This window comes from Anomaloglossus baeobatrachus, chromosome 5, assembly GCF_048569485.1.
Source record: "Anomaloglossus baeobatrachus isolate aAnoBae1 chromosome 5, aAnoBae1.hap1, whole genome shotgun sequence".
Taxonomy (NCBI): domain Eukaryota; kingdom Metazoa; phylum Chordata; class Amphibia; order Anura; family Aromobatidae; genus Anomaloglossus; species Anomaloglossus baeobatrachus.
In genome coordinates this window covers 585848638-585920726 of record NC_134357.1, presented here as the reverse complement: position 1 = coordinate 585920726, position 72089 = coordinate 585848638, and the positions used below count along the sequence as shown (strand labels likewise).

The 72089-nt window shown below is 47.2% G+C and overlaps 2 protein-coding genes across 2 annotated transcripts; both read right to left on the bottom strand.

The window, feature by feature from the left end:
* Nucleotides 1-16507: 16507 nt before the first annotated feature.
* LOC142313148 (oocyte zinc finger protein XlCOF7.1-like) lies at nt 16508-53938 on the bottom strand. Its single transcript, XM_075352137.1, has 6 exons — nt 53912-53938; nt 53339-53398; nt 22688-22811; nt 22507-22604; nt 22219-22309; nt 16508-17925 (listed from the first exon to the last, which is right to left on the bottom strand). The coding sequence occupies exons 1-6, from the start codon at nt 53936-53938 to the stop codon at nt 17045-17047; spliced, it is 1281 nt and encodes a 426-aa protein (XP_075208252.1). The 3' UTR covers nt 16508-17044.
* Nucleotides 53750-65849, bottom strand: LOC142313147 (uncharacterized). Its single transcript, XM_075352135.1, has 4 exons — nt 65759-65849; nt 57347-57444; nt 57059-57149; nt 53750-55443 (listed from the first exon to the last, which is right to left on the bottom strand). Exons 1-4 carry the CDS (start codon nt 65847-65849, stop codon nt 54476-54478), a joined length of 1248 nt encoding a protein of 415 aa, XP_075208250.1. The 3' UTR covers nt 53750-54475.
* Nucleotides 65850-72089: the final 6240 nt, after the last annotated feature.

Below are 72089 nucleotides of genomic sequence, written 5' to 3'. Positions count from 1 at the left end.
TGGGGAACGCTCAGGAAACATATCCACCATTTTCTTGAAGAGCAGGCAGTCCATGTGAGCAGTGTTGCTGCAGTGATCTGAGAATACTGCTTTCAAACTGCCCCGGTCCAACAGAGTGACCTGCAGTATCCTCATTCCAGAATATGGGGGCACACTCAGTGAGCGTATCCTCCATTTTATGGGGGTGCAGGAACTCCATGTGATGTGCGTTGCTGCAGTGACCTGAGAATACTGCACTCACACTCCCACGGTCCACAGCACAGCAGTGTGAGCAGCTGTAAACTCTGTGTCACTGCCTGCAGAGATGGCTGAGAGCTGCTCTGCGCATGCGGCTGACATTTCTTCTGATGACAAGGAGAAGAAGGAGTGGCGGGGGATCGGCGCAGCAAGAGAAGTACCGAGGGGACTGGGGATGACCTGGCTGGACCTGGGGATAATTTTTCTGCCTCATCTGACATGTCCAGGGACCAAGGATGACCTGGCTGGACCTGAGGATGACCTGGCTGGACCTGGGGATGACTCTTCTGCCTCATCTGACATGTCCAGGGATGACCTGGCTGGACCTGAGGATGACTTTTTTGCCTCATTTGCATGTCAGAGGCCCGGGTACACGTCAGATGAGGCAGAAATCAGTGGAGGAGGAAGAGTGCAGCCAGCGTGCAACACGTGCAGTGGCCATGTTAGGTGATCACGAGGAGGGGAAGGTGGACCGTGGGTGGGGGGCACTTTGCCACACTGGGGCAGCGAGGGAGGACATTTATCTCTCATGTGACGTTTGATCAGGTGGGAGATAAATCATTATTTACCGACCCTTCCTTTTTCTGCAATGTGATCACGATGTATACCGGTGATCACATGACCGGGGAGCGGAAAAACAGCCAAGAATCGTGATCTCCAGGGTCTCCGCTACCCCTGCTAGCTGAAACTCCGGGAATTATCCGACGCTGGGGGGCGGTATACACTGTTACCTTACCAGAGAAAAAGGAGCCAGCACGATCTGAAATTGGCATGCATCATATAAAAAGTGCAAATTCACAGATTTATTCCAACTGTACTGTAATATAAATGAGATTTTTAGCAAATAATTGATCAATTCTTTGAGCCACCCCTGCCAACGTCACGGCAAATCTCAATAGGGGGGTCCTAACCTATATTACGTATTTCATGTATTTCATTGATAAAGGCGGATCAGATCCAAGTGGTTGTAGTTATGCTACAAATGTCTGGTGGCTGGTCACCACCATGCTATGCACGCCTGATCTTGGTTTGCAATATATTCCTCCTGTTGGTAGCTGTACACATTCAGTTGCCTCACCCTTTCCACAGGCATTGCTAATTAAGCACCATACTTGGATCTGGTCCGCCTTTATCAATGGTTGCTGTCTGGCACTGGGAGGGTCAGTTCTGATATAGTCCTGGTATGTGTAGAGCAGGGGTGGGGAACCTTTTTTCAGCCGGGGGCCATTTGGAAATTTCTGCCAACCTTCGGGGGCCGCACAAAATTATCAATGTGAAAATTACCCGGCTATATTTGGTCAATTAACTCACCCTTACTGTGGCGGCCGGAGCGGCTTCTCTTTGGTGCGGCTGTGATGTTGGATGATACTAATCATGTTTCTTCTCACAACTGCTTTTCTGTCTGTCTGAAGCGCAGGAGGCACACACAACACATAGGAGACGCTGGAGGCACACACAACACATAGGAGACGCTGGAGGCACACACAACACATAGGAGACGCTGGAGGCACACACAACACATAGGAGACGCTGGAGGCACACACAACACATAGGAGACACTGGGACTGCTCTATATACATTACAGGAGTCACTGAAGGCACATACATCACTGGAGGGGCTGGGGGCATATACATCACATTGAAAACGCTGGGACTGACGTATACACAACAAAGGAAACGCTGGGACTGCTGTATATACACATCACAGGAGACACTGGAGGCACATACATCTCATGAGGAGCTATATATGCTCCCAGCCCCTCCTGGGATGTAAATGCCCACAGCCCCTCCTGTGTTGTGTATGTCCCCAGTGTCTCCTGTGATGTATATGCCCCCAGCATCTCCAATGATGTATATGCCCCCAGCATCTCCAATGTGATGTATAAGTCACAGGAGACGCTGAAGGAAAACACAAGAGGTGCTGGGGGGCATACACAACGCAAGAGGTGCTGGGGGGCATACACAACGCAAGAGGTGCTGGGGGGCATACAGAACGCAAGAGGGGCTGGGGGGCATACAGAACGCAAGAGGGGCTGGGGGGCATACAGAACGCAAGAGGGGCTGGGGGGCATACAAAACGCAAGAGGGGCTGGGGGGCATACAAAACGCAAGAGGGGCTGGGGGGCATACAGAACGCAAGAGGGGCTGGGGGGCATACAGAACGCAAGAGGGGCTGGGGGGCATACAGAACGCAAGAGGGGCTGGGGGGCATACAGAACGCAAGAGGGGCTGGGGGGCATACAGAACGCAAGAGGGGCTGGGGGGCATACAGAACGCAAGAGGGGCTGGGGGGCATACAGAACGCAAGAGGGGCTGGGGGGCATACAGAACGCAAGAGGGGCTGGGGGGCATACAGAACGCAAGAGGGGCTGGGGGGCATACAGAACGCAAGAGGGGCTGGGGGGCATACAGAACGCAAGAGGGGCTGGGGGGCACACAGAACGCAAGAGGGGCTGGGGGGCACACAGAACGCAAGAGGGGCTGGGGGGCACGCACAGCATTGGGAGGGCACACAGCACTGCCCCCCAGTAATGTCAGGGCTCTGCACACAGCACCTGCAGAGCCCTGACATTACTGGGGAGCCACAAACCTGAGGTGATAGACAGCATGGGGTGAGGGACACAGCACTGATCGTTGCACACAACTCTGGGGGGAGGGTACACAAAGTACTGGACGGGGAGCCGGATGCAGGCGCGCGCACACAGCGCCGGAGACAGTGCAGGCCGGAGGGCAGAGGGGAGGGCAGATCGCTCTGAAGTTGAAAGGTGCAGTCACACCACACGACAGGACATAGGGGTGGGCACATCGCTCCGGAGGGCAGAGGGGGCACATCGCTCCGGAGGGCAGAGGGGCGGACAGACCGCACGAGGGAAAAGAGGGGCGGGCAGACTGCTCCGGAGGGCAGAGGGGCGGGCAGACCGCACGAGTGGAAAGAGGGGCGGGCAGATCACTCCGGAGGGCAGAGGGGCGGGCACACACAGCACGAGGGAACAGAGGGGCGGGCACACACAGCACGAGGGAACAGAGGGGCGGGCACACACCGCTGATTATGCTACCTGACAGCGGGAGAGCCCATTGGTTCTCCCAAACAGTGCATGTGGTCATTTAAAGGGCTGGCGGCCCCAGCACTGCAGCCCCCGGGAATGTGCCCGGGGGCCGCATAAAAGGTCATGGCGGGCCGCATGCGGCCCGCGGGCCGGAGGTTCCCCACCCCTGGTGTAGAGCTTGCTCCACATGCTGGGACCTGGGCTGGCCTCTATCCACAATTGCCTCTTTTGTAACATGGAAGCGGCTATATACAGGTTACAGGTATGTGTGCTCCAGTATGGTTCTGCTTTTAACTTTATCTAGGAGGCCGCATGGCACATGAAATACAGAATATAGAGTAGGACCCCCCTATTGAGATTTGCCGTGACGTTGGCAGGGGTGGCTCAAAGAATTGATCAATTATTTGCTAAAAATCTCATTTATATTACAGTACAGTTGGAATAAATCTGTGAATTTGCACTTTTTATATGATGCATGCCATTTTCAGATCGTGCTGGCTCCCCTCTCTCACTGTTACCTTACCGCCATTTTAATACGGAGATATGGAAGAAGTGCCCTTCACTACTGACGTTTTACTCCGTACGGCAGTCGTAAATGGGTTAAACTACATGTACAAAACAATATGAAAATGATCCCACAATAATAGAGACCCTGCACCTACCTCCACCTGCAGAGCCGCACACTAGATATATAATAACCTGCACCTACCTCCACCTGCAGAGCCGCACACAAATATATAATACCCTGCACCTACCTCCACCTGCAGAGCCGCACACTAGATATATAATACCCTGCACCTACCTCCACCTGCAGAGCCGCACACTAGATATATAATATCCTGCACCTACCTCCTCCTGCAGAGCCGCACACTAGATATATAATACCCTGCACCTACCTCCACCTGCAGAGCCGCACACTAGATATATAATAACCTGCACCTACCTCCACCTGCAGAGCCGCACACAAATATATAATACCCTGCACCTACCTCCACCTGCAGAGCCGCACACTAGATATATAATACCCTGCACCTACCTCCACCTGCAGAGCCGCACACTAGATATATAATAACCTGCACCTACCTCCACCTGCAGAGCCGCACACAAATATATAATACCCTGCACCTACCTCCACCTGCAGAGCCGCACACTAGATATATAATACCCTGCACCTACCTCCACCTGCAGAGCCGCACACTAGATATATAATACCCTGCACCTACCTCCACCTGCAGAGCCGCACACTAGATATATAATACCCTGCACCTACCTCCACCTGCAGAGCCGCACACTAGATATATAATACCCTGCACCTACCTCCACCTGCAGAGCCGCACACTAGATATATAATACCCTGCACCTACCTCCACCTGCAGAGCCGCACACTAGATATATAATACCCTGCACCTACCTCCACCTGCAGAGCCGCACACTAGATATATAATACCCTGCACCTACCTCCACCTGCAGAGCCGCACACTAGATATATAATACCCTGCACCTACCTCCACCTGCAGAGCCGCACACTAGATATATAATACCCTGCACCTACCTCCACCTGCAGAGCCGCACACTAGATATATAATACCCTGCACCTACCTCCACCTGCAGAGCCGCACACTAGATATATAATACCCTGCACCTACCTCCACCTGCAGAGCCGCACACAGATATATAATACCCTGCACCTACCTCCACCTGCAGAGCCGCACACTAGATATATAATAACCTGCACCTACCTCCACCTGCAGAGCCGCACACTAGATATATAATACCCTGCACCTACCTCCACCTGCAGAGCCGCACACTAGATATATAATACCCTGCACCTACCTCCACCTGCAGAGCCGCACACTAGATATATAATACCCTGCACCTACCTCCACCTGCAGAGCCGCACACTAGATATATAATACCCTGCACCTACCTCCACCTGCAGAGCCGCACACAGATATATAATACCCTGCACCTACCTCCACCTGCAGAGCCGCACACTAGATATATAATACCCTGCACCTACCTCCACCTGCAGAGCCGCACACTAGATATATAATACCCTGCACCTACCTCCACCTGCAGAGCCGCACACTAGATATATAATACCCTGCACCTACCTCCACCTGCAGAGCCGCACACTAGATATATAATACCCTGCACCTACCTCCACCTGCAGAGCCGCACACTAGATATATAATACCCTGCACCTACCTCCACCTGCAGAGCCGCACACTAGATATATAATACCCTGCACCTACCTCCACCTGCAGAGCCGCACACTAGATATATAATACCCTGCACCTACCTCCACCTGCAGAGCCGCACACTAGATATATAATACCCTGCACCTACCTCCACCTGCAGAGCCGCACACTAGATATATAATACCCTGCACCTACCTCCACCTGCAGAGCCGCACACTAGATATATAATACCCTGCACCTACCTCCACCTGCAGAGCCGCACACTAGATATATAATACCCTGCACCTACCTCCACCTGCAGAGCCGCACACTAGATATATAATAACCTGCACCTACCTCCACCTGCAGAGCCGCACACAAATATATAATACCCTGCACCTACCTCCACCTGCAGAGCCGCACACTAGATATATAATACCCTGCACCTACCTCCACCTGCAGAGCCGCACACTAGATATATAATACCCTGCACCTACCTCCACCTGCAGAGCCGCACACTAGATATATAATACCCTGCACCTACCTCCACCTGCAGAGCCGCACACAGATATATAATACCCTGCACCTACCTCCACCTGCAGAGCCGCACACTAGATATATAATACCCTGCACCTACCTCCACCTGCAGAGCCGCACACTAGATATATAATACCCTGCACCTACCTCCACCTGCAGAGCCGCACACTAGATATATAATACCCTGCACCTACCTCCACCTGCAGAGCCGCACACTAGATATATAATACCCTGCACCTACCTCCACCTGCAGAGCCGCACACTAGATATATAATACCCTGCACCTACCTCCACCTGCAGAGCCGCACACAGATATATAATACCCTGCACCTACCTCCACCTGCAGAGCCGCACACTAGATATATAATACCCTGCACCTACCTCCACCTGCAGAGCCGCACACTAGATATATAATACCCTGCACCTACCTCCACCTGCAGAGCCGCACACTGGATATATGGCCGCTCTGTGCTTACAGGACCTGTGATGATGTCACATGGAGGGGAGGAGTCAGGGGTCACATGATGTCATGGTGCTGGATGAGGGGAAGGTTCATAAAGTGGGACACTGAAATCCACAATCAGACATTAGTGGACTCTGCACCTGTAAGATAGTGGTCAAGATCTTACCCCTGAAGACACCAAATACGTTCTTAAATATATATATACAGTACAAACCAAAAGTTTGGACACACCTTCTCATTCAAAGAGTTTTCTTTATTTTCATGACTCTGAAAATTGTAGATTCACATTGAAGGCATCAATACTATGAATTACCACATGTGGAATGAAATACTTAACAAAAAAGTGTGAAAATGTGGCGCCCTGGACAAGCCAGGACGTCACAAGCACTACACCAGGCGTGGGGAACCTTTTTTCTGTCGGGGGCCATTTGGAAATTTCTACCAACCTTCGGGGGCCGCACAAAATTATCAATGTTTAAATGACCCTGCTATATTGGATGAAGCAATTAATTAACTGGGGGCATGGGGCTGGGGGCACAGACACCACACGCGGGGCTGGGGGCACAGACACCACACGCGGGGCTGGGGGCACAGACACCACACGCGGGGCTGGGGGCACAGACACCACACGCGGGGCTGGGGGCACAGACACCACACGCGGGGCTGGGGGCACAGACACCACACGCGGGGCTGGGGGCACAGACACCACACGCGGGGCTGGGGGCACAGACACCACACGCGGGGCTGGGAGCACAGACACCACACGCGGGGCTGGGGGCGAGGCACAGACATCACTGGGGGGGAGGCACAGACATCACTGGGGGGGAGGCACAGACATCACTGGGGGGGAGGCACAGACATCACTGGGGGGGCTGTACACACGACTGGGGGGGGCTGCACACAGGACTGGGGGGGCTGCACACAGGACTGGGGGGGGCTGCACACAGGACTGGGGGGGGCTGCACACAGGACTGGGGGGGGCTGCACACAGGACTGGGGGGGGCTGCACACAGGACTGGGGGGGCTGCACACAGGACTGGGGGGGGGGGTGCACACAGGACTGGGGGGGGTGTGCACACAGGACTGGGGGGGGGTGCACACAGGACTGGGGGGGGTGCACACAGGACTGGGGGGGTGCACATGTCGCGGGCGGGGAGGAGGGTGTCAGCACACCGCGCTCACCCCTTCTGCTCGGGTCCGGCAGTTGCTCCTGGTGGCTCGAGCTGCGGGCCGGGTCCCGGGGTGGCTCGAGCGACACTCCTCGCCCGTGAGTGAAAGGGGGGTGTTTGTTGGGGTTATAGTTCGTGACGCCACCCACGGTTGTGGTGATTGCACCACCGCTGCTCAGTGTGGGGGTCCCGGGGATGGTGATGGGAGCAGCCAGGTGTTGTGTTGCCCCTCCGTGGGTAGGGGTTGGTGATCCCGGGGCCCGGTGGAGAGATGTCAAGTGTAGGGCCTGGAGGGCGCAGGGACGCGGGGGCAGCGCTGTGCCTTGCGGCACTGTGGTACTCACTCAGCCTGAGACACGGACACAGTTTGTACGGTAAACCAACGGCTGGTAGGACGGTCCCACAGACGGCTGCACCTGCACTCCCGGTAGGTGACTGTGACGTCTCTCTTCCTTGCACCTGTGTTGTCTGATGGTATCGGTGGATTCCCTCCGGTTACCCGCTCCCCGACTGCAATCTGGGCCGGAGGAGCTCTACACTTTGCCCGCAGGCGCTGGCCCTGGGGAAACTGGTGCCTTGGCGGTGGCGGTGTCTCCCCGGTAATGGTCGGGCTGTTGCCGTCAATCGGGACTTTGTTGTTGGGGGATCTACGTCCCCTTCACTGACGGATTCGGCAAATTGGGCGACTCCTAGCCTTGCCGGGGTCCGAGAGGCCCCTGCCCTGGTGCTGACTGTCCTTCGGAACACTGCTCCAGACCACCGGGCACACAGCCAACGGGGTCCTTCCAGGAACTTCCAAACGGTCCCCCTCCGGACAGTCACCGCCGTCGCTGACCTTGCTGTTCTAGCCCTACACACAGCTGGGCTCTCAGGCTTTGCACACTCTCTGCGCTGTCTCCACTTCTTGCTTTCCTCCTTTTCCACTTTCCTTTCCTTCACTTTCACTTCTGGTTGTTTTCTCTAGCCCCTGCCTGGGCTTCTCCTCACTCCTTCCACTTCCTCCTCCCTGACTAGACTGCTCTTTACTCAAGCCCTGCCTGGGCTACTCTTTACTCTTGCCCTCCCTGGGCTAATCTGCCTGGTAACTTCCTGCCTCCAGAGCTGTGAGCTCCTAGATGGGCGGAGCCAACCGCCTGGCCCACCCCCTGGTGTGCATCAACAGACTCTTGGAGGGAGGCAACAAGGATTTTTGGGTTAGCAGGTGTGCCTACCTGGAGTGTGGGGTGTGGTGGTGTTGTTACCCGTGTCCCCTGGCTTGTCCAGGGCGACACACACACAGGACTGGGGGGTGCACACAGGACTGGGTGATGGGCTGCACATAGGATTGTGTGGGGGTGCACACAGGACATTGGGGGGCTGCACACAGGACTGGGGGAGGGGTGCACACAGGATTGGGGGGGTGCAAACAGGACTACTGGGTGATGGGCTGCACACAGGACATTGGGGGGCTGCACACAGGACTGGGGGAGGTGTGCACACAGGATATTGGGGGCCACACTGCGTTTCATGCAACTCTGGGGGAGAAGGTTTACAGAACTGGTGTGGGGAGGCACAAGCATTGGGCAGGGCGCATAGCAGCAGAGGGTCGGCGCTGGACTCACAGCAGCATTGCACTCACATCACCGGAGTGCAGGAGCCGGACACACTGCATCAGAAGGAGAAGGCAGGCACTGATCTCCGAAGGGCAGGGGGCGGACACACAAGGCTGGAAGCTGAGGCTGCTGTAGACCCGCCCACAATTGGCACTGGCCGACGGGAGAACACATTGCAGCACAAACAGCAATGTGTGGATTTAAAGGGCCGGCGGCAGCAAGACCGCGGTGACAGCACGAGCACTGCCTCCCCCGGGAATCTGCCCGGGGGCCACATAAAAGGTCATGGCGGGCCGCATGCGGCCCGCGGGCCGGAGGTTCCCCACCCCTGCACTACACCAACACACCACACACTCCCGGTCAGGCACACCCAAGTCAGACAATAACCCTTGTTGCCTCCCTCCAGGGGCTGATGTTCACACCAGGGCGGTTGGTCCCGCCCACCGAGGAGTTCACAGTCCTGGAGGCGGGAAAAATAGGAGAAGAGTTTTGGAGTTTGGAAGTGAAGGAGGGAGGAGAGTGAAGTGGTAAAGAAGCAGACAGAAAGTGGTCCGGGTGTGTGGCCCGGACAGTACAGCAAGGTTGGCAGACAGTGGTGACCGTCTGCAGGAGAGGCCTATTGGAGCTAGCCGTAAGGACCGTGGACGGGCGGTGGCCCGGCGGTATACCGGACCGGTACGCAAAGAGAAGCCAGCACCATCCGGCAGGGGCTTACGGACCCCGGCAAGGCTAGGAGTCGCCGTGCAATTTGCCAAATCCGTTAGCGAAGGGAACCTCCTGGGTTTCCCAGCAGCCAAGTCCCGACAGAAGGCAACAGTCCAACCGAGAGAGGGAAACAGTCACCGCCAAGGCTACAGTTTTCAGGGCCAGATCCTGCGGGCAAAAGGGGCTCCTTCAGCAACCTTCAAGCTGGGGAGCGGGTTACCGGTGGGAACCCATTGGAACCGTCTACACTACACAGGTGCAGGGAAAGGCAGTCACCATCAACCTGCCGGGAGAAACAACACCGCAGCCGTCTGTGGGACCCGTCCATCCAGCCGTTTGTTTTACCGGAGACTCTGTGTACATCATTAAGACACGCCGCTGCTGCCACACACCCAGCCTCTGCTGTTCTCATCGGGCCGTCACTGCAGGCGTTCACCCATCCTCCACAGTGACGCTGTCACTCCTCTGCATACGAGCACACTCTGCAACTGTGAAAGAACCTTACCTCCCTTTATGCATTTCGGTTGTCCTATGTGACCCGTGCCATCCAGCTGTAACCATTGATGCAACTACCTTGAGAAAGGCTCTACGCCGAAACGTCGGTGTTGCTCTGGCTTAAGGTTCACTTTTGCAGTGTGTCAATAAATCCACTTGCATTACAAAAAATTCTCTTGCTTTCATTTTGAGTGCTGGAGTCACATACTATTTCTGTGTACATCATTGGCTGAGAGAGTACCACCGTGCCGTGCGGCACAGCGCTGCCCCCGCGACCCTGCACCTCGCTAGGCCCCGTAACCCGCCTGCCACCCATCCCTACCCCATCACTGGGCCCCGGGACAACCAACCCCCCTACCCACGGAGGGGGAACTAACATCCAGGCTGCTCCCTGTCATCGCTCCCGGAATCCCCGTCCAGAGCAGCGGTGGTGTCACCAATCTCACCACAACCCTGGGTGGCGTCACGGACAATATCAAATCCCCACAATCAATCCCCCCTTTTCACTCACGGGCGAGGAGCGCCGCTCGAGTCCCCGGGATCCGGCCCACCGCTCGAGCCACCACCGAGCAACCGCAGCAGCAGTTGGACCCGAGCAGTGGGAGAGCGCGGCGTCCCCTCCTCCGCCCGCGACAAAACAACTGAAGATATGTCTTATATTCTAGGCTCTTCACAGTAGCCACCTTTTGCTTTGATTACACCTAGCTCCAGCCTCCACTGCTCTCAACTTGAACTCTACACAGAACTACTGTTTTTCCCGCCCCGGGCTGTATAGACCCCTAGGTGGGCGTTCCCTAACCGCCTGGTCCCGCCCACTCATGTGCCTGTCTTGCCCTGAGGGGCGTGACTAGGGTTTCAGGTCGGCTGTGTGTGACCTAGGTGAGGGATGGTGTTATGCGGGGGCCTATTGTGTGGCTACCTGATTTTCCAGGGCGACACATTCCCCCTTGGTTTAATACAGACCGTCCGCGGGCTGTCCGACCACCAACATTTATTTTAACAGGGCTGAAAAGAGAAAAAGAAAGAAACATCTTACAAGCATAATAATGTACATTTGGTTTTCTTCCCTTACGGGAGGCACTTTTCTTAAACGTTGCAGATATAAAACCAGGATGGGACGGACCACGTCCTTCTCACTTCACTCCCACCCAAAACAACCTGCCCCCTGGTGCCACCGCTAAGCACTGGTGCGCACCCCTTGCCCAAGTCCAGGACAGGTCCGAGTGTTGCCCTTAAGGGCCGGGTAAAAAGTTCCTTACCCGGCAGTCTTTTTCAAGGGTCCCACGTCCAGGGGACCCCTGACACGGAGGGTAGTCACCGGTTTTGCTGGTGACAGGACCTTGGCCGACTCCACCATAGGCCCTTCCTCCAATCAGCCTCTCCAGGGACTACGGCAGCGTGAGAAAGATGGTCAGGGACTATTTACAAATCCCAAAAGTTTTTGGGTTGGCCTGCCAGTTCACGGCCATGGTCCTTTTGTTTTAAAACATTTCAACATACTTTAACGGGAACTTGAAGGGTTAACAGTCCCAACGGGGACTCACACTTGGGGTAGCCGGGGATTCGCTACATACTTTTCATCTTCGGGGCTGGAGAGGGGCGGAGGTACTACCTTTCTCCTTCGCTAACCCATCTTTTTACATCCAGGGCGAACCACCCCCTCTCTCCGCAATGCCAGGTGTATGAAACTAACTCTCCAGGCTCCAGGTCCCGGTTTGGGTGGCCAACAGGTAAGTGAGGGGCCACATCCCTCCGGGACACAAAAATCTCGACCTCCAGGCCTGGCTCATAGATAAAGCCCCATCCCTTCTAGGGGTTGAAGTGCCAGACCTGGCCTTGGTATGTCGGGCCCCGCACCCGGAAGGTGGCATTCCGGAGATGGTCCTTCTCATTCTATGTCCGGGATAGTACCTCCGCCTTCCTCTTTTCCCGGGCCACTATCTCTTTGCTCAGCTGGCGTTGCTGCCGTTCCCAATACGGAGCACTTGCTGCACGCTCTGTTTCCACCTGTGCGGGGGCTGGGCCCAGCCGGACTCCCTCCGTGCCGGCTACGACCGGCACCACTGGCAATGGAGGGCTCCACTGTGTCATGGCATGCTCTTCTGCCCCACAGGTGTATGCCTGCTGCGCCTCAGCCGAGGCCGGGAACTTGGGAGCGGTCAGCGTCTCTAGCGGCGCTGACTTCCGATCAGGGGCTGCCTCCGCATCATTGACGCTTAATAGTGAACATATCCACATAGTAATGATATGCATGCGCAAATATATAATACACCATAATTGAAATTAGGACACGGAACCAAATGGACACCATTACGTAAAGAGATTCACACATTCAGGGAAAATCGCAGCCGCGGCAAAGACGTAATGTGTATATATTGTGTAATGATTGACTCCTGGCTCAGCTGGAGCTGAGCCTTTTTTTTAGTTTCACTTCTGATGCAAGTCACGTTAGGGGTTAATCCTTTCTGCCTCGTTCTGCTTTATTAGGGCACTGTTTCTCTTGGACTTCGCCAGTAATACTTCTGGCTCTGCTGTGTTCTGCTCTTGAGTGACATGTTGTCTGCCCTGCCCCCTCCTGACCTCCGTGTTCACCTGACCTGTTAACCTCCTCTGTTGTCTGTTTCCATCAGTGTCTCTCCCGCTGTCTCCCTGTTTGTTCCTTATCTGTTTACCTTTATTCTGTCTTGTCTTCCCACTCCCCCTCGCTTCTAGGCTCTGATTTCCAGGCTACTGACTATTTGCTTCCCTCTGACTATGTTTAGACTTTGCCCTTGTGTACTTACAAGACCTCATGTTGTGACACGGCTTTCTGACGATTCTACTGCCATCTGGTGAGCTTGACTAGTATTACCTCTGCTAGGGAATTCCCTGCCCATACGTTTCCTCCACTTTTACGCCCCCTAGTGGTTTACCAGCTAACTACCTTCTCAGATAGTTTCAGGAATCCTCTCAGTCCCACATTACTGCACTGTACTGCTATTGTACATCTTAGAGTACAGCGTGACATATTGCTAGAACAAATGGGTATAATACATATTATTTTAAACCAGAAGAGAAATGTTATGCTAATATCAAGTAGGATATTGTGAACACAGGATTATTTTCATATGTTATCATCAAAGATCATACAAATGGGCCAAAAATAGCAGGACATTACAACCAATCATTATTATCCATTAGGGGACACAGTGTTCATATGGGCCAAGGAGAAAAAGAACTGGACTGTTCTCAGTGTACAGGTGTTGTTTTCAGATGAATGTAAATTTTGCATTTCATTTGGAAATCGCGGTCCCAGAGTCTGGAGGAAGAGTGGAAAGGCCACAATCCAAGCTGCTGAGGTCTCCACAATCAATGATGGTTTGGGGAGCCATGTCATCTGCTGGTGTAGGTCCACTGTGTTCTATCAAGACCAAAGTCAGCGCAGCCCTCTACCAGGACATTTTACAGCACTTCATGCTTCCCTCTGCCGACAAAGCTTTTTGGAGATGGAAATTTCATTTTCCAGCCAGACATAGCACCTGTCCACACTGCCAAATGTACCAATACCTGGTTTACTAACCACAGTATCACTGCGCTTGATTGGTCAGAAAACTCGCCTGACCTAAACCCCATAGAGAATCTATGAGAGACACCAGAGCCAACAATGCAAACGAGCTTAAGGGGTACTTTACACGCTGCGACATCGCTGCTGATATATCGTCGGGGTCACGTCGTTAGTTACGCACATCCGGCGCCGGTAGCGACATTGCAGCGTGTAACACTAATGAGCGACGATCAACGATCGCAATATCGTTCCAAAACGGTGATCGTTGACACGTCATTCATTTCATTAATATCGCTGCTGCCACTGGTACGATGTTGTTCGTCGTTCCTGCGGCAGCACACATCGCTATGTGTGACACCGCGGGAGCGACAAACATCTCCTTACCTGCGTCCACCCGAAAAGGAGGAAGGAAGGAGGTGGGCGGCATGTTCCGGCCGCTCATCTCCTCCCCTCCTTTTCTATTGGGCGGCGGTTCAGTGACACTGCTGTGACGCTGAATGAACCGCCCCCTTAGAAAGGAAGCGGTTCGCCGGTCACAGCGACGCCGCTGCACAGGTATGTGCGTGTGACGCTGCCGTAGTGATAATGTTTGCTACGGCAGCGATCACCACATATCGGCCGTACGACGGGGGCATGTGCTATCGCGCTCGACATCGCCAGCAAATGCTAGCGATGTTGCAGTGTGTAAAGTACCCGTAAGGCTGTTATCAAAGCAACCTGGGCTTCCATAACACCTCAGCAGCACCACAGACTGATCACCTCCATGCCACATTGCTGCATTGATGCAGGAATTCATGCAAAAGGAGCCACAACCAAGTATTGAGGCATTTACTGTACAGACTTTTCAGGAAGCACCAACATATCTGCGTTTAAAACCATTTTTTCAGTTGTCTTATATAATATTCCAATTTTCTGAGATGATTTTTGCGTTTTCATTGTCTGTAAGCCATAATCATCAACATTAACAGAAATAAACACTTGAGAAAGATCCCTCTGTATGTAATGACTCCATATAATATATAATAAACATGTGAAATAGATCCCTGTGTGTAATGACTCTATATAATATATAGGAACAGATCCCTGTGTGTAATGACTCTATATAATATATAGGAACAGATCCCTCTGTGTGTAATGACTCTATATAATATATAGGAATAGATCCCTCTGTGTGTAATGACTCTATATAATATATAGGAACAGATCCCTGTGTGTAATGACTCTATATAATATATAGGAACAGATCCCTCTGTGTGTAATGACTCTATATAATATATAGGAACAGATCCCTCTGTGTGTAATGACTCTATATAATATATAGGAACAGATCCCTCTGTGTGTAATGACTCTATATAATATATAGGAACAGATCCCTCTGTGTGTAATGACTCTATATAATATATAGGAACAGATCCCTCTGTGTGTAATGACTCTATATAATATATAGTAACAGATCCCTCTGTGTGTAATGACTCTATATAATATATAGTAACAGATCCCTCTGTGTGTAATGACTCTATATAATATATAGGAACAGATCCCTCTGTGTGTAATGACTCTATATAATATATAGGAACAGATCCCTCTGTGTGTAATGACTCTATATAATATATAGTAACAGATCCCTCTGTGTGTAATGACTCTATATAATATATAGGAACAGATCCCTCTGTGTGTAATGACTATATAATATATAGGAACAGATCCCTCTGTGTGTAATGACTCTATATAATATATAGGAACAGATCCCTCTGTGTGTAATGACTCTATATAATATATAGGAACAGATCCCTCTGTGTGTAATGACTCTATATAATATATAGGAACAGATCCCTCTGTGTGTAATGACTCTATATAATATATAGGAACAGATCCCTCTGTGTGTAATGACTCTATATAATATATAGGAACAGATCCCTCTGTGTGTAATGACTCTATATAATATATAGGAACAGATCCCTCTGTGTGTAATGACTCTATATAATATATAGGAACAGATCCCTCTGTGTGTAATGACTCTATATAATATATAGGAACAGATCCCTCTGTGTGTAATGACTCTATATAAATATATAGGAATAGATCCCTCTGTGTATAATGACTCTATATAATATATGCGTTTCACTTTTTGTATTGAATTACTGAAATAAATTAACTTTTTGATATTCTAATTCTTTATTTTTTTTATGATATTCTAATTTATTGAGATGCACTTGTATTTAATGCCATAATGAGGGAACAGGTTGGGAGACCTCTGCTCCAGCAAAAAGGAAATGGAGGAAGACGAAATGAAGAACATTAGTTTAGATTCTCAGACTTTATTGGAAAAATGTTTCTGGTGTCAGGTTATTGGGACAATTTAGTAAGAATTTACAATCAAAGTCCCCTTAGACCCTATAATCTGTGTATTGGGGAACAGAGAAGGGGGTCAGTTCCCAATGATGATGAAAAAACTACTAAACTTAGCGGAAAGTGAATATAGAAGCTCGATCACAGCAGATGTTCCAACAAGGAAGGAATGGATGGTAGATGGAAATAGTAATTTGTAATATGAACATGTTTATTATTGTAGTATAGAGAAGTTACAGACATTGCTCAGACATGGAGATTGTGCGCTGAAAGTAACTGTAATGAATGGCAGATCGCTGAGATTGGGAGGAAGGAAGAAGAGGGTAGAGGGATGTTAGGTAGTTTTGGGGGGAGGGTTGTAATACTCTTATCCTGATAGTGAATGTATAAATATGTGAAATGTTCGATATACATGGAATATTGCTTTTTATTTGATTTTTAGAAAACAGACGTCTATTAGTAACTGTATATATTATAATTCTAATGTAACTTCTTACGTGCTTTCACTTTCTTGTTTACTTACTTGCCTTTACTTTGACTGTTTCTTTATGTTTTCTTGTTCAATTTCTCAAATATATGGTTTCTCCCCATGTGACTTTTTCTTAGTGGTCAACAAATTGTAGTTTTCAAGTAAAACATCTCTCACTTTCTAGGTATGATAATGGCTTCTACCATTGTGAGTTTGGTGATATTTAAAAAAAAGTCATTTGTGTGTAAAATATTTTCATCATTCTGAACATGTCAAGGATTTCTCCCCTGTGTGAATTCTTTGGTGTTTACAAAGATTCGAACTTTGGGCAAAACGTTTCCCACATTCTGAACATGAAAAAGGCTTCTCCCCTGTGTGAGTCCTCAGATGTATAAGAAGATTTGATTTTTTGTTAAAACATCTCCCACATTCTGTACATGAAAAAGGCTTCTCACCTGTGTGAGTTCTTTGGTGGATAACAAGAGATGGTTTTTGGGTTAAACATTTCCCACATTCTGTACATGAGAAAGGCTTCTCCCCTGTGTGAGTTCTCTGGTGTCTAACAAGACTTGTTTTATGTGTAAAACATTTCCCACATTCTGAACATGAATATGGCTTCTCCCCTGTGTGAGTTCTCTTATGTATAACAAGATGTGATTCATGTGCAAAACATTTCCCACATTCTGAACATAAAAAAAGCTTCTCCCCTGTGTGAATTCTCTGGTGTGTAACAAGATGTGATTTTCTGTTAAAACATTTCCCACATTCTGAACATGAAGATGCCTTCTCCCCTGTGTAAGTTGTCTGGTAAGTAACAGATTCTGAAGAAAATATTTTCTCCTTTGTGTGAATTTTTTTATGGATTTTTTGATATTCTGAAGTTGAAAATGGCTTCTTTGCTGTAAGAGCACGTTGATTTTTAATACCTCTGTTGTGAGTTTTATTTTTGTCACTAGTATGTGATGAATCATAAGGTAGGACTTGTTTAACAGAATCAGATAATAGATCTTTGCTGTGAAAAGATGATGGTAAATCTTGAATAGTGGCATTCACTTCAGTTATATCGTGTGTGATGTCAACGGCATCTGATTTTAAAATTGAAGATTTCAGTTGTGCTTCTAATCTCTTGGTACAGTCATCTGCCAAGAATAAAAAATATTTTTAATAATATATACAAATTTAAGGCTATAACTTATAAAATGGCTTGTAACTCCATCACCAGCATCCCCTCACTGTCCTGCCCCTTTTCCCAGGTAGGGACGACGACACACTTACCCTCCCAGCCGCCTATCAGTGGCTTCCATGTCCTCAGTCCCAATCGCCATCTCCCAGGACCTACGCACACCACGCAGTTCTCCTGGGACTGCACACGCATACATTCATAAAGGACCCGTGTGCCCTAACCTAGATATTTAAGTCATCCTCCCCCTATGGGAGGTGCCTGGGCATTGTGGTCTATCCTTTAAGGCACGTGTCTAGTTTTCAGGCCCCATTCCGTTTGCAGTGTGTGCTAACACATTTCTGTATCCTAGTATCTGCTGTGCCTGCCGGACCTGCTGCATCTATCTGTATACCATGATGTTCAACCCTCTTTGTTCATTTTGCCTCCCGTATATTGGAATAATAAGCCATCAGATAGTGTTTTGTAGGCAAAAATTATACCAAACTGCTACTTTGTCAGTGGAGAAAGGAGTTTCCACAATGGTTTTAGCTGAAAGACTCTTGCTTATAAAGAGATATGGCTTCATGATCCAATCCAGCTAAATTCGAAAGCCAAATGTCCTCGATGTTTCTCAGCCTTGCCGTGTACCAGACACCGATACTATCCACATGTTTGGCATTGCCACAGGGAAGAACCAACAGAAATATTTATAGGGGTATGTCTTCTGGAGCACAAGCTGGTCACTATGTATTGGGCATTAAAATGGCATAGTTGCAATTTTCCCTCTGGAACATCCAATCCATGCTAATTTCCAGCGACTGCCTGGAAATTAGTAGTCATTTTGACTAGAAAAAAAAATATGGTAAATGCTATTTATTGACTATATGTTGCAGTATAACTATTATTTTTTTTTTTTTAAAGGGAACCTGACCGGTGCAATATGCACCAAGAACCACGGACAGGTCTTGGTGCATATTGCTAATCCCTGCCTAACTGTCCCTGTATCTAGAAGCATAGATGAGAAATACTTTTTCTAAAAATCTCTTTAAGATCCCATATGATATGCTAATGAGCTCAGGGACAAGTCTTAAGGGCGTTAGTTTCTGGGCTCAGACCACCCTCTTAGCATGTTAGCACGCCCTTGTGGACATGCTAACATGCTATTCAATGCCCACTGCCCAGCATCATTAGCGGTGACGCACGTACCTGAATCCGTTGTCCCCGCCTGGTTTAGGCTCAGTGTGCATGCTCTAAAGATCTGTTTATCTATGCAAGTGTATACAGGGACAGTTAGGCAGGGATTAGCAATATGCACCCAGAACTGCTCGTGGTCCTGGGTGCATATTGCACCTGACAGGTTCCCTCTAAGAGCATCCGAATGCAATATTTAAACACTTATTTCTTTAAATGTTTGGGTGAAGTTCATGTTTTTGTTTTTTTAATTAAACGGAAAACAAATCAACCTCACATTACAGCTAAGATAAAGTAGAATATGCCACAGAAAAAAATCTCAGACACTGGGATCAGATTCAGCATTACAAAGGTGTTATCATGTAACGTGACAGATGTCAGATTGGAGAAATGGGGCCTGGATAGGAGCAGAAAACTGGCTGCAGTGGAAAGCCATGAAATAAGAGCGGCTTTGTACTAACTACTATAGAGAAAACTGTGACTATAGACAATAACATCTCTACTAAAATGACCGCCCTCCACCCCGACAGCCTTCACCGTCAGTGATTTAGTAACTAGAGGTGCCACATCTGGAGTAATTACAGTATGTGGCTCGGGGGCTCTCGGCAATCCAAACTATTGTAGGGGCCAATATTTTCTGTCAGATGAGTTTCCTGAAGAAATATTGGACATTTACTTTCTGCCTCTCGGACTCCACAATGGACGGCTCCAATACAAGTTCTTATATAATGGACATTTGTACAATTCTAGTCTGAAAAAATATCCTTCAGGAGCTTGAAGGTAAAAATAATTACTGTATTGTTCAGACTATAAGACGCACTCCCCCCCCCCCCCAAATGTTGGGGGAAAGTGGGGGGTGCGTCTTATAGTCTGAATGTAGGGCTGCGGGTGCTACGGTGCAGCGGGTCATCGGCGGCATGCGCAGGCTGTAGTAGCCTGACGTGACCACGTGGACCCGCTCATTTCATATGCACGCCCATCCTCCCGCCCATCGTTTCTCAGCGCTGAAGCCGGCGCTGACAGGTGGGTGCGATGAGTGGGTGGGGGATGCGCGCATATTAAACAGCCTGCCCGCATGATCACCCCTGGCAACTACAGTGCGGCTGTATTCACTGCCCCCGCGCATCATCATCAGCGTGGGGTTCAGTGAATCAGTACGCTCACCAGCCACGATCCCTGCAGCACTGCAATGTCCTCCTGTCTGTGCCGGCGGCGGCTGTGTGGAGACTAATGGTGCGCACAGCGATGACGTCATCGCTCAGCGCAAGTGTCCACACGCAGCCGCCGCCGGCGCAGACGGGAGGACATTGCGATGCTGCAGGGATCGTGGCCGGTTCCACACTCCTGCGGCGCTGCTGTTGACACAGACGGAGGAGGAGTGATGCTGCAGGGAGTGAGGTAAGGTGAGTATGAACGTTTATTTCTTTTATGTGCCACAGGATGCAGGCCGTATACCAGGATGAGGGCATATAGCAGGATGGGGGTATATTATGAGCAGGATGGGAGTATATTATGAGCAGGATGGGGGTATATTATGAGCAGGATAATGGGGGTATATGAGCAGGATAATGGGGGTATATGAGCAGGATAATGGGTATATTATGAGCAGGATGATGAGGGTATATGAGCAGGATGATGAGGGTATATGAGCAGGATGATGGGGGTATATGATCAGGATGATGAGGGTATATGAGCAGGATGATGGGGGTATATGAGCAGGATGATGGGGGTATATGAGCAGGATGATGAGGGTATATGAGCAGGATGATGGAGGTATATGAGCAGGATGATGGGTATATTATGAGTAGGATGATGAGGGTATATGAGCAGGATAATGAGGGTATATGAGCAGGATGATGAGGGTATATGAGCAGGATGATGGGGGTATATGAGCAGGATGATGGGGGTATATGAGCAGGATGATGGGGGTATATGAGCAGGATGATGGGGGTATATGAGCAGGATGATGGGGGTATATGAGCAGGATGATGGGGGTATATGAGCAGGATGATGAGGGTATATGAGCAGGATGATGAGGGTATATGAGCAGGATGATGGGGGTATATGAGCAGGATGATGGGGGTATATGAGCAGGATGATGGGGGTATATGAGCAGGATGATGGGGGTATATGAGCAGGATGATGGGGGTATATGAGCAGGATGATGGGAGTATATGAGCAGAATGGGGGTATTTAGCAGAATGGGGGTATTTAGCAGAATGGGGGTATTTAGCAGGATTCGGGCATATGCCAGTATATAGCAGGATGCGGCCATATGCCAAGATGACGGTATATAGCAGGATAGGGGCTATGTCAGGATGAGGGACATATACTGTATATACAAGGCAGGAGGATTATTACCAGGATGGGGTACCTTAGTAGAGAATTTGGGGACATTACCCCCAGAACAGTGTCAGCAGCAGATCCTCGCCCCATAACAGTGTGTCATGACCACATTTTTTGCTTAAAAATTTATTTTCCTATTTTCCTCCTCTAAAACCAGGGTGCGTCTTATAGTCCGAAAAATACGATACTTTCCTTTATTCTAATTACATTTTGGAAATCTTGTTGGTGGGCTGCCCGGCCTCCATGTACCCACTGTGGGATAATCCTAACCTCCCTCATATGTTACAGTTACCTTATGAAGAACTTTGGATAAAAACGCCCCTATCAGCACATGCATCAGAAGGGAGAGAAGGAAGATCCATCAATAAGATGCCGAGATTCTAGGACCTCACCAGCATCATTACCCTCCGCTTTCTATTAGGGGTCCACCAAACAGATTTAATTTTTCTTCCCATGATTTTCTAAGTTGTCTGCACATTTTACGTACGCTGTGATTCGGCTTTGCAGATTAGAGATCTGGGTAGCTAAGGGTCAACACCTTCTAATTTCAGGGGATAGGGTGGATCATCCCTGTGAGATCTGGCTGATACAGATCTCACTCCAACAGAAGGGCGTCCAATGCCCAAAATAATGGGCACAGTTATGGGTGGAGAAGCATGACCCTGATAAAGCAGCCACAGCCGGTGACTGAGAAGAATCTGTGACTTCTCTGCATTTAGTAGTCACTACTCACCTGGGCGGTTATCTGTAGGAATCTCCTCTTTACACCGCTCATCACCCCTCACATATGTCTCTGTAGTATTAATATGGGGCAGTTCTTCCCCCTGAAACACATATTGTAAAAGTCACAGCCAGATGGAGAAGTCCCATCTATGATCAGCTCTAATCCTGCCATCTCCACCGCTCTCATTACACAAGTATAACACATATAATACTGGAGGATAAAACAAGACTGAGCACAAGACCTTCACAGCCGTCTACACATCATAGGGAGATTTCATGGCCCCTTCTCTCCATCTACCTGATGATCCTGAGGAACATCGGGATCTTCTTGGTTACAGTCCTGTGGGAGAAGAGGACGGGGACATCTCTCTGGTGTTGTCCTCTTACTGGATAGACCTGGAGGAGACACATACAGGGACTGAATTCATTCCTTACATACAGATAATTATAGGCCGTGTGTATTTAGTCCTGTCTATTACCTGGTGATGTGAGGGGCTGGGGATCCTCCATCATGACGTCCTTGTACAGATCTTTGTGTCCTTCTAAATACTCCCACTCCTCCATGGAGAAATAGACGGTGACGTCCTGACACCTTATAGGAACCTGACACATACAATGATACCGTCACCCCCGATCCCTTCATAGCCTTACTGTATAATGTCCCAGCATTCCCAGCAGTGTCACCTCTCCAGTCAGCAGCTCAATCATCTTGTAGGTGAGTTCTAGGATCTTCTGGTCATTGATGTCCTCATGTATCGGAGGGTGAGGTGGAGACCCCGTGATTGGGCTCAGGGGTCTTCCCCATCCCTCATACACAGGGGCCTGACAGCGCTCACTAGAGGTCTTCTTCACTACTGTGTAATCCTGGTTATGGAGAGACACAGTAATAAATCTCACTCCAGACATTTCCAGAGTCCTCACCTCTCCAGTTCTGTCCACCTGTTATTCCCATAGATAAGAATGATGTAATGTGACGTCATCAGAATCTCTCACCTCTCCAGTAAGCCGGAAGAGGATCTCTAGGGTGAGGTGTAATATCCTCTGCGCCATCTTGTCCCTGTCCATATTCATCCTTCACGGGGCAATCAGGAGAATTCTCTTCTATAGAGCGATTGTTCTCCCCCAGCATCTAAGGTGTATGGAGCCTGAGCCCAGTAATGGGGAATCTCCACACACCTCCACCTGCAGAGCCGCACACTAGATATATAATACCCTGCACCTACCTCCACCTGCAGAGCCGCACACTAGATATATAATACCCTGCACCTACCTCCACCTGCAGAGCCGCACACTAGATATATAATACCCTGCACCTACCTCCACCTGCAGAGCCGCACACTAGATATATAATACCCTGCACCTACCTCCACCTGCAGAGCCGCACACTAGATATATAATACCCTGCACCTACCTCCACCTGCAGAGCCGCACACAGATATATAATACCCTGCACCTACCTCCACCTGCAGAGCCGCACACTAGATATATAATAACCTGCACCTACCTCCACCTGCAGAGCCGCACACTAGATATATAATACCCTGCACCTACCTCCACCTGCAGAGCCGCACACAGATATATAATACCCTGCACCTACCTCCACCTGCAGAGCCGCACACAGATATATAATACCCTGCACCTACCTCCACCTGCAGAGCCGCACACAGATATATAATACCCTGCACCTACCTCCACCTGCAGAGCCGCACACTAGATATATAATAACCTGCACCTACCTCCACCTGCAGAGCCGCACACAGATATATAATACCCTGCACCTACCTCCACCTGCAGAGCCGCACACAGATATATAATACCCTGCACCTACCTCCACCTGCAGAGCCGCACACAGATATATAATAACCTGCACCTACCTCCACCTGCAGAGCCGCACACTAGATATATAATAACCTGCACCTACCTCCACCTGCAGAGCCGCACACTAGATATATAATACCCTGCACCTACCTCCACCTGCAGAGCCGCACACTAGATATATAATACCCTGCACCTACCTCCACCTGCAGAGCCGCACACTAGATATATAATACCCTGCACCTACCTCCACCTGCAGAGCCGCACACAGATATATAATACCCTGCACCTACCTCCACCTGCAGAGCCGCACACTAGATATATAATACCCTGCACCTACCTCCACCTGCAGAGCCGCACACAGATATATAATAACCTGCACCTACCTCCACCTGCAGAGCCGCACACAGATATATAATAACCTGCACCTACCTCCACCTGCAGAGCCGCACACAGATATATAATAACCTGCACCTACCTCCACCTGCAGAGCCGCACACAGATATATAATACCCTGCACCTACCTCCACCTGCAGAGCCGCACACAGATATATAACCTGCACCTACCTCCACCTGCAGAGCCGCACACTAGATATATAATACCCTGCACCTACCTCCACCTGCAGAGCCGCACACAGATATATAATACCCTGCACCTACCTCCACCTGCAGAGCCGCACACAGATATATAATACCCTGCACCTACCTCCACCTGCAGAGCCGCACACAGATATATAATAACCTGCACCTACCTCCACCTGCAGAGCCGCACACAGATATATAATACCCTGCACCTACCTCCACCTGCAGAGCCGCACACTAGATATATAATACCCTGCACCTACCTCCACCTGCAGAGCCGCACACCAGATATATAATAACCTGCACCTACCTCCACCTGCAGAGCCGCACACAGATATATAATAACCTGCACCTACCTCCACCTGCAGAGCCGCACACAGATATATAATAACCTGCACCTACCTCCACCTGCAGAGCCGCACACTAGATATATAATAACCTGCACCTACCTCCACCTGCAGAGCCGCACACTAGATATATAATACCCTGCACCTACCTCCACCTGCAGAGCCGCACACTAGATATATAATACCCTGCACCTACCTCCACCTGCAGAGCCGCACACTAGATATATGGCCGCTCTGTGCTTACAGGACCTGTGATGATGTCACATGGAGGGGAGGAGTCAGGGGTCACATGATCAGCTCCTCAGTGTATGCAGGACTCTGCTGTGCTGGTTGTCATGGTGCTGGATGAGGGGAAGTTTATGTGTGGGGTCAGGAGGGGTTTACAGTGTGGATATAGCAGAGCCGCGTGTGTACGAGGTGTACGGAACAGAGCCGTGTGTGTACGAGGTGTACGGAGCGGAGCCGTGTGTGTACGAGGTGTACGGAGCGGAGCCGTGTGTGTACGAGGTGTACGGAGCAGAGCCGCGTGTGTACGAGGTGTACGGAGCGGAGCCGTGTGTGTACGAGGTGTACGGAGCGGAGCCATGTGTGTACGAGGTGTACGGAGCGGAGCCGTGTGTGTACGAGGTGTACGGAGCGGAGCCGTGTGTGTACGAGGTGTACGGAGCGGAGCCGTAGGTGTACGGAGCGGAGCCGTGTGTGTATGAGGTGTACGGAGCGGAGCCGTGTGTGTACGAGGTGTACGGAGCGGAGCCGTGTGTGTACGAGGTGTACAGACTGGAGCCGTGTGTGTACGAGGTGTACGGAGCGGAGCCGTGTGTGTACGAGGTGTACGGAGCAGAGCAGTGTGTGTACGAGGTGTACGGAGCAGAGCCGTGTGTGTACGAGGTGTACGGAGCAGAGCCGTGTGTGTACGAGGTGTACGGAGCAGAGCCGTGTGTGTACGAGGTGTACGGAGCGGAGCCGTGTGTGTACGAGGTGTACGGAGCGGAGCCGTAGGTGTACGGAGCGGAGCCGTGTGTGTATGAGGTGTACGGAGCGGAGCCGTGTGTGTACGAGGTGTACGGAGCGGAGCCGTGTGTGTACGAGGTGTACAGACTGGAGCCGTGTGTGTACGAGGTGTACGGAGCGGAGCCGTGTGTGTACGAGGTGTACGGAGCGGAGCCGTGTGTGTACGAGGTGTACGGAGCGGAGCCATGTGTGTACGAGGTGTACGGAGCGGAGCCATGTGTGTACGAGGTGTACGGAGCGGAGCCGTGTGTGTACGAGGTGTACAGACTGGAGCCGTGTGTGTACGAGGTGTGCGGAGCAGAGCCGTGTGTGTACGAGGTGTACGGAGTGGAGCCGTGTGTGTACGAGGTGTACGGAGAGGAGCAGTGTGTGTACGAGGTGTACGGAGGGGAGCCGTGTGTGTACGAGGTGTACGGAGCGGAGCCGTGTGTGTACGAGGTGTACGGAGCGGAGCCATGTGTGTACAGTGTTACAGTAGACCTTGTACTAACCAATAGGCCAGACCGCATATCAAATATACAAGTTGGGGGTTACTTGGGGAATAGTTATCACAAAATAATAAGTTTTCATGTATTCTTTAGTAAGATGTCTAGTAGAGGGGCTACAAGGACACTAAACTTCAGGAAAGCAAATTTTAAACGGTTGAGAGATGATCTTAGTGCAATAAACTGGGATGATGTACTAAGTAATAAAAGTACACAAAGCAAATGGGAGACTTTTATGAGCATCCTGAATAGGGCTTGTGCAGAAAATATACCCTATGGGAACAAACATGCTAGAAATAGGAGGAAACCCCTATGGCTAAATAGAGCTGTAAGGGAAGCAATAAAAGGAAAACAGAAAGCCTTAAAAGAATTAAAGAGGGTAGGTAGTGATGAGGCATTATATAATTATAGAAAATTAAATAAAATATGTAAAAAGCAAATTAAGTTAGCTAAGTTTGAGACAGAGAGACTCATTGCGAGAGAAAGTAAAAATAATCATAAAATATTCTTTAACTACATAAACAGTAAAAAACTGAAAAGCGATAGTGTTGGCCCCCTTAAAAATAGTCTTGGTGAAATGGTGGAGGGGGATGAGGGTAAAGCCAACCTGCTGAATGACTTTTTTTCTACGGTTTTTATACAAGAAAATGCCATGGCAGATGACATGACCAGTGATACCATAAATTCACCCTTGAGTATTACCTGCTTAACCCAGCAGGAAGTACGCTGCCGCCTCGAAATCACTAAGGTTGACAAATCTCCGGGCCCGGATGGCATACACCCCAGAGTACTACAGGAATTGAGTTCTGTGATAGATAGACCATTATTTTTAATCTTCTCAGATTCCTTAATAACAGGGTCGGTACCGCAGGACTGGCGCATAGCAAATGTGGTGCCAATATTCAAAAGGGGGACAAAAACTGAGCCGGGAAATTATAGGCCGGTAAGTTTAACCTCTATGGTTGGTAAAATCCTTGAGGGTTTCTTGAGAGATGCTATACTGGAGTATCTCAAGAAAAATAACCTTATGACAGAGTATCAACATGGGTTTATGAGGGATCGATCCTGTCAAACTAATTTGATCAGCTTCTATGAAGAGGTAAGTTCAAGCCTGGACCAGGGAAATGCAGTGGATGTTGTGTATATGGACTTTTCAAAAGCTTTTGATACGGTGCCACACAAAAGGTTGGTACATAAAATGAGAATAATGGGGATAGGTGAAAATATGTGTAACTGGGTTAAAAACTGGCTCAGTGATAGGAAACAAAGGGTGGTTATTAATGGTACGTACTCGGACTGGGTCTCAGTTCATAGTGGGGTACCACAGGGGTCAGTATTGGGCCCGCTTCTTTTCAACATATTTATAAATGACCTTGTTGGGGGCATGCGGAGTAGAATTTCAATATTTGCAGATGATACTAAACTCTGCAGGGTAATCAATACAGAGGAGGATAATTTTATATTACAGGGAGATTTATGTAAATTGGAGGATTGGGCTGAGAAGTGGCAATTGAAGTTTAATGTAGATAAATGTAAGGTCATGCACTTGGGTAGAGGAAATAATATTTATGATTATGTACTTAATTGTAGAACACTGGGTAAAACAGACACAGAAAAAGACTTGGGTGTATGGGTGGATGGTAAACTTCACTTTAGTGGACAGTGTCAGGCAGCTGCTGCCAGGGCTAATAAAATAATGGGATGTATTAAAAGAGGTAGAAGTGTTCATGAAAAAAATATAGTTCTACCTCTGTACAAGTCACTAGTGCGACCGCACTTATATACTGTGTACAATTCTGGTCACCGATATATAAGAAGGACATAGCTGAACTGGAGAGGGTGCAGAGAAGAGCCACCAAGATTATTAGAGGTTTAATCATAATCACAGACGAGGATTCTTTACTGTACGAGCAGTGAGACTATGGAACTCTCTGCCGCATGATGTTGTAATGAGTGATTCACTACTAACATTTAAGCAGAGCCTGGATGCCTTTCTTGAAAAATTTAATATTACCAGTTATGTATATTAGATTTTATGACAGGGTGTTGATCCAGGGAACTAGTCTGATTGCCGGATGTGGAGTCAGGAAGGAATTTTTTTCCCCATTGGAACTTGTTTGCCACATTGGGGCTTTTTTGCCTTCCTCTGGATCAACATTTTAGGCTACGGGTTGAACTAGATGGACTTAGAGTCTCCCTTCAACCTTAAAAACTATGATACTATGATACTATGATACAGTGTGTCCAGAGTAGAGCTATGTGTATGGTGTGTACAGAGCGGAGCCATGTGTGTACAAATTGTATGTAGCAGAGCCGTATGTGTACATGACGTGTACAGAGTGGAGCAGTGTGTGTACGGAGCAGAGCCATGTGTGTATAATGTGCATGGAGTTGTGCCATATACAGTCCTGGCCAAAAGTATTGGCGCCCCTGCAATTCTGTCAGAGAATACTCAGTTTCTTCCTGAAAATGATTACAATCACTAATTATCTTCATTTAATTTGTCTTCAATGAAAAAAAATGAAAAAAATTGTCTTAAAGCCAAATTGGATATAATTCCACACCAAACATAAAAAAGGGGGTAGACAAAAGTATTGGCACTGTTTGAAAAATCCTGTGATGCTTCTCTAATTTGTGCAATTAACAGCACCTGTAACTTACCTGTGGCACCTAACAGGTGTTGGCAATAACTAAATCCTATACTCACAGCAGAAAAGAGGGCAACCAGTCCAGTTAGCCCAGGCCAACACATCTAATGCACTAACAGGATGCAGACAAACCTCTCAACATGATGGACACTTCACAGGTGCAAGGTAAATTGCACACTAGTGGCGCACATAGGGTGCTGTTCACACTTGGATGCGCATGGTATCCAGCCAGCAACCTATTACCACTCCCTTACTATTAGATTAGGCGGGTTACCCGGACACTACTCACTGCAGCACACAAGGGACAGAGACTCCACTATGCACGGCCTATATTAAGAGGCCCGGCTGCACTCGCTATAAAAAAAGTGCAAAAAATATATCAAATATGTATGAGGTATTAGTTAGTAAATTGGCCAATGTACATAAGCCTGCAATCCTCATCACGGATCCTCATGCTTGCAGGTCCCTACATTGATAAATATCAAAAATAGCAACAAAAAGAGGAGATAAAAACTCCCCCAAAAATGTAATTATGCATTATGAAGTCTGAAGACTACCAACACATTTTGCAGCATAATGTAGGGCCCAGTGTGAGAAAGCTGGGTCTCCCTCAGAGGTCATGGGTCTTCCAGCAGGACAATGACCCAAAACACACTTCAAAAAGCACTAGAAAATGGTTTGAGAGAAAGCACTGGAGACTACTAAAGTGGCCAGCAATGAGTCCAGACCTGAACCCCATAGAAAACCCGTGGAGAGATCTCAAAATGGCAGTTTGGAGAAGGCGCCCTTCAAATCTCAGGGACCTGTGTCACGCTCCCCGGGTCCCCTGCTCTGCTCCCCGGCTCACCTGCCACGCTCCCCGGCACCCCTGCCTCGCTCCCCGGTTCTTCGGTCCGGTCTCCGCCGCTCCCCGCTCTCCAGCCTCCATTGCCTGCGCTTCCCAGGCGTCCTGGTCCCCGCTCCCGGCGCCCGTCGGCTTCTCAGCCCCAGCCCGGCTCTGCTGCTTCCTCCTCACCGCTTCCTGCTCTGGCTTCTGGCACCCGGGCCGCGCGCATGCGCATTAGGGCGCGCGCGCGGTCATTGACCCTTTCTTAAAGGGCCAGCGTCCACTGACAGGAAATGAAGCACACAGGTACAGGGTATAAAGGGGTTTAGTGTCCAAGTGGGCGGGGCCTGTTCTTCGTGTTTCCCAAGCTAGGAGTCAGGTCTCCTTGTGTTCCTGTGAGATACTCACCTCTCTCTCTTCTAGAGCCGATCCTGCCTTGCCATCCTGTCCTGCTGAATCCCGAACCCCGAACGCTGTCTATCTGCCATCCTGACAGTCCGTACCATCTCTGATCCCTGCGGTGACCCGTCATCTCGCTCCCACGGTTCCGGACCCCGCCTGACATCATCTCGGCTTCCGAACCTGAGCTCCGTCACCCGGACTACCATCAGTGACTCCGTGGTCCCAGGGACTTCACCATTCTACTCTGTTGCACGGACTGTCCTGCTACCTGTAGTGCTTCAGCTACCGGACCCCTTATCATCATCAAGGAGTTCGGCCCAGTGGATCCACCTCCTGGGTCTGCCCGTCCACCTGGCCCTAACAGTAAGAACAGGCCATGGATCCCGCTGAAGCACTAGCAGCCTTACAGGAGGAACTCACACGCCAGCGTGAGACTCAGACCCGCATGCTGCAATTCATGTCTTCTGTGGACGCCCGCCTGAAAACGCTACAAGTGTCAGTTACGTCTTCAGCATCTCGGGCTTCCACTAGACAATCCACGGCTCCAGCACCCGTGGCAGCCTCTTCGGATGCTTCCAGACTTCGTTTGGCCTCACCACCCCGGTACGCCGGAGATCCCAAGACCTGCAGGGGATTCATAAACCAATGCTCCCTCCATTTTACGCAGCTGCCGCATTTGTTTGCCTCCGACCAAGCCAAGGTCGCCTTCATCATGTCCCATCTAGAGGGTGAGGCACTGGCGTGGATGAACCCCTTGTGGGAAAGGGAGGATCCTGTGACCACGAACATCCAGGAGTTCCTGCAGGCATTTCGTGGCACCTTTGACGAGCCCGGACGCGCCTCCGCGTCTGCCTCATCTCTTCTCCGGTTACGTCAGGGGACTCTGACGGTCGGTCAATACGCCATCCGTTTTCGCACCTTGGCTTCGGAACTCGGGTGGAACAACGAGGCCCTAACCGCCGCCTTCTGGGAAGGACTCTCGGGTCGAATTAAAGATGAGCTGGCTGGTCGTGACGTACCGTCCACCCTGGATGCCCTGATTACCCTAGCGACTCGAGTGGACATTCGCTTTCAGGAGCGATCCAAAGAGGTGTCCCGTGAGAGACGTCCGGTACGGCATTCCTCTCCTCCGCAGAAGCCCGCCGTACTTCAGTCAACGTCATCTGGTGTCTCCGTCCACGAGCCCATGCAGATCGACCGTGTGCGGCAGTCTGAACAACGTTGAGCAGAGCGGCTCGCCAAGGGCCTCTGCTTCTACTGCGGAGAGGGCACACACCTGCTGCGCTCCTGTCCAGAGAGGCCGGGAAACTCCAAAGCCTAGGGTTGGTAGGAGAGGCCACCCTAGGTGCTGGGACTCTCTCAGACCCGGTTACGTGGACTGTGCAAGTGACAACGGGAGAGACGCGGTTCACGGCTGAGGCGTACCTCGATTCTGGGGCAGCAGGCAATTTCATCCAGCAGGCCACAGTGGACAAGTACCAGCTGCCTGTTACTCCACTCGACAAACCCCTCGTGATTGCCTCTGTGGATGGGAGACCCCTCTCTGACACCATCTCCTGGATCACCAGGCCGGTCGAACTGCGTATCGGTGCCCTGCACACCGAGAACATCGCTCTCTACGTCCTCCCACACATGTCCCATCAAATCCTGCTGGGACTCCCCTGGTTAAGGACACACGAACCATCAGTCAGCTGGGGCACTGGTGAAATCACCCGATGGGGCTCTTCTTGCCATGAGAACTGTCTGAAGACCATACAACCCATCCGACGACCTCCGGTTCCAGAGTCCCTACCGGGACTGCCCTCGGCCTATTGGTCCTTCGCGGACGTCTTTGATAAAAAGGAGTCAGAGGTACTTCCGCCACATCGTCCTTACGATTGTGCAATCGACCTGCTCCCGGGAACCACACCACCTCGAGGACGGATATATCCATTGTCTCCAGCCGAAACAAGGGCCATGTCTACTTACATCACAGAGAGTCTAGCAAGGGGATTCATTCGGAGATCCTCCTCTCCTGCTGGAGCAGGCTTCTTCTTCATTAAGAAGAAAGAAGGTGACTTACGCCCATGCATAGACTACCGGGGATTGAACCAAATCACCGTGAAAAACAAGTATCCCCTGCCGCTCATCCCCGAATTGTTTGATCGGCTTAGAGGAGCTCGTGTGTTCACCAAGTTGGATCTTCGGGGTGCCTACAACCTGGTCCGCATCCACTCTGGGGACGAATGGAAGACCGCGTTCAATACTCGCGATGGGCACTATGAATACTGCGTGATGCCCTTCGGCCTGTGTAACGCACCAGCAGTCTTTCAAGAATTGGTGAACGACGTTTTCCGGGACCTTCTCTACGTCTGTGTGGTGGTGTATCTGGATGATATCCTTGTCTTCTCTCCAGACCTCCAGACCCACAGAGAGAACGTGCAGCTGGTTCTACAAAGACTGAGAGAGAATCGTCTGTACGCCAAGTACGAGAAGTGTGTTTTTGAGCAGTCTTCTCTCCCCTTCCTGGGTTACATCATCTCCGATACCGGACTACAGATGGATCCAAAGAAGGTCTCCTCCATTCTCAACTGGCCTTCTCCTTCTGGACTGAAGGCAATCCAACGCTTTCTGGGATTCGCCAACTACTACCGCCAGTTCATCCCTCACTTCTCTGCTCTGACTGCTCCTCTCTCCGCCTTGACCAAGAAGGGGGCTAATCCAAAGGACTGGTCACCTGCGGCCGACGCCGCGTTTGGCTCTCTGAAGCGGGCATTTGCCTCCTCTCCTGTACTCCACCGTCCGGAGTTAAACCGACAGTTCACCTTGGAGGTGGATGCCTCCTCCTCGGGAGCCGGAGCAGTGCTCATGCAGAAGTCCTCCTCCGGGAAGATGGTGACTTGCGGTTTTTTCTCCAAGAGCTTCTCAGCGCCTGAACGCAACTACACCATCGGTGACCGAGAGCTATTGGCAGTCAAACTGGCTCTGGAGGAATGGCGCTACCTTCTGGAAGGAGCAGTGTACCCCGTTATTATTTACACGGACCACAAGAACCTGGAATACCTGCGGTCTGCTCAGCGACTGAACCCACGGCAAGCCAGGTGGTCCTTGTTCTTTGCCAGATTCGATTTCCAGCTCCATTTCCGACCCGCGGACAAGAATGTACGCGCTGATGCCTTGTCCAGGTCTTTCATGCCCATGGAGCAGGAGGAGGAGACATCCCAACCCATCATCTGTCCTAGTAAAATCATTCCGGTGGCTCCTGTCACCCTGGCCCAGATACCGCCCGGGAAGACCTATGTCTCTGAGTCTGACAGGCAAAAAGTGTTACACTGGGGCCATGCCTCGAAAACAGCCGGTCATGCTGGTCAGAAGAGAACATGGAGTGCGATTGTCCGTCATTACTGGTGGCCATCCCTTCGCACGGACGTCGCTTCTTTTGTCTCTGCCTGCTCCTCTTGTGCCAGGAACAAGACGCCCAAACACCTGCCATATGGCCGTCTTCTGCCTCTGCCTATACCCTCAGTTCCGTGGCAACACATTGCTATGGACTTTATTACGGACTTGCCATTGTCCTCCGGACACACAGTCATATGGGTCGTGGTGGATCGATTCTCTAAAATGGCTCATTTCGTCCCTATGGCTGGACTGCCCTCTGCCCAGGAACTCGCGGACGCCTATATACATCACATCTTCCGCTTGCATGGCTTTCCATCACACATTGTGTCCGACAGAGGAACACAGTTCACCTCCCGCTTCTGGAGGTCTCTCTGCAAACATCTGGGAGTGACTCTGGACTTTTCTTCAGCGTACCATCCTCAGTCGAACGGCCAAGTGGAACGGGTCAATCAGATCTTGACCTCCTTCTTACGTCACTACGTCAACGCCCATCATGACGACTGGTCCACGCTTCTTCCTTGGGCTGAATTCTCCCATAACCACCACGTCAGTGAGTCCTCCTCCAGCTCTCCCTTCCATGTCGTTTACGGACTTCAGCCTTCCGTCCCATTACCTGTATCCTCTTCCTCGGATGTCCCTGCTGCTGATGCTGTAGTCCGTGACTTTTCTACAATTTGGGACTCTGTCAAGACGTCCCTTGAACGTGCTTCCCTGCGGATGAAGAGACACGCAGACAAGAGACGTCTGGACCCTCCGTGTTTCTCTCCTGGAGATCTCGTCTGGCTTGCTTCCAAGTACGTCCGATTGAAGCTACCATCCTACAAGCTGGGTCCTCGCTACATCGGACCGCTTAAAGTCCTCAGCAAGATCAATGAGGTCTCCTACAAGCTACAGCTCCCGGCCACGATGAGAATACCCAACTCCTTCCACGTCTCCCTGCTCAAGCCGGTTGTCCTTGGTCCCTTCTCCGCTGCTGCCAGTTCGGCTCCTCCTCCTATTGCCGATGACGACATCTATGCGGTAAGGGATATCGTGGCCATGAAGACCGTACGGGGTCGACAGTACTTCCTGGTGGACTGGGCAGGGTATGGTCCTGAGGATAGGTCCTGGGAGCCCCGGGAGAATGTGGGCACTCCTCTGATCCGTGCCTTCCTGTCCCGGTTGCGGGGAGGGGGGCGTGGGGGGGGGTACTGTCACGCTCCCCGGGTCCCCTGCTCTGCTCCCCGGCTCACCTGCCACGCTCCCCGGCACCCCTGCCTCGCTCCCCGGTTCTTCGGTCCGGTCTCCGCCGCTCCCCGCTCTCCAGCCTCCATTGCCTGCGCTTCCCAGGCGTCCTGGTCCCCGCTCCCGGCGCCCGTCGGCTTCTCAGCCCCAGCCCGGCTCTGCTGCTTCCTCCTCACCGCTTCCTGCTCTGGCTTCTGGCACCCGGGCCGCGCGCATGCGCATTAGGGCGCGCGTGGTCATTGACCCTTTCTTAAAGGGCCAGCGTCCCACTGACAGGAAATGAAGCACACAGGTACAGGGTATAAAGGGGTTTAGTGTCCAAGTGGGCGGGGCCTGTTCTTCGTGTTTCCCAAGCTAGGAGTCAGGTCTCCTTGTGTTCCTGTGAGATACTCACCTCTCTCTCTTCTAGAGCCGATCCTGCCTTGCCATCCGGTCCTGCTGAATCCCGAACCCCGAACGCTGTCTATCTGCCATCCTGACAGTCCGTACCATCTCTGATCCCTGCGGTGACCCGTCATCTCGCTCCCATGGTTCCGGACCCCGCCTGACATCATCTCGGCTTCCGAACCTGAGCTCCGTCACCCGGACTACCATCAGTGACTCCGTGGTCCCAGGGACTTCACCATTCTACTCTGTTGCACGGACTGTCCTGCTACCTGTAGTGCTCCAGCTACCGGACCCCTTATCATCATCAAGGAGTTCGGCCCAGTGGATCCACCTCCTGGGTCTGCCCGTCCACCTGGCCCTAACAACCTGGAGCAGTTTGCCAAAGAAGAATGGTCTAAAATTCCAGCAGAGCATTGTAAGAAACTCATTGATGGTTACCGGAAGCGGTTGTTCACAGTTATTTTGGCTAAAGGTTGTGCAACCAAGTATTAGGCTAAGGGTGACAATACTTTTGTCTGGCCCATTTTTGGAGTTTTGTGTGAAATGATCAATGATTTGATTTTTGTTTCATTCTCTTTTGTGTTTTTTTCATTGCAAGCAAAATAAATGAAGATAATACCAAAGAATGTGTGATTGCAATTATTTTCAAGAAGAAACTCAGTATTATCTGACAGAACTGCAGGGGTGCCAATACTTTTGGCCAGCACTGTATGTACAGAGCAGAGCCGTGTGTGTACGGAGTGGAACTGTGTGTGTACAGAGCAGAGCCGTCTTTGTATAATGTGAATATAATGGTGCCATGTATGTACAGACCGGAGCCGTGTGTGTATGATCTGTACAGATGATGGTGTGGAGTTACATAATGTACTGTAGTCAGATTCTTTTAAATTTGCTTCCACCAAAATTGATTTGGTAATGGAACCAGGAGCTAATTTTCATCTTAACACCGGGCCGGCTGCACGTTCCTTGTGCTACTGCGATCAATCTGTGTAACGTGCTACCATGGGACATCATGGGCCAGTATGTATGTAAGACACACATAGCACGATCATCGGTCTATTTACATAACCTCGCCCTCTCTAATGAGTGTTGGGAATGACGTGTACATACTAAAATATTCAGATACTTGAGTTGGTTTAAATTAAGAAAAAAAAATTACATTTTTAAGAGTAGATTTGAAAAATTATTTCATAAAATCTTAATTACTCACCGGTAATGGGATTTTCAATAGCCCATGACAGCACCACATGAGAGATAGGTTCCGCCCACATCAGGACAGGAAACCCTTTGATAAAAAGGCGGTACCTCTCCTCCACATCAGTAGGTTTTCAGAGCCAGAGAGGACCAACAAAACACAACAAACAGATTAATCATACCACCACCCAAGGAAAAACACCCATAACTAACACTCCCCGAAGGGTGCCCACAACCAGTGAAAAAGGGGGGGAACTAAGGGTGCTGTCATGGGCTATTGAAAATCCCATTACCGGTGAGTAATTAAGATTTTTCCCTGCCGCCCATGACAGCACCACATGAGAGATTTATATAGACCATCCACCTTAGGGAGGGACCACCGCCTGCAAGACCCCTCTCCCAAAGGAAAGGTCAGTTGTGGAGGACAAGTCCAGCCTATAGTGCCGAAAGAAAGTCCCAGGAGATGACCAAGTAGCCGCCCGACAGATCTGGTCAATAGAGGCATCCGCCCTCTCTGATGATGGAACGCAATTCAGATGAGAACCCCGGCCCCTCTTTGAGTAGGGTCTGTTGGATACAGCCTGCACACAGGGCCTTGGTGTAATCCGAAGACAGGGAGGATTGGCATATGGCACATTCCTTGTGACGCTGCTTGGAGGCACATTTTTTCGGTACCTAACAAGAGAGGGGACACGGAAACGGGGACTTAGAAACATGGAAGACCACGAAGTCCACTCACCCCCACGACTCCTGGCAATACCGGATCAGGAGGCGGATTCTTATCTCCCTTGGACCTCTTGGGACCCACCGACCGAACGCTGCCCGGACTGGATACAGCCTTCCGGGAACGATCCGCAGAGCCGCGTTCCGAGCCACGCTGTGGCGACTCCTTGCGCTGCTCCTTGCTGCGGGGTGAATCTCCTGCCATAATGGTAACAATGGAGGAGAAAAAACTCACCAGTCCCAAGCGCCGGTCATATTTGAAACAGAGATCCCTCGTTACAAGGGCGCCGCCATCTTGGATCCTAGTGCGCATGTCACTTCCTGGTCGCATTGCACACGTCACCATGGAATCGCGTCACTTCCGGCCGGAGCGTCCAGCTTCACTCCAGCGTGCTGCCCAGCAGGGACAAGCCTTCCAGCGGCCGCCGTGAGTGCGCACATCCCTGGAGCGACGCCGGGCCGAGCTCCCGCTCCAGGCCCGCGCCTCACCGCCGCAGAGGTCTGAGACCGAGGGGGGGTGCAGCCAGGCCCGAGCACCGGCTTCAGGTAAGTACCAGGCTTCCACACCGGGTCGGACCTGGGACAGCAATGGGTTGTCCATACCAGGACAGGAAACCAAACTGATGTGGAGGAGAGGTACCGCCTTTTTATCAATGGGTTTCCTGTCCTGATGTGGGCGGAACCTATCTCTCATGTGGTGCTGTCATGGGCGGCAGGGAAAATTGGAGTTTACGTCATTTTAACCTATTATCTACCAATGTCCTTTTTTTGGGACGCCTAATCTTTTGCTTAAAATTCATTAAATTAAATTAATTAATCATTAATTAATTAATTTAATTTATTTATTTAATTTATTAATTTTCTTAAATTTAATTTCCATTTTTAATTTTTATTTTTTATCATTAAGAATCTATCATTTAATAAAAAAAATGAAAATGTCTAATTTGGCAAGTAATGGGTCAAGAAAAAATTTGCCAAATTGGCTATTTATAATGTGGCGTCTGTAAGTTACACATTAATTGTGCCCTGTAAAAATGAGACATTAAAAACAAAAGGCATCAATACGTGTCAGACTTTTCCGAAAAGTAGGTTGGGCTTTGCAAGAGGGAGCAGACAGTCTAAAAAGATTTGCTAATTTTTTTTTAGGAGACCTCCACTAGAGATGAGCAAACTTGTTCGGTAAATTTCAAATTCGGAAACGAGCCTGAGCTTGTTCGTTCGGGCTCAGCACTTTCCCCCAAAAGTTTGTTTTTGTTCGTTTTCTGCCCCTGAACGCTGGCCGCATTTTTAAAAATGCTTTTTTAATTGCATTTTTTACTTTTTAATAGGATTATTGTGCTGTTTAATGTGGAGATGTGTAAAATCAGTGGATGAGGCGGGGACTCTAGACCGGGAGAAGCAAGATGCGCGCGGCGCCATGTTTTCTTGTTTTTTTTTCATAACTTTATTTGTGCAGCCAATCACAGCACAGCAAACATCCACAAGGTTCAAACAGAAGGGCTTCTGTGATTGGCTGCCTAAAGGCCGCTTTACACGCTGCGATATCGTGACCGATATCGCTAGCGTGCGTACCCGCCCCCATCGGTTGTACGACACGGGCAAATCGCTGCCTGTGGTGCACAACATCGTGCAGACCCGTCACACTACTTACCTGCCCTGCGACGTCGCTGTGACCATCGAACCACCTCCTTTCTAAGGGGGGCGGTTCCTTTAGTGTCACAGCGACGTCCCAGCAGCGTCACTGAACCGCCGCCCAATAGAAGCGGAGGGGTGGAGATGAGTGGGACGTAACATCCCACCCACCTCCTTCCTCCCTCATTGCGGGCGGCCGCAGGTAAGGAGAGGTTGTGTGCTGCCGCAGCAACAAGGAACTACATCGCTAGCTGCAGCAGCAGCGATATTCAAGAATAGGGGGGCATGTCCCCGATGAGCGATTTTGAACATTTTTGCGACGATTCAAAATCGCTCATAGGTGTCACACGCAATGGCATCGCTAAAGCGACCGGATGTGCGTCACAAATTCCGTGACCCCAACGAGATCGCTTGAGCGATGTCGCAGCGTGTAAACCGGCCTTTAGTCACATGTCCATGTGCATAGAAATCACAGACATGTTGGCTTGGCGCCATTTTGTGAATGTGAATCGTTAGGGAAGTTGCTGCTGGGGCTGCTAGACAATTATCTTAGCTAAGGGAAATATACTAGCTAGTTCAGATAGATAGGAGAGCGATAGTTTACAATAGTGACGTGCAGCGTACGGAAAGGTGTGTGTGCCACAAATCGGCACATTTCATGATAGAAATAGGGATTGGTACTTGTAGTGCCTGCTGTTATGATTCAGGGACCAAGGAGGATCACAAAATGCGGAAACCCAAAAGGTAACAGAGTGGCTGGAAACTTAACGGACTGCAGACCTAATCCTGACACACAACTAGAAGTAACCGTGGGACTAGCCTATGATGACCTAGTCGTCTCAACAAAGCCAGAGAACTAAATATTCTTACAGATAGAGATATAAGAAAGCTAATCTGCCTCGGAGCAAGCCCTAAAGATATAGATAGCCCCCCACATGTAAAGACTACGGTGATATAGACAAACACAATACAAAGGTAGAAAAACAGATTCAGCAAAGGTGAGGCCCAAACTATCTTTAAAGGAAAGGATAGGGAGGAGCACTGTCTGCAGCTGTAAAAACCCTAATAAATACCAGCACAACTGATATGGAAAAACCCTGAGGCCAAACGGCCTCTCCCCCACTATATCAGCACTCTGATGTTACTGGGATCCAAAAATACTAATATAGATGAGGGACTGAATTAATACCAAGCATGAAAAAACACAATACATTGCAGAATTATGGAGCTAAGTATACAGACACTCCCAGCAGGGAATGATCCAATTCCACCAAGAACTCCACACAGACCAAATAAGAATCAAGCATAGTATCAAAGCAGAAAAAACAACAAGAAAGTGGAAACAATAAGCGGAAGCACAAGACCACTTATCTAAGAGGAGTTCTGGTAGTGAGCAGGGCTGGTTTCAAAATGTCCTTAACACACAGGATATCTATTGAGCATCGGCTAGTAACAGGAGGACACTGCTCAGTTATATAGTCCAATCAGAAATGCCTGATTGCCAGTCCTCCGCAGGTGTGTGGCTTTCATTGCACAAATTAACTGCACCGCCAGCACTGACCACAAGAGGGAGCCCTAAACTGGAAAACGTATTCACAACAGCCTGCTAAAGAGTTGCCAGTGAAGCATGTAAATAAGTATTGCTACATATTACTGGCTGCTGAAAATTCTGCAAACACAGTCATAGGTCTTGTTACTTGATAGTGTGTGGCCTAAAAAAAATAGCAAGTGAAATATCTAAAAAGTGGTTCTTGGCAATTTTAATTGCCATGTGAAAAATCTTGAAACACATTTGTAGGTATTAGTTAACCGTGCGTGGCCGAATAAGTTGCTAGGGAAGTTTATAAAAAAGTGGTTCTTGCCAATATTAATTGCCTGGTCAAAATTCTGCAACCGCTGTTATAGGTATTGTTACTTAAAAGTGCATGGCCTAAAAAAATTCCTAGGAAAATTTCTAAAAGTGGTTCTGGGCAATTTTGATTGCCTGGTGAAAACTATACAAACACATTTATAGGTATTGGTAGTTAGTCGAAAAAGTTGCTAGGGAACTATCTAAAAAGTTGTTCTTGCAAATTTTAATTGCCTGGTCAAAATTCTGCTAACACAGTATTGTTGCTTGTTAGTGACTGACCTAAAAAGGGTGGTCAAGAAGTATCTAAAAAGTGTTTCTTTGCAACTTAAATTGCAAGGTCCAAATTAGTCTGCGGGAGGAGGTGGGGTTCCAGAGGAAGAAGAGGAATGTAGTCTAAAATCTTAAGAAATGTGGTACAAACCTAATATTATGTTGATAGCAATAAAGATGTATAAATACAGCGCAGACTTGTATTGAATAAAAAAGTTTTTTTCTTTCTTTATTGGAATATTAGAATGAATAAAAAATCCAGGGACATGCAAAAGTAAATTCTAGCCCCAGTTCAGAGCGACGCGTTTCAACAAGTTGTCTTAATCATGGTCTGAACCATAACTGAACAGATCCTTCTTAAAGAAGGCAGTCCACCCACTACTAATTACTCACCTGAAAGGTCCGCAATTAGTAAGTAGCATACAAATGTGTTTAAAAACATATATAGAGAGATAAAAAAACTCATGATAATATATTGTTACATAGACATAGTTGATAAAGTATAAAAATCATTATGGAATCAAGCTAGACAGTTTGTCACTAATACATACATCATCATAAACATAGTTTTTCATTTCTACACACACAATAGTGAACTGAAACAGTTCGAAAGAAATCAGTATACAATTACAAACTTCTACATAAATGCATTTATTATTATTCATTTCAATGGTATGGAAGGTTCTATTTACTTTCTTTCTTACCGGTAATAATCAAATCCCATTATTATTCCCATTTTATTATTATAGCAGAAATTTAACTAGTAAAAGGGTTATTTATAACATTAATTTTAATAACCAAACCCATTACTGATAAAAGTTATATCCTGTTAATTTTATTAGACAAATAAGATCCTATAAGGGGACTTGTAATAACAGTTATTAATATCGAAGATATCAAATAGTACAGGGTTAAATCCTATCATTCCTTTAGGAGCATTTAGTAATGCAGAATCAGATCTTGTCTGCTATTAAGTCCATGGGGATATCTGCTTTCCAGGGTGAAAATCCAGAAGGTTTCTCGATTGAGAAGTTTCCTCCTGTGATCTCCACCCCGCAGCGGTTTTACAACCTTTTCAATCCCCATGACTTGAACACCGTTCAGACTGCCTTTGTGAACATCGCTGAAATGTTTTGCACCACACTTGTAAGAACCATTCACATTTAACCAGCTTGTTCTGTCTTTATTAACCCCCTCTCCAACATACAAGCTGGGTGATAGTAAATTGGCCAATGTGGGTGCCCTTTTAGCGATGCAGCTTATACCTTTATTGATAACTGGTTTAAGTTTAGAATCTTCATTCAATATGGGCAAATATTTCCTTATTATTTCAGCTATTTTATTGAATTGAGAGCTATAATTAGTTGTAAAAACGATACCATCCTTTTTATGGTTATCACTTTTTTTGTTAGATTTTATTATTATTTTTATTTTCATTTTTATATTTATTCATGTTATTATTAATTTTGTCCACATTGAATAAAAGTTTTTCTCTATCCATTTCTTTCACAATAGTTTTAGCTCTATTCAAGGACCAGTCAGGATAGCCTCTATGTGACAAGCGTTCACACACCATTTTTTCTTGATTAATATAATCCTCCATTTCTGTACAATTACGTTTTATACGAATAAGTTCACCTGTGGGAATATTCTTTATGGTATGTGGAGTATGACATGAAGAGGCTTTAAGAATAGAGTTAGTGGCAGTACTTTTTCTAAAGGGCAGAATATTAACCCTGTCATTTTTTTTTTTTTCCAAAACGTTTTTTATTGATTTTTCAAATTTGTAAAAACATAACAAGTATCATTGCAAAAGAAGAACATTCGTCTGACAAAATGTGACATAGAGGTGGGTGATACCCCAATTTGGAGTTCCATGTTGCTGTTCGATTTAAGATAGTATACAGTAACATTAAACCAAAACAGAGGTAATTAAATATAATATATAATATAACATATGCAATACAATTCGTTAAATCTCTGTGTCGTCCCTGAATGATTTCAATTTTGCTAGCGTGTCTTGGTATTCCCAACCGTCTCGTCTCCCCCTCCCGCCAGAGCCCCCTCCTAGGTGATTCTCAGTTTACCCAGGCTGTCCTGGATATCGCTCAGGATATACCACTCCGAGTGAACAAAAGGTGCCATCAGGTTAATTATTTCTCCCTGTGTGAATTGGCTTTCAATAAAATGTCTCCATCTCACAAAAAACTTGGCTGTCAACCCATCTTTATCCCTCTCCGCTTCTAGTTTTTCCCACTTCAGAAGGTTGTGTAGTTCGCCCACAACCTCCTTTATGGATGGGCCCTCCCTTTGAATCCAGTGTTTTAAGATGCAACGCTTAGCTATCATGGCTATGTCATGCGTTATTGCGTATTTCCTCTTTTCCTGCGTGCTCGGTCCTCCTCCTACTCCTCCCTCAAAGGAGTGGAAAATCCACACCATTAAGTCTAGTTTGCTGAAAATTCCCCATGTTGACTGGGCAAATAGTCTGACTTGGTTCCAGAACCTAGCGATTGTCTCACATTCCCATAGCCCATGCAGCATATCCGTTTTTTCTTTTTGACACTTAGGACACCACCTATCCCTACCTGGTATGTTGAAACCTATAATGGCCCTATGTAGAATTCTGAATTGAGTGTCTCTCCATCTCTCATTGGTAATATGTTTCCGCACTTGTACCCATCCTCTCAGTATATCATCCACCACTTCTTCCCTTCCCAATTGTTTCCCCCACGCTTTTAAAGTCCGACTATCCTCCCGTGAGATAAGCACCCCCCTTAGCGATCGATAAATTTTAGAGACATTTATACTTGTTACATCACATTCCAGTAACTCATCAATCGAACTTCTGTTCAGCTCTCTTCCAACCACACCCAGGTCTCCTATTATTCCATGTTTCAATTGTTCATACTGGATGACATGTGAGCTATTAAGGTTGTACTTATCCAACACTTCCCGACCTGTCATCCACCTCCTGTCCTCCACATTCATAACATCTATCATTCTCCTGACTCCCCTCTCTTTCCATCTAGTAAATAGCTTGTTTTCTCGTCCCAGGGGAAAATTTGGGAATGCCCAGGGGTTCAAGTACTTGGACACTTTCCATGAGAGCCCCAGTTTTTTCCTTACCGACTTCCATGTTAGCATGGTGTCTCGGAATATAATTGAGTTCCTTATGTGCCCTTCAACCCTGGATAGTGGGGAGTGCAGAATGGACGTCAGATCCCACGGTGACGCATATTTAGTTTCCATCGCATGATCTGAGTGCCTACTCGTTCCTCTCACCCAATCAATTACATGCCTCATGATACATACAAGATTATACCCTTGGACATCTGGAAAGTTTAGACCTCCCTCCTCTGCTGACTTCATCAGCGTACGCAGCTTTATTCTGGGTTTCCTTCCCCTCCACAGAAATTCTGTATACGCAGAGTTGAGCTTATTCACATCCTTTAGTTTTAGCAATAGCGGGATTGTCTGGAACTGATACAGCAGCCTAGGAAAGCTCATCATTTTTATCAGGTGACATCTTGCCAGTAATGGAAGTGGCAGACCTTTCCATCCCTTTAATTGAACTATAATTTTCCTGATTAGCGGTCCATAATTCAAGTTATAGATTGTTTCCACCGATCTTCCTATATGCACTCCCAGGTATTTAATTGAAGATTGTGCTATAGGAATTCCACATAGACAGCCATCCCTTATTTGTCCCCCCATTGTCCCATGATGCCCCTTTAGGAACATGATCTCGCATTTTTTTTTGTTCAGTTTGAAACCGGAGAATGAGCCAAATTTTTCAATCAAGGCAAGAGTCTGTGGCAAATCCGCACCGGGGTCCCCCATATAAAGTATGATGTCATCAGCAAAAAGCGCTGTCTTTACTTCTGAACCCCTTATCTTGATTCCTTTAAAGCTATTTTGTCCCTGTAGTATTCTTGACAACGGCTCGATTGCCAGGTTGAATAAAAGAGGAGATAATGGGCAGCCCTGTCTTGTTCCCTTCATCAAAGGGAACACGTCTGATAGAAAGCCCGGAGTGTGTACCCTAGCTCCCGAGTTGGCATAAAGGTTTCTAATGTAAAGTCTCATCTTGCCTACAATCCCTATGGCCTCCATTACCCTGTCTAACCACCCCCAATTTACATTATCAAACGCTTTTTCTGCGTCAAGTGTAACTAGGGCAGGTCTAGCCCCTCCCTCAGTGAGACCCAGTCTAACCGCGTCTACCACTAGAATTGTCTTTCGGATATTGGTAACGGCATTTCTCCCCTTAATAAACCCCACCTGGTGATTCGTAATGATCCTAGGTAAGATCTCGGCCAGTCTATTAGCCATGATCTTGGACATAATTTTTAAATCCTGATTTATGAGCGATATAGGTCTATAACTAGAGGGATCATCCAGGTCCTTGGTTCCCTTGGAGAGTAATTTAATATATGCTATGTTGGAATTTTTGGGTATTTCCGCCCCTCCCAGGAAAGCATTAAAGACTGAGGTTAGATCCGGCGAGATCAGATCCTTCAGAGCCTTATAGAATTCACTATTGAAACCGTCAGGTCCCGGTGCCTTGTTGGTGTTAAGCTCCCCAATTGTTCTCGTCACCTCCTCTACTGTGATATCTGCGTTTAAGGCACTCAAATCTTCCTCCGTCAAGCTAGGCATTTGGGCTTGTCTTAGCCACTCTGCCTCATCAGTCATGTCGTTATTCCCTGACCCATATAGTTTTCTATAGTAATCTCCCAACAGTTTATTAATGTCCTTAGGATCCGTAGTCACCTCTCCCCCCTTTGTTTTCAGTTTAGAGATCACTGTCATCTTTCTGCTGCCCCTTGCCAGATTGGCCAACATCCTTCCCGCCTTGTTGCCAAACCTATGTAAGTCAACCTCCTTGTGCGACCAGAATAGTTGTTCCTTTTTTTTGGCCCATTCGTCAAATCCCTCTTTTGCCTCCAGCCATCTGCCTTTTGTCATGGGAGATCTATTTGTCACATAATTTGTATATGCTACCCGTACTGCTTCACTATGGAAATTATAATTCTCATTGGTTTTCCGTTTGATCATGGCTGCGTACCCCACCAGACGGCCCCTTAGGACCGCTTTTGCCGTTTCCCAAAATATCACTGGGGACTCTCTATGTTCCTTATTGTCCTCTGCGAATTCTCCCCACCACTCCTGTAGCACCTTATGGAAATTATCTTGCCTGAGAAGGAACGATGGGAATCTCCATATGATATCTGTACCTCTCCTGAATTTCTCTCTAATGCCCAATCTCACCGGACTATGATCAGAGATCACCATATTCTCTATCACACAATCTTGCGTTCCACTCAGTAAGTCTTGCGAGATCCAGAACTGATCAATACGTGACCAGCTATCATGAGGGTGAGAGAAGTGTGTATACTCTCTGTCATGTGGGTGAGTTAGTCTCCAGATGTCTTTCAGTCCTACGTCTTCTAATGTTACATCCCTATTGTCTAAACTCCTGCCCACATTAGCTGTCCCCTCCTCGCCCCTCCTCCTATCTTCAGCTGAGTCTGGGACGGTGTTAAAATCGCCTCCCACTATAATGTTAGCCTCCCCATCTGCTAATATGGTGGCCTTTATGTCATCATGAAATGTGATTTGTTGTGAATTTGGGCCATAGACATTATAAATACTGAGTTTACCCGCTGGACTAACGATTGTTAAGTGCTGCCACCTTCCATGGTCGTCTGCCTCATGTGCCACTACCTCATGACTGAATTGTTTATTTATTAGGATCATAGTGCCCGCTTTTCTACCTTGTGCCGCTGCCCCGTAAACGGTGCCCACCCAATGTTTCTTCATGCGGAAAAAGTCCTCCCCCCCCAAGTGGGTTTCCTGTAATAAGGCAATGTCTGTCTTTAGTCTTTTCAGATGTCTCAATATCATTGCTCGTTTGTTAGGTGATCTCAGCCCTTTAACATTCCACGTAGTTATCTGTATCATGTTTACCTGTGTATTCTGCTTTTACTACTCCCTCCCCTATGGGCCCCTGCATCAAGGAAGACGAGATGTTCGACACTAGAATCACAGTTGGTACCACAAAATCGACACTCCCTTTCCCCACCTTGCAAATATAACAAATACAACAAAAAGCATGTAACTGTAAAACATATTTTCCCTTCCGAGAAATCCACGGCGCTTCCCGCCACGTTGGTGAACTCCCCTATTCCTAGCCAAAATATGTAGCTCCCTAATCACCCCCCAAAAAATATATGTTCTATCCCCGGACTAACTTGAATAAGCCTTTGAAAATTATGCAAAAATTAGCACAGTATGTCAAAACCTCAGCAAGATTCTCCAGTCCTACTTATCTCTGACTCCAGGTAGCCATCAGTCCGCCCAGAACAGGCCCACTTCATTTGAATTTGGATGATGTTCCTGGACAAAGGAGAAAAAGAAAAAAAGACCAAGGGGAGAGAAGATGGAGAAAGAAAGAAGAAGAACAAAAAAAAAAAAAAAAAAGAGAGGGGGGGGGAAGAGGACCCAGACTTTGGGATGTTTTCCTCTCTTTTCTCCCTTCCCCCTCCTCCTCTCACCTCCCCAACCCTCTCTCCGTAATGCATCCTCCTCAACGCCTCTCCCTGTTTGGGAAGAGAAAAAAAAAAAAAAAAAACAGGCAAAAAAAGGAAAAACAATGAGCGAGTTCCAGTTCAGGTATCATGGTTTCTCTCCAAGGGTTGGTTCCTGTGTTCCAGGCGAGAATTATGCTGTCGACCCGGGCTTGGCCTCCTTTCCTCCCTGGTCTCGACTTGCTTTTGTCCCCCAAGACGTCCCACATCTCTTCCTGAGCTTGTGGGGGATCCTCTTCTATTATTCCCTTCTCCACTAGCTCCTTTTTCTTGCCTTTCTGACCTAGTCTTGTTGAGCTCTGCCATGAGAATGTTTTCTGCTTCTTTGTAGTCCTTGTAGTATACAAACGAGCCATTGGGGTTTCTAACTTTCAGTGTAGCAGGGTATAATAGCTGGCACTTTACTTTTTTGTTGTACAGAAATGAGCAAATTTTGGTAAATTCTTTTCTCCTTCTGGATACTTCCGCTGAATAATCCCCAAAAATTAGTAGTCTGTTGCCTTGATATTGTAGTGGACGCTTTCGTTCTCTAAAGGCCCTCAATATTTCCTCCTTATGCTTATAATCAAGGTACTTGACAATCACCTGCCTGGCTCTTATCGGGGTATTCTTGTTTGAGTTTTGGCCCTCTCCCTTATTCGCCTCCTGGTGTCTCAGTGGACCCACTCTGTGGGCTCTTTCAACTCTGAATTTCACCTTTATGCCCAGGGCCTGCGGTAGCTCCAACTCGCATATATTATCCAACTGTCCAATTGACACAGACTCTGGCAACCCGACTATACGTAGGTTGTTTCGTCTCGATCTGTTTTCCAAATCGTCCGCTTTATCCTTCAAGTATTCATTAGATTTTGCTAGAGCTGCTATTTGTGCTTGCATAGCCAGTATTGTCTCCTCGGAGTCAGATATTCTCTGCTCTGATTCTGCCAGTCTAGAGGCATGGGCATTTATCTGTTTTTGCATATTAGCTAATGATGTTTGTATGGCTGCCTCAATAGCCACTTTAACCTCTTTTGACAAGTGTGATGTCACTTCTTCAGCCAGTTTTTTATAGTCCACATTAAGCTTTTGTGTGTACTTGTCTTGGCCTGCAGGTGGTGCTGTTTTCTTAGTTCTCTTTGTCTGGACTGGGCCACCACCTCCATCCCCCAATAACTTGCAGGCTTGTGATGTTTGTGTAGTAGGCTGCTTTTTGTTTCCTTTGGAAGGGGTACTATGAATTCTTGCATTTGACTTCCTGTGAGTCTGAGTGGGATTAATCTCCCTGTGCTGTTTGTCAGTTTCATCCTCCAACACTGCTGTGTCTCTGAGCTGCCCTGCTTTGTCTGCATCCTCTCTCCCCTCTGCCTCCATATCCCCTTCATCCTCCCATTGCGATCCACTGTCATCAGTCCCCTGCATCCACCTCTCTCCTGCTGTGTCCTCCTGTGACTCCTCGCTCATATCTTCCTTATCTCCTGTCTCCTCGCTCATATCTCCCTTATCTCTCCCCTTCCAGCTCTGTGTTTGCTTTTCTGTGTCTCTCACCATGCGTTCAGGCTCCTCCCCCATCAGGCTCGGCGCCATTATCTTATCTTCTCCCCTGTCCATATCAAAGCTTCTCCAGGCTGCCTCACCGCTCCCAGCACTTCTCAGGAGGTACCGTTCCATAGCTGTCTGCTTTAGGTAACCTCCTGTGCTGCTCTCTGTTTGGTGGCTCGTCCGGGGGGTCTGTTTTTAGTCGGTTTCTGTGAGGGGTGGCAGGAGCTTCTCCTCTAAGCTTCCACCTCAGCCAGGACAGGAACCGGAAGTCAACCCTGTCATTTTTAATAGTTAATGATATATCCAAAAAAATGTATGACTGTAGGGTGAGAATAATGGGTAAATCTGAGATTGAAATCATTTTTACTAATATAATCAATAAAATTAGCTATCTCAAGATCTGAACCCATCCAGATGACCAACAGATCATCCAGATACCTTCCATACCATAACAGATTCTTGCAATAGGGATTACTCTCATTATAAAGCATGTCCTCCTCCCATCTAGCCATCACCAAGTTTGCCAATGAAGGTGAAAAGCGAGCACCTATGAATATCGATGGCTGAGTTGTGATGTTGTCTCACTCTACCCATCTATCCCTCACCATGTTGCCTTGCGATGCCTATCAGATCATCTGAATAGATATAGTTTGTATGATGAAAATTTAAAAAAATTTCTTGTTTCAGCTGTTGAATTTTGCTGAAATATAACTATTTTTATTTTAATGGTAGACATTTCTTACAAAGACAAGGAGTGAGCATGGGTGCTCGCTTTTCACCTTCATTGGCAAACTTGGTGATGGCTAGATGGGAGGAGGACATGCTATATAATGAGAGTAATCCCTATTGCAAGAATCTGTTATGGTATGGAAGGTATCTGGATGATCTGTTGGTCATCTGGATGGGTTCAGATCTTGAGATACCTAATTTTATAGATTATATTAGTAAAAATGATTTCAATCTCAGATTTACCCATTATTCTTACCCTACAGTCATAAATTTTTTGGATATATCATTAACTATTAAAAATGACAGGGTTAATATTCTGCCCTTTAGAAAAAGTACTGCCACTAACTCTATTCTTAAAGCCTCTTCATGTCATACTCCACTTACCATAAAGAATATTCCCACAGGTGAACTTATTCGTATAAAACGTAATTGTACAGAAATGGAGGATTATATTAATCAAGAAAAAATGGTGTGTGAACGCTTGTCACATAGAGGCTATCCTGACTGGTCCTTGAATAGAGCTAAAACTATTGTGAAAGAAATGGATAGAGAAAAACTTTTATTCAATGTGGACAAAATTAATAATAACATGAATAAATATAAAAATGAAAATAAAAATAATAATAAAATCTATAACAAAAAAAGTGATAACCATAAAAAGGATGGTATCGTTTTTACAACTAATTATAGCTCTCAATTCAATAAAATAGCTGAAATAATAAGGAAATATTTGCCCATATTGAATGAAGATTCTAAACTTAAACCAGTTATCAATAAAGGTATAAGCTGCATCGCTAAAAGGGCACCCACATTGGCCAATTTACTATCACCCAGCTTGTATGTTGGAGAGGGGGTTAATAAAGACAGAACAACCTGGTTAAATGTGAATGGTTCTTACAAGTGTGGTGCAAACCGCTGTAAGACGTGTCAATATGTGAAAATAGATAAAAATTTCAAGTCTAGCCATAATAATAAAGAATATCAAATTAAAAGTTACATTAATTGTAACAGAATATGTAATCTATCTTATAACCTGTACCTTATGCGATGTTCAGTATATAGGGTGTACATCGGGCCCATTAAAAGTCAGGATACGGAGACATCTGCTGGATGCTGGAAATCCCTCTGCATTATCGGCATCTGCTGTCTCTAAACACTTCAGCGATGTTCACAAAGGCAGTCTGAACGGTGTTCAAGTCATGGGGATTGAAAAGGTTGTAAAACCGCTGCGGGGTGGAGATCACAGGAGGAAACTTCTCAATCGAGAAACCTTCTGGATTTTCACCCTGGAAAGCAGATATCCCCATGGACTTAATAGCAGACAAGATCTGATTTTGCATTACTAAATGCTCCTAAAGGAATGATAGGATTTAACCCTGTACTATTTGATATCTTCGATATTAATAACTGTTATTACAAGTCCCCTTATAGGATATTATTTGTCTAATAAAATTAACAGGATATAACTTTTATCAGTAATGGGTTTGGTTATTAAAATTAATGTTATAAATAACCCTTTTACTAGTTAAATTTCTGCTATAATAATAAAATGGGAATAATAATGGGATTTGATTATTACCGGTAAGAAAGAAAGTAAATAAAACCTTCCATACCAATGAAATGAATAATAATAAATGCATTTATGTAGAAGTTTGTAATTGTATATTGATCACTTTCGAACTGTTTCAGTTCACTATTGTCTGTGTAGAAATGAAAAACTATGTTTATGATGATGTATGTATTAGTGGCAAACTGTCTAGCTTGATTCCATAATGATTTTTATACTTTATCAACTATGTCTATGTAACAATATATTATCATGAGTTTTTTATCTCTCTATATATGTTTTTAAACACATTTGTATGCTACTTACTAATTGCGGACCTTTCAGGTGAGTAATTAGTAGTGGGTGGACTGCCTTCTTTAAGAAGGATCTGTTCAGTCATGGTTCAGACCATGATTAAGACAACTTGTTGAAACGCGTCGCTCTGAACTGGGGCTAGAATTTACTTTTGCATGTCCCTGGATTTTTTATTCATTCTAATATTCCAATAAAGAAAGAAAAAAACTTTTTTATTCAATACAAGTCTGCGCTGGATTTATACATCTTTATTGCTATTGCCTGGTATTCCTGACCATCCGTGCTCTGGATTTACACTGTGGGACTGCAATATTGGTGAGCTGAATAATCTATTCTGTTTCTAATATTATGTTGCTTTTAGAAAGTATAAGGGTTACAGCCAGATGGACCACACATGCTCAAAGGATCAAACATGGCAGCAGGATCATTACGAAAAGAAACAGGAGCCTAAAAAGTAGGTGCCATGTGATATGATGGTCAAACAGGGGCTGCTGCTGGTTTGGTGTTTGTAGGCGGAGCCTAAAAATTATTGTTGTTTTGTGCAGCAATACTCTGCAGGTTATATCAGAGAAAACACAGATTATTCATCAGCTGTGGCATGCCCACTTCTCCCACCACAGTGATCTGCTGCCCTATAGATGGCAGCCCTTGTTCTTCAATCTCCTCATCCCTTTCCACATCTACTATAGAAGTGAATGTCATCAGGAATATCCAGATGCTCCTCTTTATATACTTTGATGACAGAGTTTGATAAATGGCTGGCTCCACAGAACCTGGAGCTAGGGAAGGCCATGCGCGATTAGGATGCAAACCTAGTGGTGGCACTACGTCTGGTTGACATCACATATGCACTGCATGGATCAACCTGGTTGTATAGCAATTTCTATAGCCGTATTATGTCCTGGATGCGTTGCTGTACAAGGCACAGTCGCTATGTGCTCACTTTTTCAAATTAAAATGCCGGCCTACAGACCTGTGTGTTGCATGGACCGTGCCTCCCTGCTCTTTTAAAGCCTTATGGGGAGGCAGGCAATTGATGGTATTGTACCGCTGGGTCCCTGGAAGAATTTTTAATGTCTAGACTCCAAAATGAGTGTGAAACTTGCCTTGTGGGTAGTGCCAGGCTTCTGTGACCAAGAGGCATACACCGGTCACTGTAGCATGCTTTCCTTTTTCTAATTCTAATGCTGGACCACAGATCTGTGTATTGCATGGACCGTCTTTCCCTGCTCTTTTAACACCCTATAGTGAGGGAGCAATTGATGCTACTGTACCGCTGTGTCCCGGGGTTATTAATGTCGAAACTGTAACATTGGTCTCCAAGTGGTGTCTTGTTTGTACAGGCAGGGGTATGAGAGCACCAGCCCTACACCTGTCTCTCATCCACCTCTATATTTCTTCAGTCAATAGCCTAGGAATCTAATAGCTAGGTCAAAACAGTGGTGCTGCACTGTAAAACATATTTTTGCTGCTTTGGAAGTTTTCTACCCCCCTAAAGGTCTTTTCTGTGCCTTACGTTTGGCCTCCCATTTAAACCAATGGGGTTCGGAAAGATTTGAAGCTCGGTTTGATAAAGATTCAGCGATCTTACCCCTTGTTCTGTTCAGTGAATCGGACCGTGGGGGGTTCACTCATCTCTAGCTTTCACCCTACTTTAGGGAACTTTTTCTTACTTTCATAGGCTTTATTGAATTCAACCAGATACAATTCTGACTGACAAATGGACACAAGAAAACTGTAAGATCTCATAAAACCTACCAGTAGATGGTGTTAGTCAAAAGCACAACTTAAATAGTCCAAAATAACAAGACTTCATTGGTTATGGTTCTTAGAGGAAAGCAAGAGAAAACTAAAAACACAAAAAAACAAAGACTGGTCGTAAAGGAGTTGAAGTACAAACCAACGAATTCCGCAAAGAATTGAGAGATTGGAAATATCAAAAATATTAATTGAAAAGTACCCTATAAAGAGCTAGAACACCAAATCAGAAAACTTTATTAGATGATAATAATTACAAAGCAATTGAAAGAAAATTAAACCAATTATGGTGAGGTAAAAAGGACACAAAACATAAAACAAATAATAAATCATCCTTCTAGAACAAAATGAAAATTGTAAATCACTGTATGAGCTTTAGGTGGGATTTATTTCCGAAAAGCCTTAAACAATAGGGACATTTTTGTCACCAAATTTTTTTGTAGAAAACTATAACCTCCGTCGGCTCACATCTGGTAATTCCAATCTGTTGTCCATACTACAAATCCACAGAAAGTCTGCAGTGAGTGTCAGTAAAGACTAAACTATTATAATGTCCCTTTGTTGTCAATCATTTCATTCCAAGGTGTTAAAAATGCTCTCCAAACATTTATTTAAATAAAAAGATCGGATATTTGGCTGTAAGAACATAGATGTGAGATTGGCCAGAAAAAAAGAAAGGAGGCACAACCCATTTAAGATGTGATTATTATGGATACACCACTTATATCTCAGGTTTTTTTTGTCTAAGTGATTTGTGGATAAATCATTTCTCACATTCTCCACATGAGTGTTTTATACTGTGAGATCCTTGATGTGCAATTAGATCTGAGTTGTGGATGAAACACTTTCCACATGCGCTACATAAATAAAATAGCGTCTTCCCTCTGTGACTTCTCTGATGTTTATTAAGATCTGATTTTTCAGAATAAGATTTCCCACATTCAGAACATGAAACTAGCTTCTCCCCTGATGTGTAGCTACCTGTGAATTATTGGTAAAATATTTTCCACATTATGAATACAAAAATGGCTTCTACCCTGTGTGACTTCTTTGATGTACAACTAAATTTCCCTTCCGCTTAAAAGATTTTCCACATTGTGAACATGAAAATATGTTCTTTCCTGTGTGAGTTCTCTGATGTCTTAAAAGAAGTGATTTCTGGCTAAAACATTTTGAACATTCGGAACATGAATACGGCTTCTCCCCTGTGTGAATTCTTTGGTGTTCAACAAGATTTGATTTCCATTTAAAAGACTTTCCACATTCTGAGCATGAATATGGCCTCTCTCCTGTGTGACTTTTCTGATGTGTAACCAAAGCAGATTTCTGGCAAAAAAATTTCCCACATTCAGAACATGAAAATGGCTTCTCTCCTGTGTGGACTCTCTGATGTGTAGCAACATGTGATTTCTGGGTAAAACATTTCCCACATTGTGAACATGAATATGGCTTCTCCCCTATGTGACTTCTTTGATGTGCCAATAAAACTGCCTTCTGTTTAAAAGATTTACCACATTCTGAACATGAAAATGGTTTCTCTCCTGTGTGAAGTCTGTGATGTCTAAAAAGAACTGATTTCTGGCTAAAACATTTTCCACATACTGAACATGAAAATGGCTTCTCCCCTGTGTGAGTTCTTTGATGCGCAACAAAATTTGATTTCCACTTAAAACATTTCCCACATTCTGAACATGAATGTGGCTTCCCCGCTTTGTGAATTTGCTGATGCGTCACAAGATCAGATTTACTGCTGAAGCTTTTACCACATTCTGAACATGAATATGGCATGATTCCTGTATGAATGTTTTGATTTTCCATCACAAACTGCGATGAAGATGCCACTAACTGAAAATGTCCGTATGATTGATCCTTGCTGTGAGAGGCTGAGTTTTCATAAGGGATAACGACGGACTCTTCACATGTGTCATGTGTGATTCCATGATCACTTTCTTTAAAATCTGAAGATAATTGATATCCTTCTTGGCTCCAGACACAGCCATCTGCTAAGGATAAACACAATTTTATTAATATATTTCTCAGTAGAAAATCATAAAGTCACCTGTAGATCAGTGTGATTACGTGGCATGTGTCTGTTTTACACATTGTAAGACTGGCTTAGCACTATTTTGTTTATTTTACAACCTATTTCTAGACTTAACTATATATTCCACAGAATAAAACACCAAATGCTAAAGTGTAAAAGTAACTAATTGCAAATGACACAATGAACATGAGAGCACTCAGGAATCTGAAATGCAACTTGCAGGAGTGTCCTGTACAAGCCATGGGTGCCTGCACCTTGTTTCTTGTCAAATCACCAAGTCACATAAAAAGTGTACCATATTGTCACAAGGAGATTGTTGGAAGACATCGCCAACTGTCATGGCGGTGTCAGGTTCAGTGGAAACTCTGCCAGCTAATTTCTCTGATGTCTGTGATTAGCACATGGAGACACTGGTGTCAACCCACAGACTTAGGCAGGCTAGCAAGGGTTAGGCGGGCTTTACACGTTGCGACATCGCTTGCAATTGCTAGCGATGTCCAGCGCGATAGCACCCACTCCTGTCGCACATGCGATATGTGGTGATTGCGGCCGTAGCAAACATTATCGCTACGGCAGCGTCACACGCACATATCTGCTCTGCGACGTCGCTGTGACTGCCGAACAATCCCTCCTTCAAGGGGGAGGTGCGTTCGGCGTCACCACAACGTCACTAATCGTCCGGCCAATAGAAGCGGAGGGGCGGAAATGAACGGGACGTAATATCCCGCCCACCTTCTCCCTTCCGCATTGCCGTCGGGACGCAGGTAAGGAGATGTTTCTCACTCCTGCGGGTTTACACACAGCGATGTGTGGAGCTGCAAGAACGACAAACAACATCGTACCTGCGGTCGAACCGACATTATGGAAATGAACAACGTTACACAGATCAGCGATATTGTACGCTTCTGTGCTCGTTCATCGTCGCACCTAGGATTTACACGTTGCGATGTCGCTACCGGCGCTGGATGTGCGTCACTAACGACGTGACCCCGACGATATATCGGGAGCGATGTCGCAACGTGTAAAGCCCCCCTTAGTCTCTGCTGGGCTGCTTGTTAGTCTCCTTGATCACATGCTGTGGGGAGCCGGTTAAGTTCACTCCCTCCTATACATGCTGGCTGGACTAGTCCATTAATGCAAGTTATAGTTTACCTATACTGAACTAATGAGGTGTTGTGATCCTGATCACATGACCCTGTGCTACCATGACAACCATCACGTGATCACATCACGTGACTTCCGGTATTGGCCGGTGAGTAAATGTTTACCGCCGATGCCATTATAATGGCGCTGTCACATATTGACAGCACAATTTAAGGGGTTAAACAGCACGGGCAGATAACGATTCTACTCGTGCCTGGCAGGCACACATCTCAGCTGTAAAAATCAGCTGAGAGGTGCGCCAATAGCTGCAAGCTGCAGGCAGCAGCCCGCGGGCAGTAACACTATGACCGCTAGGATGTAAGATTACTGCCCGCGGTCGTTAAGGGGTTGATATAGAATTTTTTTTGTGAAATAAAAGTTTGATATATAGTCATCTTCATTCTACTATACGGTGATATACTACTCACCTGGGCGGTCATAGATCGGAATCTCCGCTTTACTCTGCTCTTCATCCCTCACATATGTCTCTGTAGTATTAATATGGGGCAGATCTTCCCCCTGAAACAAATATTGTAAAAGTCACAGATAGATGGAGAAGTCCCATCTATGATCAGCTCTAATCCTGCCATCTCCACCGCTCTCATTACACAAGTATAACACATATAATACTGGAGGATAAAACAAGACTGAGCACAAGACCTTCACAGCCGCCTACACATCATAGGGAGATTTCATGGCTCCTTCTCTCCATCTACCTTATGATCCTGAGGAACATCGGGGTCTTCTTGTTTACAGTCCTGTGGGAGAAGAGGACGGGGACATCTCTCTGGTGTTGTCCTCTTACTGGATAGAACTGGAGGAGACACATACAGGGACTGAATTCATTCCTTACATACAGATAATTATAGGCCGTGTGTATTTAGTCCTGTCTATTACCTGGTGATGTGAGGGGCTGGGGAACCACCATCATGACGTCCGTGTACAGATCTTTGTGTCCTTCTAAATACTCCCACTCCTCCATGGAGAAATAGACGGTGACGTCCTGACACCTTATAGGAACCTGACACATACAATGATACCGTCACCCCCGATCCCTTCATAGCGTTACTGTATAATGTCCCAGCATTCCCACCAGTGTCACCTCTCCAGTCAGCAGCTCAATCATCTTGTAGGTGAGTTCTAGGATCTTCTGGTCATTGATGTCCTCATGTATCGGGGGGTGAGGTGGAGGCCCCGTGATTGGGCTCAGGGGTCTTCCCCATCCCTCAGACACAGAGGCCTGACAGCGCTCACTAGAGGTCTTCTTCACTACTGTGTAATCCTGGTTATGGAGAGACACAGTAATAAATCTCACTCCAGACATTTCCAGAGTCCTCACCTCTCCAGTTCTGTCCATCTGTTATTCCCATAGATAAGAATGATGTAATGTGACGTCATCAGAATCTCTCACCTCTCCAGTAAGCCGGAAGAGGATCTCTAGGGTGAGGTGGAATATCCTCTCCGCCATCTTGTCCCTGTCCATATCCATCCTTGAAGGGTCAATCAGGAGAATTCTCTTATATAATCTCCACTGAGAGGATCCGATATTGTAGGGCCCTGAATGGAAAGGAGATAAGCTGATGTAAAACTACTGTAGATTATAATTGAGGTAAGATATAATTTGTGTATATTATACTTGGCTCTGTCTAGTTCAGTACGTCATGCCTCCCATAAAGCAAAATAAAATAGCTAGCTAGCTAGCTAGAGTAATTTGCACAACACAACCTAATTGCCACTGATCATGGCCCTTGCATGACATAATGTCAAAGGCTGTCATATTGAATCTGGCCCCAGTGATATTGTTAGGCTATGCTCAACGACCATATACTGTACATTGAATGAATATATTATTCTATAGGGCAGTGCCGATCAGTGTGCAGTGGAACCTCGGTTTACGAGTAACCCAGTTTGCGAGTATTTCGCTATATGAGCAAAGCTTGCTGTAAATTTGTAACTCAGTTTACGAGCAAGCTTTGCCGTACGAGCAAATACTCACCGCACACACTTCCGGTTCCGTACTTTAACCGCGCTCTGACTCGCTCTTGCAGTCGGCACAAACACACACAAACATGCATGCACACACACATAGTATGCTCACCTTACCTTCCGTTCCATCACCAGCCTCATGGTTTGCCGGTACAGGATGTGTATCGGGTAACCATCGCGACGATGGAGGAACTTCCGCTGTCAGCCGCTACTCAAAGGCAGCACGCTGGCCAATCAGAGTCAAGCGACTCCTGCCTTTAACGTTAGCGCTCTGGCAGTGGAAGCTCCGACATCGGTTGCAATGGCTACACAATACACATCCTGCACCGGCGAACTACAAGAACCATGAGGCTGGCGATGGAACGGAAGGTAAGGTGAGCATAATGTGTGTGTGTGCGTGCGTGTTTGTGCATGTGTGGAATGGCACAATAGGGGACCAGGATGGGACATTGAACAAGTTGTGGAACGAATTGTCTGAGCTTGCATTATTTCCTATAGGAAATCTTTCTTTGCTAGACGAGTAACTTGGTTTACAAGCACACTCCCAGAACGGGTTGTTCTCGTAAACCAAGTTTCCACTGTATATCGGATCACAAGCACCAATTCAACTCAATACAGTCAGGGCCAGAAATATTTGGACAGTGACACAAGTTTTGTTATTTTAGCTGTTTACAAAAACATGTTCAGAAATACAATTATATATATAATATGGGCTGAAAGTGCACACTCCCAGCTGCAATATGAGAGTTTTCACATCCAAATCGGAGAAAGGGTTTAGGAATCATAGCTCTGTAATGCATAGCCTCCTCTTTTTCAAGGGACCAATAGTAATTGGACAAGGGACTCTAAGGGCTGCAATTAACTCTGAAGGCGTCTCCCTCGTTAACCTGTAATCAATGAAGTAGTTAAAAGGTCTGGGGTTGATTACAGGTCTGTGGTTTTGCATTTGGAAGCTGTTGCTGTGACCAGACAACATGCGGTCTAAGGAACTCTCAATTGAGGTGAAGCAGAACACCCTGAGGCTGAAAAAAAAAGAAAAAATCCATCAGAGAGATAGCAGACATGCTTGGAGTAGCAAAATCAACAGTCTGGTACATTCTGAGAAAAAAGGAATTGACTGGTGAGCTTGGGAACTCAAAAAGGCCTGGGCGTCCACGGATGACAACAGTGGTGGATGATCGCCGCATACTTTCTTTGGTGAAGAAGAACCCATTCACAACATCAACTGAAGTCCAGAACACTCTCAGTGAAGTAGGTGTATCTGTCTCTAAGTCAACAGTAAAGAGAAGACTCCATGAAAGTAAATACAAAGGGTTCACATCTAGATGCAAACCATTCATCAATTCCAAAAATAGACAGGCCAGAGTTACATTTGCTGAAAAACACCTCATGAAGCCAGCTCAGTTCTGGAAAAGTATTCTATGGACAGATGAGACAAAGATCAACCTGTACCAGAATGATGGGAAGAAAAAAGTTTGGAGAAGAAAGGGAACGGCACATGATCCAAGGCACACCACATCCTCTGTAAAATATGGTGGAGGCAACGTGATGGCATGGGCATGCATGGCTTTCAATGGCACTGGGTCACTTGTGTTTATTGATGTCTGCTGTTATGTCAAGAGTAGCCGGATGAATTCTGAGGTGTACAGGGATATACTTTCAGCCCAGATTCAGCCAAATGCCGCAAAGTTGATCGGACGGCGCTTCATAGTACAGATGGACAATGACCCCAAGCATACAGCCAAAGCTACCCAGGAGTTCATGAGTGCAAAAAAGTGGAACATTCTGCAATGGCCAAGTCAATCACCAGATCTTAACCCAATTGAGCATGCATTTCACTTGCTCAAATCCAGACTTAAGACGGAAAGACCCACAAACAAGCAAGACCTGAAGGCTGCGGCTGTAAAGGCCTGGAAAAGCATTAAAGGGGTGGTTAACCCATTTTTTTTATTTTCTGTCTAAGTTCTACTTACAATTCTAGGTATTTTCTCCATTGGCTTGTATTACCATTTCTGGCACTGAGCGGCGCTATGCTGCACGCTCAGTGCCTGTCACATGACCCCCTGGAGCTGTGGCCGCCGGCATCCTCTGACGTCCCGGCATTTCCGGGCTCTCAAACAAGACGGGTACGTCACAGGATGCCGGTGCCACTCAGATTGAGTGACAGGGCTGTGGGCGGTGACTACCGCACGTCACAGCTCAGCATCGAGGGGAGGATCCGGAGGACGTCAGTGTGGAGCCGGCTAAGCGTCCTGCAGATGGTGAGGCATGGGGCGCCAGTGTGCAGTTCCGGTGGGGGGGTCTTCAGCTGAATCCCCCCCTGCACGTAAGTATGTGATCACACTGTCCACCCGCCCGCTCTGCTGCGATGTCAGGAGAGCGGCCGGTGTCGGGCAATGTGATCGTGTGCTCCTCCCAGCAGCAAGACACTGACAGGCATGTCACCGCTGTGCTCTGCCACCTGTCCTGCTGCATGGGACCAACTGTCTGCACTCTGTCACCTGCACCACAAGTCACAGAGTGGAGACAGTTGGTGACAGAGCACCTCTGCCCCCCCCTCTTCTTTCCCCACTCTCTTCTCCCCCCCCCTCTCTCTCTCTCTTCTCCCCCCTCTCTCTCTCTCTCTTCTCCCCCCTCTCTCTCTCTCTTCTCCCCCCCTCTCTCTCTCTCTTCTCCCCCCCTCTCTCTCTCTCTTCTCCCCCCCTCTCTCTCTTCTCCCCCCCCTCTCTCTCTTCTCCCCCCCTCTCTCTCTTCTCCCCCCCCTCTCTCTCTTCTCCCCCCCTCTCTCTCTTCTCCCCCCTCTCTCTCTTCTCCCCCCCCTCTCTCTTCTCCCCCCTCTCTCTCTTCTCCCCCCTCTCTCTCTTCTCCCCCCTCTCTCTCTTCTCCCCCCCTCTCTCTCTTCTTCTCTCTTCTCCCCCCCCTCTCTCTCTTCTTCTCTCTTCTCCCCCCTCTCTCTCTCTCTTCTTCTCTCTTCTCCCCCCTCTCTCTCTTCTCCCCCCCTCTCTCTTCTCCCCCCCCTCTCTCTCTTCTCCCCCCTCTCTCTCTTCTCCCCCCCTCTCTCTCTTCTTCTCTCTTCTCCCCCCCTCTCTCTTCTCCCCCCCTCTCTCTCTCTCTCTTCTCCCCCCTCTCTCTTCTCCCTCTTCTCCCCCTCTCTCTTCTCTCTTCTCCCCCCCTCTCTCTCTTCTCCCCCCCCTCTCTCTCTCTTCTCTCCCCCCTCTCTCTCTCTTCTCTCCCCCCCTCTCTTCTCCCCCCCGCTTGCTCTCTTCTCCCTCCCCCGCTCGCTCTCTTTTCCTCGCTCTCTCCTGGCATGGTCAGTACAGAAATCTCTCCATCGTGGAGGGGTGAGAGGGAGTAATAAACATGGAGTCCCTACTGTGTCTGTGTATTTATTTCTAATAAAGTATTTTTCTCTGTGTGATGTCTTTTTTTTTTTTTTTTAAACCCTTTGTTGGAGATTCTTAATGGCCAGGTTAAACTTGGCCTGACATTAAGAATCTCGGGCTTTATACCAGCTGGTAAAACATAGCTGGTATTAACCCCTTATTACCCAGCGTGCCACCTGCCACCAGGGCCACTGGAAGAGTTGGATACAGCGCCTGAAGATGGCGCTTCTATGAAAGCGCCATTTTCTGGGGCAGCTGTGGACTGCAATTCGCAGTGGGGGGCCCAGAAAGTTTGGGCACCCTGCACTGTGGATTCCAATACCCAGCTGCCTAGTTGTACCTGGCTGGACTCAAAAATTTGGTGAAGCCCACATCATTTTTTTTATTTTTTTTTTAATTATTTCATGAAATTCATGAAAAAAAAGGGCTTCTCTATATTTTTGGTTCCCAGCCGGGTACAACTAGGCAGCTGGGGGTTTGGGGCAGCCCGTAGCTGCCTGCTGTACCTGGCTAGCATACAAAAATATGGCGAAGCCCACGTCATTTTCTTAAAAACATTTTCAGGGAAAAACCTTTATATAAAAAAAAAAAATGCTTCCCTGCATTTCTATTGCCAGTGAAAGTAACACCAAGCAGCGGGGGCTAGCAGCCAGTAGCTGCTTTGGTTACCCTTAGCAATAGAAAATGCAGCGGGAGCCCACAAACAATGTGATTTTTTTTGTTTTTTTATTTTTAATGAATTTTTTTTTTTTAAAAATCGGCATGGGCTTCGCCCATCGAGCACCAGAGCATTTTACTGCTCAATTCATCCCAAGTAATCAGATGACTCCAGTGTCGGCCGATTACTTGTTCTGTGTCCCCCTGCATCCATCGCAGCGTGTACGGGCTGTGAGGTCAGCGGAGTGGAGACAGTGACATGCTCTGCTCTGACACATAGTGTGCTGCATGTCACTATCTTTCTCCACTCTGGCACTTGTTGTGCAGGTGACCGGATGCTACATGTCACTAACTGTCTCCACTATGGGACTTGTTGTGCAGGTGAGAGTGTATACAGTTGGTACTATGCAGCAGAAATCACAGAGTGGGGCAGTTAGTGACATGTATCATCCGGTCACCTGCACAACAAGTCCCAGAGTGGATACAGTGACATGCAGCACACTATGTGTCAGAGCAGAACATGTCACCAACTTGCTCTGCTCTGTCACCTGCGGTGCTGCATGTCATGTTTTTGCCGCGATTTGGTGCCTTTTTTGCTGCGTTTTTGCTCACTGCGTTTTTAATCAGTGCACAATGCCATTAAAGATTGTTGATGAAAAAAAAAAAAAAAAGGTCTGATGTCATTTCCTTATTCAAAATGTTCATTGTATGCAGGAGAGCAGACAGCAGCTGCAGAACTACAAGGCTCAGAATCCTCCATTAACTAGTGTATGCAGGAGAGCAGACAGCAGCTGCAGAACTACAAGGCTCAGCATCCTCCATTCACTAGTGTATGCAGGAGAGCAGACAGCAGCTGCAGAACTACAAGGCTCAGCATCCTCCATCCAGGACTGTATGCAGTTTTTTACCCAAAAAGAAAAAAAAAATGACATGGGCTTCGCCATATTTTTGTATGCTAGCCGGGTACAGCAGGCAGGTACGGGCTGCCCCCAACTCCCAGCTGCCTATTTGTACCCGGCTGGGAACCAAAAATATAGAGAAGCCCTTTTTTTTTTTTAATTATTTCATGAATTTCATGAAATAATTTTAAAAAAAAAAATGACGTGAGCTTCGCCTAATTTTAGTGTCCAGCCGGGTACAACTAGGCAGCTGGGGATTGGAATCCACAGTGAAGGGTGCCCAAGCTTTCTGGGCACCCCCACTGCGAATTGCAGTCCGCAGCCACCCCAGAAAATGGCGCTTTCATAGAAGCGCCATCTTCTGGAGCTGTATCCAACTCTTTCAGCTGCCCTGATGCCGGGTGGCTAGCTGGGTAATAATGGAGTTAGGGCTAGCTGTATATTATCAGCTAGCCCTAAGCCCGAAATTCATGGTGTCACGCCAATATTAGACATGGCCACCATGAATTTCTAGTAATGATAAAAAAAAAAACACAACACACAGAAAAATATTTTTATTAGAAATAAAACACAACACAATTAGTGACTCCATCTTTATTGAAATAAACCCCCCTCCGCAGTAATCCTGGGTTAGGGTCCCGCGCCGTCCAATCCGGATCCAATATCATCTGATCGGTTTGCTACAAGGCAAAGCGATCAGATGATGTGTCAGGTTAAACTACGTGAATCACATGACACATCAGCTGATTGTATAAAAGCCGATTATACAATCAGCTGATGCATCAGTAGAAAAAAAAAAAAAAAAATAAATACTCACGTCTGTGCTGATTACCGGTAGCTCCTGAAGCGGAGTCTGATCCTGGCCCATCACTGCAGGAGCTGCCGGTAATCAGCTGATGAAGTCCCCTGACGACAGGATCAGCTGATAGCCGGCCGGGCGCGAAAAAGCCACACCACGAGAATCGATCAGCTGATGCGTCAGGTGACTGCATCAGGTGATCCACCGCCAGGTCCTGCAAGCTTCGTACGTGCCCCGGGGAGACTGCACACAGCCGAAGCGGTGGTACCGAGACAGGGGCTGGAAGCGGGCATGGCACCGGGACCCTGCAGACACGTGAGTATGACATACACACACACATACACACTCACACACACACTGTATATACACACACACTGTATATACGCGCACACATACACATACACTGTATATACGTGCACACACACTTTCTTCCCCTGGCTGTGTAGAGCTGCTGCTGTCTCTGTATGATTGATCTCAGTGCATCCACAGGGAAGAGGCAGGGAGGAGGGTTTGGGTGGGAGCAGAGTGGGTGTATTAGACACAATGGGTGTGTTAGATAAGCCAGACACCGCCCTAGAGCCACAAAGAATTCTGGGACTTGTAGGAACTGAGCACAGGAAGTCAGAGGAGAGATTAACCCCATCAGAGCTGGAGCCAGCAATGACCGTGTGCTGCTAGTGCACAATAAAAGGTAATTTTGCTGAAAAAACATAATAGATGTGTTGAGGGTCACATATTAGCAAGATTTATCAGAAAAAAAAAAAATCAGTTTTGGTAACTGGACAACTTCTTTAAGAAGGAGGAAACCCAGCGTTTGGTGATGTCCATGGGTTCCAGACTTAAGGCAGTGATTGCCTCCAAAGGATTCGCAACAAAATATTGAAAATAAAAATATTTTGTTTGGGTTTGGTTTATTTGTCCAATTACTTTTGACCTCCTAAAATGTGGAGTGTTTGTAAAGAAATGTGACAATTCCTACAATTTCTATCAGATATTTTTGTTCAAACCTTCAAATTAAACGTTACAATCTGCACTTGAATTCTGTTGTAGAGGTTTCATTTCAAATCCAATGTGGTGGCATGCAGAGCCCAACTCGCCAAAATTGTGTCACTGTCCAAAGATTTCTGGACCTAACTGTAGGTATGTGTAAAACATCTTATGTTATCCAAGTGCAGTCCGATTTATGTGGACACAGACAATGAAGAAAATGGAGAATTAAGTTATTCGACTTCTCCGCATCTGTGTTAAGATTCTCGCATGTAAGAATCGGATCACAGTAAACTGACACTGTGCTCAAACTCGGAAAAGAGAATCATGGCTCATGTGAGCGAGCTTTGAGGAGATGTTGACCTTGTACTGGACACTGTTATACAGACCAACCCACCCTCTCATCATTTATCTGACCGGGCTTCCACGTAGTCATTCCCGGAGGTGTGAAGACCTTGGCACCTCCATGATGGAGTATGTTCTTGTCATTTTCATAAAGATAACACATTTTCCCGTATTGATTTATGTTTTGGATCTGCAGATTTAATTTCTTTGGAGAATAGATCTTACCTCCAAGCATAATAACAAAAACTTACTCCTCAAATTGGTCCTACACTTTGGCTCAGTTCAGAGCCATTCACCTTGGAGACTTGGCGAATTCATAGAACAAAGGTTGAAACACTCTCAATCTTTCATTTCAATACATTGATACCAGGTGGATTAAAACAATGAGATTGAACTACCGTAATTGCATTTATGGATGGATAATACTCACCTCGTAATGGCACTTCTTGGATCAGTGGGGGTTAAGGATGATTGCTCATTATGGACCTTTATGAACCACATCAGTCTATGCTGTGATCCCTGATAAAGGTCATTGTTTTTCTCCAAAACACGGATGAATTATGACCATCAAAGCACTTCATAGACTGTGATGTCACAACCGAGACAATGAATCTCACACCACTGGCCAGGGCGAAGTAACTCAAAACTTCCTTATCCATTGGATTCTTCTCCTTGCACAAATTTTGAAGTTCAAACCTCCTCTTGCTCAAATTTTACCATTCAAAGAAGAATCATTTTTGCATCTAAGAAGATCGTGGCACATCCCACCTACAGTATATAACTGATCCCTTGTATGGTAGGAACATCTCTATTAGACGGTAGCTTCTTTCATTCAATACACTTTAATCTGTTTAAGGCCTAAAACACACTTCCGCAAAAAAAACGTCCGTGTGACACGGTCCGTTTTTCGGGTCCGTGTTCCGTTTTTTTGGGGCGTTTATCCGGTACGTATGGCATCCGTGTTATGGCGTATGCGAGCTTTGTGTACGTGTAAAATGCCCGTGTATGTGTACGTGGAATGTCCGTGTGGAATGTCCGTTTGTGTGTTGCACAATGTCGTTGATACATGTCGGATGACAGTAGACAGAGTTGCGCGATGAGAATGAACTCGGGTGAACTTCACCCGACTTCATTGTCATGCCGCGGCTCTGTCTGTGTGCCGCGTACTGATTAGCGGTCACCTGTGAAGGATTCACCAGTGACCGCTAATCCCCCGAGTGACTGAAGTGAGCAGCCCTCTCTCATACTTACCGCTCCCCGATCACCAGCGCGGCGAGGAACAGCTGTGCAGAGAATAAGCGGCAACAATTACTTTGAATATGCCGGCCGCTCATTAATCAATCTCGTATTCCCTGCTTTCCCCACCCACAGACGCCTGTGATTGGTTGCAGTCAGACACGCCCCCCACGCTGAGTGACAGCTGTCTCACTGCACCCAATCACAGCAGCCGGTGGGCGTATCTATACTGTGCAGTAAAATAAATAAATAAATAATTAAATAAACCGGCGTGCGGTCACCCCCAATTTTAATACCAGCCAGATAAAGCCATACTGCTGAAGGCTGGTATTCTCAGGATGGGGAGCCCCACGTTATGGGGAGCCCCCCAGCCTAACAATATCAGTCAGCAGCCGCCCAGAATTGCCGCATACATTAGATGCGACAGTTCTGGGACTGTACCCGGCTCTTCCCGATTTGCCCTGGTGCGTTGGCAAATCGGGGTAATAAGGAGTTTTTGGCAGCCCATAGCTGCCAATAAGTCCTAGATTAATCATGTCAGGCGTCTCCCCGAGATACCTTCCATGATTAATATGTAAATTACAGTAAATAAACACACACACACGAACAATCCTTTATTAGAAAAAAAAACACTAACAAATTGCCTTGTTCACCAATTTTATAAGCCCGAAAAAGCCCTCCATGTCCGGCGTCATCCAGGATGGTCCAGCGTCGCTTCCAGCTCTGCTGCATGAAGGTGACCGGAGCTGCAGAAGACACCGCCGCTCCTGTCAGCTCCACGCAGCTAATGAAGGGAATAGCGCGATCAGCTGTATTCAGCGTTGGCTGCGAGTAACCTCAGTGACAGCTCAGCTGATTGCGCTATTCCCTTTATTAGCTGCGTGGAGCTGACAGGAGCGGCGGTGTCTTCTGCAGCTCCGGTCACCTTCATGCAGCAGAGCTGGAAGCGACGCTGGACCATCCTGGATGACGCCGGACATGGAGGGCTTTTTCGGGCTTATAAAATTGGTGAACCAGGGAATTTGTTAGTGTTTTTTTTTTCTAATAAAGTATTGTTCGGGTGTGTGTGTTTATTTACAGATTAATCATGGAAGGTATCTCGGGGAGACGCCTGACATGATTAATCTAGGACTTATTGGCAGCTGTGGGCTGCCAAAAACTCCATATTACCCCGATTTGCCAAAGCACCAGGGCAAATCGGGAAGAGCCGGGTACAGTCCCAGAACTGTCGCATCTAATGTATGCGGCAATTCTGGGCGGCTGCTGACTGATATTTTTAGGCTGGGGGGCTCCCCATAATGTGGAGCTCCCCATCCTGAGAAAACCAGCCTTCAGCCGTATGGCTTTATCTGGCTGGTATTAAAATTTGGGGGGACCGCACGCCGTTTTTTTAAATTTATTTATTTATTTTACTGCACAGTATAGACACGCCCACCGGCTGCTGTGATTGGGTGCAGTGAGACACCTGTCACTCAGCGTGGGGGGCGTATCTGACTGCAACCAATCACAGGCTTCTGTGGGTGGGGAAAGCAGGAAATACGAGATGGATGAATGAGCGGCCGGCTTATTCAAAGTAATTGTTGCCGCGTATTCTCTGCACGGCTGTTCCTCGCCGCGCTGGTGATCGGGGAGCGGTATGAGCCGGGGGAAGAAAAAAAACGAGCGCCAATGTAAGTATGACTGAGAATAGCAGAAAAAAAAGGTAAGTATACTGAATTTAAATTAAAAAAAAATAAAAATAAGATCGCTAGTGTAAAAACGCACACGCACGAAACGTGCTGAACACGGAGATACTCCGTATGCGGTCCGTGCAGGCACGGACCCATAGACTAAAGCGAGTCTGTGCATGCGTGCTGCCGGCCAAAAACAGACATGTCGTCCGGGTAGAAAAGCGCACACACGTACTTACCACACGGACACACGTTCCGTGTGATTTTACGTGTGTGTGCCATCTACCATTGACTAACATGGGGCTCCGTGTGTACGTGTCTCCGGTACGTGCAAATACGTACCGCACACGTACAAATTAAACGGATGTGTGTTGCGGGTCTAACAGATCATTGGAAAATCTTCTGGTATCTGATTATTTAGCTCTTAAACTGTCAGAATAATTGGCTTTATAACCTTAATAATCATGCTTTATTTCTATTAGTGTGAGAGTGATTCAACTTATATAGTCACTAGTTTATAATCACCAGAAAGTGTTCCCCAACTTTGAGGACTGTTTTTTCCAGCAGGACAATGCCCCATGCCACACAGCTAGGTCAATCAATGTGTGGATGAAGGACCGCCACATCAAAACTCTGTCATAGCCAGCCCAATCTCCAGACCTGAACCCCATTGAAAACCTCTGGAATGTAATCACTTACCAGACTCCTGCTACTGACTGCACCAACGTCTTGAGACAAAGAGAGTTCCTTTTGGAGGGACCATAGACAGGTGGTGTGTGTCCAAAGCAGACCCTTCAAGTGCACAGTGTTTAAGGCTGGAGTGTTGGGTCTGCCACATTTTATTATATCTTTCCATGGGACAACACTGAAGATCTGACACTTTGATACAATGTACAGTAGTCAGTGTGCAGCTTGTATAACAGTGTAAATCTTTGTGTCCTCTAAATACCTCAACACACAGCTATTAATGTCTTACCGCTAGCAACAAAAGTGAGTACACCCCTAAGTTTTAATGGCCAAATTGTGCTCTTGGTGTGAGTATTATGTGTGGCCATCATTATTTTCCAGCACGGGCTTAACATTCTTGGGCATGGAATTCACTAGAGCTTTGCAGAAGACACTAGAAACCTTTTCCATCCTCCATGACGACATCACAGAGCTGGTGGATGTTAGAGACCTTGTGCTCCTCCACGTTCTGTTTAATGAGGTTCCACAGATGTCCCATAGGGTTTAGGTCTGGAGACGCTTGGCCGGTCCAGCACCTTCACCCTCAGTTTCTTTAGCTAGGCAGTGGTGATCTTGGAGGTGTTTGGGGTTGTTATGTTGGAATATGAGGGGAGGGGATCTTGCTCTGCTTCAGGATGTCACAGGACATGTTAAATTTTTGGCATTGAACTGTAGCCCCCCACAGCCAGTAGCACCCATGCATTCCAAAATCATGACCCTCCACCACCATGCCTGACCGTAGGCGGGACACACTTGTATTTGTGCTCCTCACTTCATTGTCGGCCTACACGCTTGACCCCATCTGATGCAAATAAGTTTATCTTGGTTTCATCAGGCCACAGGACAGTTCCAATAATCCCTGTCCTTAGTCTGCTTGTCTTCAGCAAACCGTTTGCAGGCTTTCTTTTGCATCCTCTTTAGAAGAGGCTTCCTTCTGGGATGACATCCATGCAGAGCAATGTGATGCAGCGGATCCCCCACCCCTGTAACTTCTGCAGTGTGTGGCTTATAGTCTGAGCACTGACTGGTGGACCCCCTACCCTTGTAACCTCTGCAGCAATGCTGGCAGCACTCATACGTATATTGTGAAAAAAAGGACCTCTGGATATAACGCTGAGCATGTGCATTTAGCTTCTGTGGTTGACCATGGTGAGGCCTGTTCTGACGGGATCCTGTTTTGTTATACTACTGTATGGTCTTGGCCACCACTGTGCTGCAGCTCAGCTTCAGGGTGTTGGCAATCTTCTTATATGAAGAGCAACAATTCTTTTTGTCAACTCCTCAGAGAATTATTTGCCATGAAGAGCCATGCTGAATTTCCAGTGACCAGTATGAAGGAGTGTGTGAGCGATAACACCGAATGTAACACACCTGCTCCCCATTCACGCCTGAGATCTTGTAACACTAATGAGTCACATGACACTGGGGAGGGAAATTGAGCACAATTTGTCCATTTTAACTTAGGGGTGTACTCACTTTTGTTGCCAGCAGTTTGGACATTAATGGCTGTGTGTTTCATTATTTGGAGGACCTCAAATTTACACTGTTATACAAGATGCACACTGACACTGTACATTGTATCACAGGGTCAGATGCTCAGTATTGTCCCATGGAAAGATATTTAAAAATATTTACAAAAATGTGAGGGGTGTACTCAATTTTGTTAAATTTAATATATAAAGCCGAGTGTATGTATGTGTATGTACAGTATGTATGTATGTGTACGTTTGTTTGTGTGTATGTATGTATGTGTGTGTGTATCTATGTGTGTGTATGTATGTGTGTGTGTATGTCCGCTAAAGGAATCCACACCGTTGTATTTACAATCACAACAAAATTTTGCACAGACGCCTCATGTGACTCAGGGAACGTCATAGACTATGTTTTGAGGGGGAAATTTAACCCCACACTTTACAGTTATTTGCCAAAAAACCTGCTTACATTAAAGTCAATGGAGCTGAGAGCTACAGGTCATTAATAGGACCTGTGATTGGTTGCTTTAGGCAACAAAGGACATTCTTAAGGCTGCTTTACACCAGAAGATCTATCGTGCGATAGATCGTCAGGGTCACGGTTTTTGTGACGCACATCCGGCATCGCTGGCGGTGCCGGCCTGTGTGACACCTCCTAGCGACGCAGTATCGCTCACAAATCGTGAGTCGAGTACTGCTCGTTAGGTTTCATAATATCGTTTAATTTCATTGTTCATCGTTCCCGGGGTAGCACACGCCGCTCCGTGTGACACCCCGGGAACGATGAACATCGCTTACCTGCGGCCCGCGGCTCTCGCCGGCTATGTGAAGGAAGGAGGTGGGCGGGATGTTTACGTCCCACTCATCTCCGCTCCTCCGCTTCTATTGGCCGGCGGCCGTGTGACGTCGCTGTGACGCCGAACGTCCCTCCCACTCCAGGAAGTGGACGTTCGCCACCCACAGCGAGGTCGGACGGGAGGTAAGTACGTGTGACGGGGGGTTACCGACTTTGTGCGCCACGGGCAGCGATTTGCCCGTGACGCAAAAAGGACGGGGGCGGGTACGATCGATTGTGAAATTGCACAATCGGTCGTACCGTGTAAAGCAGCCTTTAGCGTAGGAAGCTTATGTATGAGGTAATATGATATCAGTGGAGGGACGGATAGAGAGAGAGACACACACAGAGAGTCAGACAGGCACAGACAGAAAAAGACACAGATACGGATAGAGACAGATAGAGACAGACAGAGAAACACATTCTGGTGCATTTCCTGATGAAGAAGTGGGGTACACTTTGTA

What these genes read in the sequence shown, in the direction of transcription:
- LOC142313148 (XM_075352137.1), bottom strand. Translation starts at nt 53,938, where the DNA reads ATGGACAACAGATTGGAATTACCAGAT. An exon ending in CCAGCCCCTCACATCACCAG is followed by an intron (nt 22,605 to 22,687) that starts GTAATAGACAGG and finishes TGTCTCCTCCAG; the next exon opens with GTCTATCCAGTAAGAGGACA. An exon ending in ATGTTCCTCAGGATCATCAG is followed by an intron (nt 22,310 to 22,506) that starts GTAGATGGAGAG and finishes TATGTGTTTCAG; the next exon opens with GGGGAAGAACTGCCCCATAT.
- LOC142313147 (XM_075352135.1), bottom strand. Translation starts at nt 65,849, where the DNA reads ATGTGTTATCTTTATGAAAATGACAAGAACATACTCCATCATGGAGGT. An exon ending in AATGACTACGTGGAAGCCCG is followed by an intron (nt 57,445 to 65,758) that starts GTCAGATAAATG and finishes TGTCTCCTCCAG; the next exon opens with TTCTATCCAGTAAGAGGACA. An exon ending in TCCGATCTATGACCGCCCAG is followed by an intron (nt 55,444 to 57,058) that starts GTGAGTAGTATA and finishes TATCCTTAGCAG; the next exon opens with ATGGCTGTGTCTGGAGCCAA.